At 40.3% G+C, this 72,089-nt stretch overlaps 1 pseudogene; it reads left to right on the forward strand.

Annotated features, from left to right (window-relative positions):
- Positions 1–33,184: 33,184 nt before the first annotated feature.
- LOC144463454 (uncharacterized) lies at positions 33,185–44,103 on the forward strand (annotated as a pseudogene).
- Positions 44,104–72,089: the final 27,986 nt, after the last annotated feature.

Below are 72,089 nucleotides of genomic sequence, written 5' to 3' on the forward strand. Positions count from 1 at the left end.
TGTATGTATTTCCTGGGATGAAAGGAAAGCGAGCACAGAGCTGGAAAAAGGTGAGCTTGCATGCTGAGGAGCCGTAATGCCGGACGAACACAATTGCCAGGGAGAAGACCTTCAACATTTTAATGACTTCAAAATTGTCAACGTGTTTACACCAAAACACAAGTGAGTCACATCTAGGGTGGGTGAACTCTGTCTGCTGACGGCAAGCGGAGTCATGACGTCATAAACGAGCATCCAGTAATGTAAAGTTGGTGAGGTGAGCGACAGCTGAGACGGTCTTCAGACGGCAACAGTATCCATGACAACATACTGTCACCTGGACCTTTGTTCCGAAGTAAATGCAAGGATGTACTCTGTAGTTGTATAGGCGGGAACTGCCCATTGGTTCGACAGCCCATTGGTCCAACATCCCATTGTTCCAACCATATTAAACTCATTGTTCCGAAGTCCGTTCCGAAATCATCATGACGCCCTATGGTTAAGGTCTGGTTAGGTTTAGGCACAAAAACCACTTGGTTAGGGTCAGGAAAAGATCATGGTGTGGGATAAAATGAAAAAGAAAGTGACAAACACATAAGCCGTGAGCCGGCTCCGCCTCAAGCCGGTCGCGGCGCACCATACGCCCGCCGCGAGCTATTCAGCACCGCGGACAGTTGGACTAATGGGATGTTGAACCAATGGGCTGTCAAACCAATGACATGGACCCGTATAGGCTACCCACTGAAAATATAAAGGAACAATGTAGATTGACTGTTTGTTTGTTATTAGGTCATTTTGAAATAAAATCACATCTGATTTATTAGTTGCTGCAGAAGTCTTCCTCCATTTTCTCTCCGATTTTTCAGTTTTATTGTCATACTGTACCCTGTTATAATAGAATAGGTACCCAGTAGTTAAAAATACCTACTGTATAAGTTCTCTGTAAATTCCCCCCAAACATACATATTATTGATAGGCAGGTCGCACATACGTAAGGGATAATGTATAATGAGCCAGTGAATACTGGGAAAATAACTCCCTTCAGGGGAATTAAACCTATTTCCCTGTCGGGAGTTATTTTCCCAGTATTCACCGGCTCATTATACATTATCCCGCTTATTACACGGCTAATTATCAGTTAAATAAATAATGTTGTCTGCCTCTGCGAAGTGCATTAAAACCGACCGGATTTGACAACTTTTGGTGAAAGTTTTGTACTCACCCAGGCTTAGTGGACTGAACCGAGGCATAAAACTCGCGTAAAATGTCATTAAGCATGACTGCCGAGTGTGTATTCAAATCCGTCTTCTTTTGTTTTTGGCAGAGAAAGTCCGTAGGTATTCTTTTTCTTCAGCGGCATCCGTTAAAATCAGCCACTTCTGTTTGTTTTTTCCCTCGGAAGTTGTATGACAGCTGCAGTGTTGCAGGGCAGCATCCCTAGCAACGCTGGGCTACATAGCAACTGTGTGTAATGACCGTTGCTACTAGCAGCGGTCATTACACAGTAATATCAGACCGCAGAATGCCGCTACTGACCAATCAGAATACAGCATTTAATAGAGCCGTGTAATAACCTGTTATAATAGATTAGGTACCCAGTAGTTAAAAATACCTATTGTATAAGTTCTCTGTAAATTCCCCCCAAACGTACATATTATTGATCAGTAAGTCGCACATACCCCGTTATAATAGAATAGGTACCCAGTAGTTAAAAATACCTATAATATAAATTCTCTGTAAATTCACAAATTGTTAGCCCCTTGTTCCATAACATCTTGTTGCCCTGTACCTACATGTATGTATTGGTACGTACTACACTGGTGCACCGTTAGTACAACAGATTACACCGTAACTACCTGATAGTTACGGTGTAAATTGCGTGTTGTAATCTAAAGCATTACCGAATTTGGTGGTCGTAGGTCCAAATTCAAGGTCAGTGTTACCTCACAAAATATTTTTTTGGGAATAACTCAAGAATTATTATGCTAATTGTGACAAAATTCTATACAGATGTCTCACAGGATAAAATGATGAAGTGACATTTTATATCTAAAGGGTCAAAGATCATCTTCACTGTGACATCATAATGTTCTGCATAAAACACTTTTCAGGCCATTATTCCCTGTCATATCTCAGGAACAGAGGGAGTGACATTTGGTCAGATACTGAATTGGTGACAGTAATCTTGAAATTGTGCTGATTGTATAGATCTTCTGTGCTGTGGGTGAAGATGTGTGTGAAGCATCCATATTTTCACAGACATGAATATAAATGTCTATGATGAACTTGACTGGTGTGCGGAGGCATACAACCGCAGAGCGGTAATTCTAGTTCATAGCTCTTATAACTAGTGCGTAACCTGCATGCTAACAAAGTGGCTGATTGTCATGTTACAGTATGTGAGGTGTATCTGCTGATGTCCTTGTTGCTCCTTTACCCCCCTGCAACTCCCACAGCTGAATTTTTGATTAATTGCGAATATTTCTCACAAAAGCTTCAATGCCCAATAACTGGGTTTCGGGACAGCCCAAATGGTAGTAGAATTACTGATGGTAGTAGTAATAGTCCCAATACTGGCATTAGTATTCATTTATCTCATATTTGTGTGGCTACAGTCCAAGTCTCCCTCTGAAATGAAAGCACATCTTGTTTGAAATCCTCTCTAAACACAGCAGCAGAGTTTTGATGTTTCTCTGAGCTCAAAGACTTTCACTCAAGTGATCTCTATGTCATGTTTGTGTGGTGATTGATTTTTTCGGGGATGTGAAGTTGAGTGCTTACTACCACAGTGAGCACCCAACAGTGCAATGGCTGCTTTTGTACTGATCTGTCCTGCTGTCACAGATCAAATCAAAATAAGGAATAAACCCATGGGACATAGCAGAGGCTTAGTGGGCTAAGCAACATCTCACGTCTCCTTTGTCTTTTTTTCCTCTTCTTTATTCTATTTTCCTTACAGTTTTTTGCTTTCATTGTTGTTCCTCTTATTTCCCCACCCTCTCGACCTTTCCTAACCTTTCCTCTATTCTCTTAACCCATTTTTCTCTTCTCCCATTGCTGTCCTCTCAAAGGGATAACACCAAGAAGCATCGTTTTCAGAGCTCCTGGTAAATGTATGTCCCTTTTAAGACTGAACTTAAAATCATTTTTATGCAATTGAAAATAAATAAACATACTTGAAATTAAATGGTTTTGAATTATGGCCTTTGATCATGCAATTTCCTTTGCTGTTTCTTCTGTCGTTTTCAAGGGTGTCAAACTGAGGACAGATGGAATAAAAACCTAGTTTTATTATGAGACCAGCAAAGAAGTGTACACAGCCTGGATCCACATTCTGGATGAGCTGGCACATTCCGTCTAATCAACTTCAGCCTCCTGACCAAATCACATACTGTAATGTTGGTAAGAAATGATGCTTTAGATCTGCTGCAATGAGAACTATGTCATGCATGAGTGTTTCTAATGCCTGTTTAACATCCAAAGTGCTGTGTATCTCCAATGAGGCTTTGAAGGGACTGTGAAGGGATGCCTAGGCATGCCAGGTAGCTGTGTAAGTGTCTGTGTGTGGCTGGATGCTGGTCTGATAAGATGCACGTTAACATAATGTGCTGCTGAGCAACTTTTTGTGTGTGTGGCAAGTCTTGTTTTTGTCGCAGAGTGAGTGAAACCAGCCGTTCTCATGATAAATACTCCGGCAAGGATTTTTGTTTTGTCATGATGTAAATCACCAGTTTGACTGTTTAGGCTTATTAAAATCTATTTCACCAATTCTGGCATTTCCGTAAATTTCCAACACATTGTCACATCGACATTGTGATGGCCGCACTTGCAGCCACACAGCTGCATTAAGGTCTGTCCCCCGGTGGCACTCACACTTTGGTTTCTTTTACATTTGTAGTTCATTTTTCCCTCATTTAGCTAATCTTAATTACATTTCACATCACAAACAAATAAATGACAACACATTGGATTTTGTTTCAGACATCATACTCATTTTATTTTACAGTTTTGACAGTACATTAGTTTCTATTTGTAGCGCACATTTGGTTAACTTTTGTACAGTCACTAGTTTCTTTAAATTGTTCTAATTTTCATTTTTTGAGTTACCAGTGTGCAGGTGCTGCTCCTGAAGGACATCTGGCCACGCTCGAGCAAAGGATGTGCCCTAGGAACTGAAACTGTTAAATACAGGAAGTGGCCAATTGGGCCGTACCAATTCCTGCCACCTCGTAGGGAGAAACTGTTATTTTTCCGTTTAGTTATATTGTTTGTTTCTCTTGATTAAAAATTTAGTTTTGGTATTTTTGGTTTGGTTAATTTAGTTGAGTTAACCTTTTTTGGGGGAATTATTCTGTTTTGTTATTTATTGCTTAGTTGGTAGTGTTTGTCTGTCTGTCATCCCTCTTGTGTCCTAATGGTCTGATCAGCCAGTATATATGTTCCCCATTGTGTCCACTTTGTAAGGGCTGTTGTTGGTGTTAAGGTTACTTCAGTTCAGTTTTGTTTATGGGCCCAGAACTTTAGTTATATATTTATCATTTGTACCCTTTTTTGCAGTATTTGGGTAAAATAAAAGCTTTTTTTTGAAAACCACCTGAGTTTCCTCTTGTCTGCCAGCTCGGTCCCTTACAGACATCTTCACACATCATGGACAGCCTGTTACATGCATTCTCTGTTTTCAAAATACACTTCCATTTACACAGGAAATGTTCAGTTTGCAAACAGTATCTTTCAATGTAAACGCACCATGTCAGTACAATACTGCAAAATGACTTTTTTTTCCTTCAACAACAAAAGCACATAGTTGGTTTTAGGAAAAAAGGGTTTGGCTCTATAATCTTACGGGAAGCGAACACCTGCCCCCCAGGTGAATGACAGTGGTTGTTGGAGCCATCCACAAACCCTCCCACCCACCAGGGGCGGACTGGCCATCTGGAGGTTCTGGAGAATCACAGAACGGCTGGTACTCCAGGACGGCCGGCGGACGCCACACAGTCATCACCTTTTTTTTTTTTTTTTGTTTCCTTTTTCTCCCTGATAATCTACTGTTCCATGTCCAGTCCGCTAGGTGGCAGCCTTTAACCTATGGGCCCGAACGACGCATAGTGCGTCCAAATTCACACCTGTTCTTCTCTATTGATTTTCTCCGCAACTGTGCATCATAGCGAGAAGCCATGCATATCACGCCCAAAATGCCCCCCAATATATAACTGAAACTGAAAAACAACAACAAACTTTGTTTACTGCAAACAAAGTGGCAAATATTATCTTGGAGGACATCACTGCACTTGGTTGACTATTTTTATATGATCTTAGATGTAAATATTGCATGTTTCTTTCAGATAAAACACATTTTTGCCCACATTGTCCTGAAAAAAACAAGATATAGCATGTGTATGTAGCCTTTATAATGACTGTGCTATGAGCTTAAAAGTAAAGGCAGTAAAAATACCCCAAAAACGCCTAGGGCCCATAGGGTTAAATTGGATGCCAGCCGGCCCATAGATGTTGGGCCTGTTTCAGGCAGTCACTTGCATTGTATTGTTCAGCAGAGAGACATCTGGACTGTGTCGTTTATTTCTCAGTGAGTATTATACACTATGCTCTTAACACAACATCTAGTCAACATCGGTGCTATTGCTATAATTTGGAAGGTATAGTATCATGTGTTAAGATTTAAGTATTTTGACACCCGTGTCTGGGCTGATGAGTTTCCGCGCACCGGTTGTTGTGGGCTGGGCCAAGTCAAAGTCCAGGGCTGTTTTTTAGTCCCAGTCCGCCCCTGCCGCCCACTTCCCTTGGACTTCCACCCCCTTATCTTACGTTGTTGTCCCACAGCATTTACCCCTGACGCTGTTGGGCTCCATGAAACAATAACAGAAACCGGCCACATATCATGCCGATGTGAAAGGATGGCTTTATTTTTCAGTGTCTGACGCTGGGAGTCAATGACCAAGCACCTGTTTTTGACAACTTCAGAGTGAGACTGTGTTGCCTTTTGTTGCACAAGGAAATAAACATAAATACAAGGTGTTTTACCAGTGTTTATTTTGAAAAAGACTGTATGCATCTAACGAGCAGAAACTGTACTTTTTTGGTCAAAATTGAAGTGTATTTTGAACAGATACAATGCATGTAACAGGCGTCAATTGACACAACAACAGACGGAGAAGGTTGGTGCCTCACATGCAGACGTGAAAGTCAACTGACCTAGCAGCAAGGAGTTGGGATGAGAACATGTTGGTAAATCTCTGGCTGTAAAGTGTTACCAAAGTTTGCGCTAATATTTGTAATAGGTAGTGGCATAAATGAATAGGAATCAGTAACTGTATGAAATGTCAAGTGCCTTCAAAATCCTCACAGCTCAGACCCAGTAGTATCAAAATACCCAATTATCCTACAGGAATACAAACAGAACCTGTGCTGAAAAAATTCACATAGATTAGATGTTATTCAGACTGATGTATTGGCTGCTTTTTAACCACTGGACCTATGTGTTCATTAGAGCTCAGAAGGATCCTGTACCAGATAATGAACCCTCAATGAGGACTTACTATTGAGAAATTTACATGCCAAGCCAAGTTGTTTCATAGAGACCCCCTTAGAGGAGCAATTGTAGATTCAGAGAAATTCAAATCCAAACTGAACTGTGCAGCCAAGATACATTTTGTTGGGATGAAAACAATTATCTGTGAAAAGATTAGAGAGGACAGTGAGCGGTGAAATGGTGCTTTTATTCAGTGACAGTAGTAATAACAAAAAAATCTTGTGGTTGTTTATTTAGCATAATAAAGGCTGCGTAGAGTGAGCCAAACAATGTGGGCTGGACAGACAAAAGTAATGCATTAAAACTCAGTAGAGCCAGGAGTGAGACACATCAGAGATGTGCTGTATATTGCTTGGTTATGATCAGTGCTGGTTACAGACATTTTGCACACGGGAGCTCATGATCATGCTGTTTTTTTTTCCTTGCATGGAGTACTGGTGCCAAAGAAAAACAAGAAAAAAACTGTGTGCACACAAAGTGAGTTATTTTTTTACTCAATCTGGACCTCGCCCTCACACTGACTTCCCCACAGCGCATGTACACGCCTGGCCATTTCTGATAATCACAAACAAACCCCTCCATCCTCTACAAACTAGCTTCCCCTTGTGGTCAGGTACTGCCTCTTCAACGATCCCTCCAGTATCTGTTAGCGCTTATTCTCCCATACCTATGAATACTCCAGTCAGAATCACTAACCCGTCTTCATGCCCCTGTTATGATCAGTGGTGCCGTTGTGTCCGAGTGATGTGTCCAAATGCATGCACCCCCAAAGCATCCTCTGTCGATAAAGACATGGTGTCCTCCTCAATCAAAATGTGCTTGGTAAATGCACGCTGTATGGCGAACAAGTCTAAATGACTTACTTTTACAGAAAAAACATTTCTTTCTAATTTGTGACTGAGACCTGGCAACGGGCACTGGAATTTATCTATTTGTATGAACTGTGCCCTCTGGTTTGTTCGTTTATTGGCCTCTCCATCTGTCTGGACGTGGTGCAGGAATAATCTGTTCTCTTGTCAACTGGTGAACACATAACCTTTTACTACTTTTGAATTGAAGTTTAGTTGGTGACTTTAACCTGCACATCAATGATGCCACAAACAGAGACTGAATTTCTTAATATTACTGAATCTTTTAATTTCAAACAACATGTTTTTGGTGCCACTCACTTGGGTTGTCATACCTTGGACCTTGTCTTCTCTCTGGGCCTAGATATTGATCATATCAGTTGCGAGGACCTACTGATTAGTGATCAAGTGTGTTTTCTTTGACCTCTCTGTAATTGATGACCCTCAATGTCCTAAAACAACAATGTGTTCAGCGTTATCACTCAGAGTACGGCTGGTCAGTTCTCAGTGCTTTTTTGCCATGATATTAATACAAACTTTGACAATGTAGAGGTTTTAATCACAGTCTTTTAATGAGTGTTGCTCCTCATTGCTGGATTAAGTGGCACCATTAAAGGCTAGGACTAGGATTATCTGCAACACTTCTCCATGGATGACAGACACTGTCTGCTACCTGAGATCAGTGTCACAGTTCTAAAAGACTATGGAAAGCCACTGGGCTTTAGGTGCATCACTTACATCTCAAGTTAGTCAGTTCTGGTATAAACTGCATTCGGGCAGGAATAAAAGGTAAAATTCCTGGTAGAAGGGTGCAGCTCTTGCCACACATCAACTATGCCCAGCTCCTCAATACATGACACAACTTTTCTTATATGAGGGTTATTTTGATTAGGCAAAATGGAGGAGTCTAGTTTGGGATTGAGTCCGATATTAAAATCTCCCCCACAGACAACCATTCCCTGAGAATCAACCATTAGGTCAAAAAACCTTCTTATAGAATATCCAATCACTCCCCGGTGGAACATATACGTTCAGGATTGTTAATTCAAAACCCTCTATTTTTCCAGTTATCCTAATAAAGCTACCTTCCTCATCACATATCTCTGAAATGTGTTTATAGTTGAGTGTACTAGAAATAAGAGTAGCCACGCCCCTGTTGTGCTTAGATTTAGCAGAGGAGGAGAATACATATTTAAAACCCATTCTTTTCAGCTTGGCATGTTCTGTCTGACTCATGTGAGTCTCCTGGAGTAAGGCAATCTGTGCTTTTTCTTTCTTCAGCTTTGATAATATTTTACTCCTCTTAACTGGATTCAAAACCCCATTTACATTGAACGAGATCATTTTCACTGGACTACTTTGCATGTAATTGTGAACAAGATTACCTGGGTGAACAATAAACCCCAGACAGCAACAGGCAGGCCACCCCCAATGAACAAACAAGAACAGTAAGAACAAACAAATGAACCAGAATATATAATAGGTAACTGAAACATTAGTGTATTAACCACACTTCCAGCAGTGAGTCAATTACACTGCTTCCCTTAGTCTTGAAGGAAAACCTCTATAGCTACCTGAGCAAGAGGGCCTTCAGTCCCTGATGGTAACTCTGCAGAAAAAAGGTCCCCTTTTTTCCCTTTTTTGTGACTCGACGAGAAACTTAATTCACAAAGGCGTCTGTAACTCAAAAAAAAAAAAAAAGGAATCAGGCTATTTCTCTTCTTGCCTGAACATCTGCAGCCTCTCCTTGTAACCTGTTGCTCCTCCAGGTTGGGCCGGACGCTCCCCCCTTGCAGGTTGCCATGATGACCATCTGCAAAGCTTCTCTCTCAGTGTTGTCGGCGGTTTGACGACTTTTACTGGAAAGCCCTGGCTCGCGAGATCCGCCGTCGCCTCCTCCACCGTGTTGTAAGTTTTTGCCAGCCTGAGCACCTCCTCTTTGACAGTGAAGCATAGAAATTTCACCAGGATTGATCTGGGCTGAGAGCCGTCGGGTGGAGGAGACGCTAGAGCACGGTGCGCTCGCTGAATCTGTATCACTGTGGACACGGGGATGTTAAGATTTTCTTTAAATAGCTTCTCCACAAAATGAATCATAGACTGTGAACCCGAATCTGATCCCTCAGGAACCCTGTATATCCTCAGTGTCTCTCTCCTTGAGTAAGATTCCAGAGAAGTTAGCTTTGATTGAAACGTCTCCTGCATCGTTAGCATCAGAGCCAGAACATCGTTTGAGTTTTGTAGCTTGTCTTCATGCTCGGCCACCCTGGTTTTTACGTCCTCAAGCCTTGCGTTGGTTCTGGCCAATTCCCCCTTAAGCTCTGTCAACTGTTGATTATTGTCCTTCCTAAAGTCCTTCACCTCTTTACCAATGCTTCGCAACTCCTTCAGTATAAGGGATAGGTTCACTGCCCCCTCGTCAAACTCAATTTCCCCATCGCCATGGTCAAGCGGAGGGGAATTAGCTGCGCTGGCATACCCACATGAGCTAATATTAGCTTCGTCTGCTAGCTGCAACTCGCCATCTTCAACTTGCATGTTGCCTGTTTTTTTACTTAACTTCTTTTTGCTAGACACCATCCTAGCCCCTGTCTACTCTCAACCACGTTACTTCACTGATCTAAGCTGCCATCACCTCTCGACCGGAATTGGAAGTCTAGGCTGATTTTCGTAAGACCTCTCTGATAGAAGTTTCTCCATTTCTATTGGTGACTTTGTATCTGATACCTCTCCACTGTCCTGTGGTGTCCCGCAGGATTCAGTTCTGCATTTTGGAATGCTCTGCCTGCTCCCTGATGATGTGGTTTCACATCTGTCACACCTAACGCACCTGTTTAGACAGGCATCTGGGTAACTTGTATGCAGCAGATCTGTGTTTTTTCAAATTTTCTCCATTGTTGTTTTGTATTGTGAATTCTGTTTTTGTTGTGTGTGTAAATAGTTTTGCTAGTAGTGTATGGAGCTACATTAGAGTCAAAAGTTTTGTACTTGAAAAAATAAAATCTGAAAATGAAAATTCATGTGTTGATCTTGATTTTTTAAAAATACAATAATGTATTCAAAATAAAATAAGTGTATGAAACGTTTTTTCAGGTTAAATATAATTTTGATTCACTTTCATAATTCTTTTGAATAAATAATTTATTTTCACTTTTCACTTCCATATATATATTTTAACATTTGAGGTCTTATTTTTTTCAGTTGCATGTTTTATCTTTTCAGATTCAGATCTTGGGTGGCACGGTGGTGTGGTGGTTAGCACTGTCGCCTCATAGTAAGAGGGTTGCCGGTTCGATCCTGGGTGTGGGAACCCTTCTTTGCGGAGTTTGCATGTTCTCCCTGTGTCAGCTTGGGTTCTCTCCGGGCACTCCGGCTTCCTCCCACAGTCCAAAGACATGCAGATTGGGGACTAGGTTAATTGGTAACCCTAAATTGTCTGTAGGTGTGAATGGTTGTCTGTCTCTATGTGTGCGTTAGTCTGGCATCCTGTCCAGGGTGTACCCTGCCTCTCGCCCGATGTCAGCTGGGATAGGTTCCAGCCCCCCCGCGACCCTCAAGAACATAAGCGGTTAGAAGATGAATGAATGAAGATGGATTCAGATCTTGTTCTTTACAGTTTCAAATCTTATTTTTTCACTTTCAAATCTTTTTTTTCAGTTTCAGATCTTTTTTTTTCCAGTTTCAAATCTTTTTTTTCAGTTTCAGACTTTTGACCCTGATGTGGCGTGGCATCAGCTGAGAGAGGTGTGGAATCATGAGTGACAATGCCTTCAGGGAACGTAGGAACTAAAAAAATTCTGACTCAACACCATATTCATGTGATTGGCAGTGTAAAAATTGATGCCAGTGACAAACTTCCATTTAGAAATCTGTTTTAGACAGTACTGAGCACCAATTGCGGTATAAGAGCGATAAATTATGCCAGATTTTGCAGTTCAACGGTGCTGATATATCCGATTTCCACATAGCACTGTGAACGCAGCGTAGTGTCCACTTCACTTGCGATGATGGCGTCCGGTTGGTCGGGTCAATCTGCTGGAGCCCATACATTCAGCACACAGGTGAGAAATGTTAAGTTTTGGGAAGTCATAACAAACATCAAGGGGTCGTTTTTGTGACAACAATTTCTCACCTGTGTGCTGGATGGGGTCCATGTCATTGGTCCGACAGCCTATTGGTCCAACATCCCATTAGTCTGACTGTCCGCGGTGCTGAACGGCTCCCGGCAGGCGTATTTCTGCCTTGATGGTGCGCCGTGACCGGCTCTGGGTCAGCTGGGAAAGGCTTGAGGAGAAGCAGGCTCACAGCTTATGTGTTTGTCACTTTCTTTTTCATTTTAACCCACACCATGATCTTTTCCTGACCCTAACCAAGTGGTTTTTGTGCCTAAACCTAACCAGACCTTAACCACAGGGCATCATGATGATTTCGGAACGGACTTCGGAACAATGGGTTTAATATGGTCGGAACAATGGGATGTTGAACCAATGGGCAGTTCCCGCTGGATGTATGGGCTCCAGCAGATTGACCCGACCGACCGGACGCCATCATCGCAAGCGAAGTGGACATTACGCTGCGTTCACAGTCCTATGTGGAAATCGGACATATCAGCACTTAAAATGTGGCTGTTGAACTGCAAAATCTGGCATAATTTATTGCTCTTATACCGCAATTGGTGCTCAGTACTGTCTAAAACAGATTTCTAAATGGAAGTTTGTCACTGGCATCAATTTTTACACTGCCAATCACATGAATATGGTGTATATAAGTGTTGAGTCAGAATTTTTTTAGTTCCTACATTCCATGAACTGTCACTCATGATTACACACCCCTCTCAGTTGATGCCACGCCCCCCACGCCACATCAGATTTGAAAGTGAAAAAATAAGATTTGAAACTGTAAAAAATAAGATCTGAATCTGAAAAGATAAAACATGCAACTAAAAAAAATAAGACCTCAAATGTTAAAATATATATGGAAGTGAAAACTGAAAATAAATTATTCATTAAAAAGAATTACTAAAGTGAATCAAAATTATATTTAACCTGAAAAAAATGTTTCATACACTTATTTTATTTTGAATACATTGTTGTATTTTTCAAAATTCAAGATGAACACATGAATTTTCAGTTTCAAATTTTATTTTTTCAAGTACAAAACTTTTGACTCTAATGTAGCACCACAGAAGTGCACTTTTCATTATGTGGCTCACATACTCACTTTGTCTTTATGATTTCTTTCTTGTTGTATATTGCCCTTGTGACCCATGTCAAAAAAAAAAATTCTATAAATAAATTTACTTATTTACTTACTTACACTTATCAAGACAGAGAGCAATAGGGTAGTTGCTTGAGCACTACCTGGGGTCTATCTGTGCATGTGCCTGGTTGTGATGTTGAAAGAGAAAGAGTGAAGCTCTGAAAGTGGAGGTTGTTTAGGGTGAGAGTGTAAAAGGCCCGCAATTGCACAGAGAAAGGCATTGCAGCTGATCCCAGGTGTTATTATTTATGTCTTTCACCTCAGCTATAAATGGCACAATTTGAACAATTTTTGCTCAAAATGTTTTCCAAAAAAGTAATGACACCACCTGTAGACAGATACAAGAGGTCAGGAGGCAAGTGTCAGCCAGAGCTTGTAGAGTTTGACAAAGTAAATCTCGTCAGAGGAAATAAACACTTTCTCTCAGCGTGCTGACAAGCCCTCTTTGTCTTGGAGAATGTGAAAGTCTCAGGAAAACTTTATTATTTATCTTCTCTTCCACTGCTTGTGCCCAAAATTGAGAGGAGGAAAGATTGAGCAACACAGGAAAGGATGAGGTTTAGGGCCAAACTGCTGCAATAAAAGTGATGTATGACACGTCACTCAGTGATTGGCTCAATACATCACCCTCAAAACACATACATACACACACACACTCACTCTGTAGTGCCATGAAGTACGCGGTAGAGTCCTGTCTGCCTGTAGGCTAATAGATGCAATATAAAATAAGAACTGAATATAGGATGGAGCAATCCTTTATTGGACTATATTAGCTCCACCAGAATATCCACACACTCACTCACACACACACACACACACACACACACTTGCTCTCATACACACAAAGTACACAGACTGTTTTTCTGTTATGGAACTGTTCAACAGCTGGAAGCACAGGAGCATTAAGGTTGAGAATAAGCAGGTGGTAACTAAATGGGCTAATGGAGATGGCAATGACTCTGACTGATGTGTCTATTGGTGCTTGTTGATGCCTTCAGTGACGCTTAGGAACCTCTCAAAGTGTGAGATCTGAAATCTGAATGGTATACGGCCTCACTGCTGTGGAATAATACATGAATTCTTCCTTTGATTCTGCTCTTTGTTCACAATGACATCTCTCATCGGATCAGAAATTCAGAAATAAAGATGCTGTCAGTTGGTGCTTAGAGGGGTAGATTTTGTTTCAAAGAGGTACAAAGTATTATTAATAATTGTTTGTTCTTTGGTTATTTGCTTACTTTCTATCTGTTAGTTTACTCCCAGTGTTACCCTAAAAAAGAAGTCCTTCTTTTATTGATTATTTTGGCCATAGGTGGTCATATGCAACATTTTAGTATTAGTAATAAATAGTTTATTTTGGTCATTTTCCAACTTATACCAAATATACACAAGAAAATAAATGAATAGCAATAATAGTGATAACAATAATAACAATAATAAGTCATTACTTTTTGAAGCAGTAAGTGTTAATTTTGACAGCTATTTTAGTCTATGAAAATTCATGACATCTTAGTCACCTTTTAGTCATTATGTTTTCTGTATGCGTTTTTTGTATCTTCAAACTAATCCAGTGAGGCAAATTCATGTATCAGAAATTAGTATTGAGGTGACAGGATGTATAAAAATTCAATTTAGACAGTTTTTTTCTACAATTACAAATAATTTCTATAAACTTACAAACTGTCATTTCTCCAGCAGTTTTTGACCGGTTTAAGTACACACTTAGTGATCATCATTTGAAAAGCTCAACATCTCTCTATATATGCTCACAAAAACCTAATGTGAGACAACTAGGATTTGTACCCAGGTTCATTGTAAACTAATACTTAATGATCCCACTTCTAAGAAGCAGAAAAAGTACATCTGCAACATGTTAGTCTGGAGGTTTAAACTCGTGTCCTCTCACAGAGTTGGTGATTGAAACTAAATTGTCGTCTCTGTCAGAGAAAACTGATTTGAGCTCAGACTGTTTATTTACAGCACAGCTACACTCACAGATAACTGAGCCTCCTCCCTGCCTGTCAAACAGCATCAACCCATATAACTTGAGTCCGAACTGAATGGAGTCCTGCAGGGATCAGCTGTGAAGTCCAGCAGCTGGTGGCTGCTTGCTCTGCTGCCGTTCAGCAACTAACAAGCAGAGCTAACTGTTAACAGCCACCGCTGCAAATAATATACTCTGCAAATCCATTCAACACCTCCACCATCCACAGTCAGACACACGGCTGGTAATTTACTGCTGAATTACAGCTCACAACTCGCCCCAACAGCTGATGCTGCTCCAGTGTGAATGTTTTTGCTGGCTAGTGAAACATCCTGGTGCAGACTATTTACTGGAGTTTGCCAGCTTGTCGCTTTTGCAGCATTTCAGTAAAAAGCACAGCTGTTCTCAGCTTTTTAATGTATGATAGTCCATCACTAACATTTTTGTCACGTCTTGTCATGTCAATGAAAATGAAACATGGATTTTGTCTACGTTTTTATTATCTCATCATTATGCTCATCATTATGTTGTAAATTACAATAGAAGGCTTCATGGGAGAACACCATAAATGTTGGGAACAATACTGAGCATCACACGGAGGCATCAAAAATGTAGGGAATCTAATGAAGCTCAGCGTAACTTCAATCGGGAAGACCTTTCTCGTGCTCACCCTTTCACATTTCTCTCCATCCCACTCTCACTACTCCCTCTAATCAGCTGACTATGGGTGTTCATTCCTCTAGTTATCCAATCACATTCTGCCACGATCTCTCAGCCAATCAGGATGCCACTGCAAAATTTTTAAATCTGCTCTCTCTTCCAGCCATCATTTTAGGCAGAATTTTCGCACCCTCCTCTACCCCGGTCACCTCCAGCCATCATATCCAGGGTCCAGGACAAGCTCTCAAAGACTCATTCCTCTACTCATCCAGGTCATTCGCACTTCTCCATCTTCCTCTCATCTCATCTTCACCACCTCTACCACCACCAGCATCTAGACCCCGGGGGGGGGTTCCCTATTCGACTATGGATTCATCACCCTCCTTAAATCAAACCATCTCTACGGGGTCTAATTGCCAAAGATTTTCTACATTCCTATTCATTCGTTGACATATTAATAAATATTCTTTTACCGTAAAAAAGAGTCTCTCCTGATTGAACTGGGGATACTATTTGTTGTGATCTAGGCACCAGTGCTATATTTACATGGCGGCACCATTTGTTGAGACTTGAGCCTGAACACGGGTCTGACCTCGTAATAGATCTCCAATTAAAGTATCAAATTGGCTATCTGAAATAATTAATAATTATTGATTATGTTAAATAATGTGCCTTAATTTACATTAAATCACCTCATGGGGCACCATTCCCAAAAAGGAAAAAGTGAAAGCCAGTTAATGATATCAGTCTTATAAAGTTCACTAAACTATCAATTTGGAATTTTGATTAATAACTAAATTAATAACAATATCATTCACTGTTGTGCAATACTAAACAGACAGCAGGTATGTGTTGGGATTCACAGGACCACAGATGATTTATCATTTGGTAAAATCATCAGTGGGCATTTAAAGGCTTTTTCCTCTGCATGCTCTTGGTCTTCAAACAAAGAGAGCTAGGTGACACCCATCTCCACAGGAGGTCTCACCTCACACCTCAGTGAGACACAAGTCTCACAACTTGATTGGACAGGACTTTTACAGTGACATGTGACTCTGTGATGTCACAGGCATGTAGAAGTTCTGCTGTTCTGCCAAGCCTTTTCTCTCTCTTACTCCAGCTGACACCTCTTTCCGGTTGGGCCTGGAACAGCACAGAGACCCAGACCCTTGCTCCATAGCCCCAAACCACTAAAGGGAGGGCAATGGATCATAGACTGTCTTGCAAACACAAGGTTTGCAACTAGCTTTCCAGCAACAAGGAACTAAGTGAGTTAGCACCCAGCATCTAACTCTGCGAATCCCTGAGCGACCAGCTTCCTTGGAGTTTCACCTTTGGAACAAAGAACACAACAAAGACTACAGCTGGAATCACCTTCTCAGCCTTCTTCTGCCGGCTAACAAAGCAGCACACCCATCTATTCAAGGATCGGTAATGTAACAACTGGGCATAGCTTATCACAGCTTTACAGGCTAAGCAAGACTGTTTAACTTGTATGTGATTTAATGCTGTCATTGAGTTATTGTTGTGATAGTTTGCAATTACATCACTCATTAGTTGGCTTTGCCAAAGCTAAGTGTTTAGTTTGCTAATACTGTTTCACAAACAGATTCTTGCGCCCAACTAAACAATCTCTGCACTAATCCAGACCCTTTGCAACACAAATCACATTCATATAGACTCATTAACAAACAGGCTTTCAACAGAGCTACACCCAAACAGGCATCTCAGAGTTCCCGCTTCTTTTCCTTTGTCTTTGTCCTGAGCACACGGTCAGACAAACACCTCCCCCAACCTGAAGCTAGCTTTGATTCGGCCATCTTGTAGTTCCCTGTTGTCAGCCATTTTGTTTTGTAGGCCAAACGGCTCTTTGATCACCACACCCACCTTTGTCTTTCTAAATATACTGTATTAAATATATATATTAAAACAAAACACACAGATACTAACTAACTATATACAAGCTTGGTGTGTGTGTGTGTGTGTGTGTGTATGTGCTCTTGCCAATATATCTAACAGTGGACTTCCACATCGTTACACACTCACAAACAGTGGACTTGACGGCCAACAGGGGACAATTTTTAAGTCCCCTTTTGGTCATGCTTTAAATCATGATAAAATCATGTCTAAACCCCTCTGGTAATTTTTTTTAAACTTTTGCCAAGAGGGGACCTGAAGGTGTGTGAGTGTTTAAGTGCATACTCAGCAGTGCCTCTGCTGTCTGGAGCTGGGATTTTAATGCCTCAGTCACACACGTCGCTTTTTAACACTCCCCATAGTGTGAATGGCTTGCAGCCACAGAAAGTCTATTAGTATGTAAATGGACTATTAAACGGGCAACTTGGTGAAGTAACTAGTCCCCTGAAACATGATTTTTTACATTATGTTTTTGTAACAAAATATAAAGGCTAAGCTTTGGTGGAAGTTTTATGCGCAACACTATTAAAATAAAGGGCTACCCAAAAGGCAGCACAATATTTATGAATCTAAAAAGGATGAAAAATAGAAAAAACAAAACAAAACAAAAAAACAACAAAAAACAATTATGTATGAAATGGCCAGCAGTAATCCTTTCCTTTCACTTTTAATTAATAACTAAAAACTAATTTGACATCACACTTTGACTAGACCTGTGAAGTTTAGTCCAAAAATACTCACCTGACCTCGTTTTCACAGGCACTCAATGTCAATGATTTTTCAATACAATTGTATACCACTTTACATTATTTTCAATAATCACTAACTATTCAGTGGTAGAAAACTAAAAACTAAAAAAGAATGTAATGTAATTTTGTGCTCACTCTACACAGATAGGATTATATTTTATGAAACAACACAAGTCCACTATTTGCTGGCAAAGAATGACACAAGTTCCCTCTTGGATAGCATAGAGCGATAATCACACTCCAGCATGGATGAATTAAAGAAATTAGTCAAATTAGCAATACTTATGAGAAAGATATAAAAATCTCTACATAATAGCCTCTTGAACCATGATATGTTTTAATTTTGTAACAAATCATGAAGGCCCAACTTTGGTGAATTTGTTTACTAACTGCTTTCATGCTTTGGATGATATTAAAATAAAGGGGCATCCAGAGGACAGCAGAATAATTAACAATTTTACTTTAAAAAACAAAGGAAAAAAACAACCACAATAGTGATAGAAATAAAATAGCCAGGCTTCAGACTTTTTATCAGACTTTTAGTGGACATCAGAGTGGACATTTAAAACTTGTCAGTCAAAAAGGAAAGCCCTCCTCTTCCTAGTTTTCCCAAGCACTGGATGTCAATCAACTCAATTTTTGAAAGTGACTTTGTGCTGACCTACAACCACAGGATAACAGAATAAATACTAAAAAATCAAAAGAAAGGAAAGTTTTTTTTAAAAGCAGTATTTATAAGAATACACTTCGTTTTGTACATTATGACTTTATGAAACAACAGGTCCACAACAAGTCCACTATTTGCTGGCACAGAATGACACAAGTTCCCTCTTGGATAGTATAGAGCGATAATCATACTCCAGCATGGATGAATTAAAAAGTCAAGTCAAATTAACAATACTTATGAGAAAGAAATAAAATTCTTAACATAATACCCTCTTGAACCATGATATGTTTTATTTTTGTAACAAATCATGAAGGCCCAACTTTGGTGAATATCCTTTACTAGCTGATTTCAAGCTTTAGACTATATTAAACTGAAGGGCCATCCAGAGAGCAGCAGAATAATAATCAGAATAAAGAAAACAACTAGTATAACTTTTATCAGACTTTAAGTGGACATCAGAGTGGTCATATAAAACTATTCAGTCAAAAAGGAAAACGTGATATTTACACTAACTTTTCTTAATTCAAGGACTGTGTCAATTAAATTGTGTTGTGCTTGAGTTAATTAAATGGGCACTGAAATATTCAGTGTCTTGATGGAGTTAACCTTAATCCTCTCTCAGAATCAAAACAACAGGATGCAGACCTTTAAAGAAGACGTCATGTATGGAATCTTGTTTTGAAGTTTGACTCTATAACAAAAAAGATAGATTTTATATATTGACTCAAGTCCCTTTTTACTTGTACAAAATGACACAGGTCCCTGCTTGAATATGATGCAGCGACATACACACTCCTTCATGGATGTGAATAAAGTGTCTGGCTCCTGTGAACAATATTGAAGTTAAAATGAATGATTTAAGATGTAAGATTTGCAGGAAATGTCACCCAAGCCTGCATGACCATGCAAGTTCAAGTAGACCACAGACATTACCCCAAATATCAACCTGGAAAACTTAGGTCTCTCATGTTGATAAAAGTCAACTCTTATGCTCGAAATGACACTGACTTACAAAAATTACTGCTTAAAAGTTTTCATCTTACAATGTATCTAATACTAAGGATGGAAAAATATTATTGCAGCATGTCAGTAGAAGAAAAACAAAGTTAATTTTCTTAATTCAAGGACTGTGTCAATTAAATTGTGTTGCGCTTGAAATAATGAAATGGGCACTGAAATATTCAGTGTCTTGATGGAGTTAACCTTAATCCTCTCTCAGAATCAAAACAACAGGATGTAGACCTTTAAAGAAGACTTCATTTATGGAATCTTGTTTTGAAGTTTGACTCTATAACAAAAAAGATAGATTTTACATATTGACTCAAGTCCCATTTTGCTTGTACAAAATGGCACAGGTCCCCGCTTGAATATGATGCAGCGACATACACACTCCTTCATGGATGCGAATAAAGTGTCTGGCTCCTGTGAACAATATTGAAGTTACAATGAATGATTTAAGATGTAAGATTTGCAGGAAATGTCACCCAAGCCTGCATGACCAAACAAAAAAGATAGATTTTATGTTTTTAGGTGTTTTGAGGAAATGAAGAGGAGACACACTGGAGGGAGGGATGTATCGATACACTAATACTGCATAGATTATTTTTTTTCCGATTCACGTTCATTTCTTTTTACAGATAAAGGCTGTCTGAAGTGATGCACTCACATCTTACACATTAAAGTCTGATGCATGAGTGAATCTTTACACTCTATTGACATTGACTGACAACAGTTACTTCTGATATCTTAGCGTATCTACTACCAAGGACAAGGACATATTGTTGCAGTCTGTCATTATAAGAAACACAAACTTAATTTTCTAAATTCAGGCACTGTGTCATTTAACTTGTCTTGTGTTTGTGTTATGGTAATGATGAGCATTGAAAGGTTCAGTGTCTGTCATGATGGAGTTAACCATTGTATAGATGGACTGAAGTCCCCTTTTTGTTTGAACAAAACGACACAGGTCCACTGTTGATTACTATCGAGTGATATTCACACTCCCTCATAGATGTAGATCTGAAATATAACAGAGATGATTTTTTTTTTAAATATATTTTTGGGGTATTTTTGCCTTTAATGCACAGGACAGGTAAGTATGAAAAGGGGAGAGAGAGAGGGGATGACATGCAGCAAAGGGGCACGAGCTGGATTCGAACCCGGGCCGCTGCGGCAACAGCCTTGTACATGGGGTGCCTGCTCTACCACTAAGCCACCGATGCCCCAACAGAGATGAATTTTATGAACATACTCCAAATTATCAGATATTTAAGTATATGTGTTTAATACCTAGCTGTCTATAGGTTTGATAGGCTACATTATGCTGTCAGAAAAAATGATATGTTTTGTCATGGGAATATGGAAAATGTTTGGTCTTGTTTGCTATAAGCAAAATTTGCTAAAGTGTTAGTGACAAACATTTATGATTACACATTTCATCCAGTAACATTCACACACTGCTTTTTAGGAAGTTACACATTTTAATTTCAGTTGATGATGTGAACATAAAACTGCCTCTGATCAGTGAATGGACTGGGGGGGTGTAATTCTGTGACATTGAATCTCTTACAATCAGTATCAGACCTGGATGTCTGCGGTGTGTGGGATGGTCTCCTGTTGTGAACGATGGTCATTAGAGTCTTTTCACCTTGGGCTTCAGGTTTGCTAGCCTCTCATAGACAAGATGTTGTTTCTGATTCAGAGTGACTGAGACATAGGCGATCAGGTGAATAAGGTGTCTTAGTTTAAGATATTGTCTAGGTGCTGTGGAAATTTAAGTCTCCAAACTTTGAAGACTTGGTTGACTTTAAAATGGTACAAATCATGTATGGAGCAGGAAAGAAAAAAATAAAACAATCAAACAAACAAAAACCAATCACAGTTATTACATGGAAGCTTCAGGCCAAATCTAAAGTGTCTGTCCAAAAAATTTTATACACAGAAAGTCTCTAGTGCATATCCATATTAAATTCATCATTATATATTTGATCCTCACCACTGAGATGAGTAAATATATATACTTAAAATTTAAAACACCATTGTCGTGAGGAACGGAAAACAGCAACAGCAGTTGCTCTGGCCAAAAAAGATAGATTGTATAGATTAACTGAAGTCCCCTCTTTGCTTTAATAAAACGACACAGTCCTCCGTTGAATACTGAGGGATGATATTTACACTCTTTCATGGATGACTTGAGAATTGAGATTACATTTTTTTTTTTTTAAAGATATTTTATGGGCATTTTTTGCCTTTAATTGACAGGACAGTGAAGTGTGAAAGGGGGAGAGCGAGGGAGAGACATGCAGCAAAGGGCCACAGACTGGAGTCGAGCCTGGGCTGCTGCAGTAACAGCCTTGTACATGGGGCGCCTGCTCTACCACTGAGCCACCGACGCCCCAAGAATAAATAATATTTTAGCTAACAAACCTGAAGCCCAAGGTGAAAAGACTCTAACGACCATCGTTCACAACAGGAGACCATCCCCCACACCACAGACAATCCAGGTCTGATACTGATTGTCAGAGATTCAGTGTCACAGAATAGCACCCACCAGTCAATTCACTCATCAGAGGCAGTTTTATGTTCACATTATCAACTGAAATTAAAACATGTGTAACTTGAATGATCTGCAAAATGAAAACAGTAATAATATATATTGACGTACCATATAAATAACTAAATGCATTTATGGGAGCATGTAAGCTTCAAAAACTAGCTTGAGTACTGATTTTGCAAACTTCTACCTTTATGGATATTTTACAACTACAAGGAGTTTTCAATTGCTTATGAAACAGTCTCAGTGTGTTTCTACAGAATCCTGCCTGACAAAGAAAATTCAGGAAAGACTAGATTGTGGATTTGTGCCATTAAACATACCATGTTGTTTCTGGAGGGCAAACAGTGGCAGCTGTCTCTAAAATTAACTATAATTCTTGGATTACTGTTAGATAACTAACATTAATTAATTAGTACTCCCCTTTGCTTTAACACTGAAGAATTTCTTGTCCTTTGATTCCCAAACAGCAGCAATTGCATAATAATATAATGCTTCAGCGGTGAAACACAAAAACACACTTTAACACAGCTCTTTTGAAAATTTGTTTTTTTTTAGTTGTCATTATTTATGCATGAATGGCAGCCACAAAGAGAACATTTTATAAAACACTGCCTAAAACAGGCCGTTGAAAATAAAAATATAAAAGTACAATCATTAATACTTTCAACACTGAGGTACATTATATATTGTAAAACACATTCTGAAAATGTGATTTAAAACATCAGTAATCACAACCACAAAAAAGTGCAACTGTAACATAAAAAAAAAATATAATAATAATAAAAGAAAAAAGGACTATTTTGGACTCACTGCCAGTCTGTAGGTATTTGCCAGGCTACTTAACCTACCGCCGCACATTGATTCCAGTGTGCATTCATGAAAGACTGGATTGCATTTATTCAAAATAATAAAGAAAGAAAAATAAACACAAAACAATTACACAACCTCTAATTACAGCCATCTTGGATTTTTGGAGCCAGAAGTGACCCGCTCATATTCTAATCTGGGGTTGCGATATGTAATGTATGTCACCAGGGTTGTTGCAGTGGTAACCATGCCCTAAAACATACCCTGTTTTTATCGTGTATTTTACTCTAAATGGGACCATAATTTACAAAATGAACATCATGCTGTATTGAAGACTTGAAACTAGCAATTGAGATCATAAACCCACTAGGAAAATATTTACTGAGGTAATAAATCAAGTGAGAAGTAGGGTCATTTTATCATAGACTTCTATACAAACAGACTTCTTTTTGTAGCCAGTGGAGTCGCCCCCTGCTGGCCATTAGAAAGAATGCAGGTTTCAGGCATTTCCGCATTGGCTTCACTTTTCAGACACGGAGCTACCCACTTGTTTTCTGGCCTTCATTCTAGCCTACTATGTACCTCTTAGCTACATCATGTAGTAGCCTACCAAGAGGACCATATTTGTGTTTCCTGCCCAGCCATTCAGTCCACTCAACAAGACAAAGATGGTCAGACAATATGCACTCGGTTTGATTGCCTCTTTGTCTCCAAACTTGCTCCTTAATGCTACGCCAGGCTCTTTCTATGTGTGTGGGCACCTGTTTTGGGATCTACATACCACCTTGTATGATTTACAGTCATGTGATTGTAGCCGAGCGCAGGTAGGGCACGATAAGCACGCCATTTATCGCTAATGATGGATGATCCTATCCTGACATGGTGTGCAATGAGTGGGAGAAGGTCTTGTCGACCTCTTCTTTCTACAAGGCGCAGCACTATCTTTGCTCTCTTGCTCCTCTGCTGCTGCACACCAAGCATGCCAAACACCCATTTCCATCTTCTCCAAGTGCCACCGATTCTTCCTCTCCCATATTGTTGTGATGATGCAAACCAATAAAGCAAAAAAAGGAAACAGCTCATATAGTGTAATGAACAACTTCCAGGCAAACATGCTTTTGAACTAAATTCAATTTAAGACATAGGATCCTTTCAAAGTATTTTCACTTTTTAGAATACTGTCTAATGGTACTGTCACTGTGATAATCTGCCAATTAATTGTTGCATGTTTGTATGTTACAAACCAATGGGTGATGTCATGGTAGTTACGTCCACTTTTTACAGTCTATGCTAGAAAGGAGTACTTGTGTTTTGTGTAATTGTTTTGTGTTATTTTTCTTTCTTTATTATTTTAAATAAATGCAATCCAGTCTTTCATGAATGCACACTGGAATCAATGTGGGGCAGTGTGCTACGTATATAGGTTAAGTAACCTGGCAAATACCTACAGACTGGCAGTGAGTCCTAAATAGTCCTTTTTTTGTTTTATTATTGTTTTTTTGTTTGTTTGTTTGTTTTTAAATTAAAACCCACCTCAGTTTTTGTGTTACAGTTGCACTTTTGTTGTGGATGTGATTACTGATGTTTTAAATCACATTTTCAGAATGTGTTTTACATTATATAATGTACCTCAATGTTGAAAGTATTAGTGATTGGCCTGTTTTAGGCAATGTTTTATAAAATGTTCTCTTTGTGGCTGCAACAAAAAAATCTTAGTAAAGGTTTAACAATGACATAATATATAAGTTAGTTAAACTCAATAAATGCATTTGTAATGCTATTATAAACAATTGTAAGAAACTCATAAGGCTTTTATTAATGTTGTTAAGCAGTCTATAAACTGTTAACAAGTTTCTTATAAGTGCTTATAAATGTCTTATAATCTAACAATTAACATGTTTATAATGCTATTATTAACACTTATATAGTCTTATTAAACATTTAATAATGTTAATAAGCATCTTATAAGGAGTTATGAGCGCCTTATTACATATTAACTAACGCTTATTACAAGGACCTTAAAATAAAGCGCCTCCATTTTTTTTTTACTCTAGATAGATAGACAGATAGATCTTTATTGTCATTCATACCATAAAGGGATATGAAGGAACGAAATACAGTACTCAGGTCTCAGTACTATGATTAAAAAATAAATAAATACTAGTAATACTCTATCAAGTGTTTTACAGTTTTTATTTCCTCTTTGAAACTATTCCACAAATGAACTCCTTTGACTCGTACACATCTTTGTTTTGCATTTGTTCTAGTCTTTGTTTTTGTAAACATACAAGTTCTTCTTAAGTCCCATTTCCACAAACACTTTAGGTATGGTACCTCTGGAACCAAAAGTAACCCTTCAGACATGGTACCTAGACATTAGGTCTGTTTGGCCTTTCCTTCACAAACAGTACTCTTAAATGTGGGCGAGGTTGTTGTCACTTACTACTCTGTCCAGCATTCACTGTATTTCATCATCACAGGTGACACAGAGGGAACTCCCTTTATCGTACACAGAATGAGGTTGCACTCTGACATTTTCACAAGATAGAACAGGCTGCAGTGAAAGTGAATGGGGGCAGTAAGGAACAGCTGCACAACTTTTTACAGTGGAAATGGAAAAAATGCATACTGAACTGAATTGAACTGTACTGGACTGCTTGGTGGAAACAAAGCTTTAGTTCAAACTGAGTCTCTCTAATTTTGAACTTGTCTGGAAATGTCCTATTTTTAACTTTATATATTGATTGTGCATTTTTTAAGTCAACCAAATGTCTAAATTTGTTAGCATGTAAGTTTATTAATAATTTGTTGGTTGGTTAATGATAATCAGCTCTGTTTATGAATTTTATAGCTCTCTTCTGTAGCATAAAAGTGGGATTGTGATTGTTTTGTATGTAGTTCCCAAAACCACTGCACTGTAAATACTAACATCAAGCTTAATTACAAATACTGAGTTGACCTAACTCAGTTTTTATGAACTTGTTATTAACACTAATATTAAATAAGTTACTTGTATTTTGGGGTAAAAAAAAAAAAACTGCCAAACACAGTGTACTTGAGTTGGGTTCACTTGAGCAAACTAAGTACTTCAAAGTTATGCTTTTTTCTGTGATGAAATGTAACTAAATACATTACTCTTATACTTAAGTATCCCACAAATTAGAGATATTTTACATGAGTAGCCTATTATCTGTTTGACACTTTCTACTTGTAGCTACTTCAGCACATTTCATGGGAATTTTTTTTTTAAGTAGGCCTATATGTAGGCAATAGATCAGCTTGCAGAAAATTGCCTTCTTTAACATTTTTTATCCACTTTTAACTGGCATACTCTTGGTAAACTGTTTTTACCCTTTACACATTCTCTCTACGTGACCACTGTTGTAATTGGGCCTACCGATCCCAAGTTTTCATAACTAGCTCATGTCCTGCCTTAGCTAGCCAGCTAACATTGGCCTGTTTTTAGCACTAGTTAGCTTGTTTTTAGCAGTGCTGCTAACGTTACTCATCTGTTGAAGAACCTAATGTTACTGGAAAGTTATCAGGCTTCTACTAACCCGGAAGCTTATTCTCTGCAGCAGGCCCTATTACTGGGTAAGTAAGTTTCGCGACCTGTTGCTCTGCTCCGAGCCTTCTGTTGGTTTTCTTCGCTAATACAAAGCCATTTCACTGCTGTGGGCTCCGTGTTGGAGCCCCTGCGTGTAAGTCCCTGTGCCTGTGTCCTCTCTACTAACTACTCCTAGCTGCTTGCCATAATCTGAATTTAGCACATTTAACCCCCATTCTGGCCTTCCTTTTACTCTGTTTTCCAGCCACTTCATTCACCACATTCACCATGGCTCCACTCACCTCTCCATCCGGCTGCGTCAACTGCACTGTCCTCGCCAAGAAGGTCACAGAGCTTGAACAACGTATTTCCACACTTTGCAAGATCCGTGAAGCCGAACTGCAAATGGACACCATCATTTTCTGTTGCACACCACCAAAGTCTGAATCAGCCACCAGTTCTGCCTCTGTTGCTGCCCCTGCCTAAAGCACCTCTGCCCTGGTGCCTGATGTCACCGCTCCCGATCAGGCAGCTGTTACCCCTGCAACCTCATCTCACAGAAATACGTGAAATGACCACGACCTCTTAACACCGCATTCCGTGGTGGCAGCACGTAATGGGTTGAAATTACATGCCGGTACCACGGAAACAATGCCAATGTAAAGTCAGTTAGGATCCTTTTTCGTGGTGGACACACGGATTCCCTGATTCAACAACGTCACGTCAACCTCGTTTTCCTCAGTGATATCTTTAACATTCCTGTATACACACAAAAACACGGAAGTGTCCTGGATAGTTCAATAATATGACAGGATAATGTCAAGGCCATAAAATAAAATAAATGTGTTTTGCCAGGTTTTGATAGCGTAGGGCTTTAAGAGCATTGTGCTCTGGGCACGTTCCACTACTGTTTTGTAGCTACTGTCTGCCATCTGTGGGCTTCATTCCATTTCAGATTGCCATCCGTCTGCCGTAACCCAATCCAAACGCCACTAAAAAATAAATAAATAAATAAATAAATAAACAAACAAATAAATAAATAAGAAGCGCACACGCTCTCAGTGCATGTTTGAGGGCTTATAACTCAGCAACTAAAGGGGGTACAGACATGGGACCAGCTGTTATAGAGAGCTCTTGACCTCAACTATCGTGAGTGTAGTCAACAACTGGGAGTGCTGTCAGATATAGGTAAAATATGGATACAATTAATTTTCACCCATTTAGAAATTAGATATTTAAAATCTGATTACACAAGTGTGTTTACCATCGCCTTAAAGTCCACAGTGTATTCTCAATTCAGTATTTACAACTTCCAAATCTAGGAAAAACACTTATATTTTTAAAAAATTACATTTACCTGGGACCGCGCCATGCAGTTTGATACATATCAGCAACATAGTTGTAGTTCTTCTGATTTGCAAAGTAGGGTTCTAAATAGGGTTGTAAAAAGATATATCTACCGAATATATCGAATATCTAGTAAAGCCGAACTAGTTATTAAACTCTACCTAGATGAACTATGTTAAGAAAAAGTAAAGATGTCGGCTAATTTGCTAGAAACAGCGTTTTTAGGACGGTAGGTTTCTTTGCGGCTTGTAAAATAGGGTCATAAAAAGATAGATCTACTGAATATAGGCTATCTAATATCTAGTAAAGCTGAACCGGTAATGACACTAAAAAAAGCAAGGATGTTGGCTAATTTCAGATATTTTAGATAGTACTCTAAAAACGGCGTTTTTGGGACGGTAGGATTTTTGCGGCTTGTTGTAAAATAGAGTAGCAAAAAGATACATCTACTGAATATATCAAATGTCTAGTAAAGCCGAACTAGCTGAACTATGTTAAGAAAAAGTAAGGATGATGATGGTTAATTTCAGATAATTTAGCTAGCACTGTAGAAACGGCGTTTTTGGGACTGAATATTTGAATAGGCCTATATCAAATATCTAGTACAGCCGAACTATCATGTTATTACTATTATTATTATTATCGTTGGTGGGAAATTATAACAGAGGAATATATTTGACGTTTTCATATCAAGAACACTTTCGTGTTTTTGTGTGTATACAGGACGTTATTGAATTAGGGAATCCGTGTGTAGCTTACACCATGACAGTGGATCCTAATTGACTTTACATTGGCATTGTTTCCGTGGTACCGGCACGTAATTTCAACCCATTACGTGCTGCCACCACGGAATGCGGTGATAAGAGGTCGTGGTCATTTCATGTATTTCTGTGAGATCAGGTTGTACCCCTGCTATCCCTCCACTAAGCTCCAACACCGACCCCACCTGGATCAGGCAGGGGGCTAAGCCCAGGTCCCTGGCCACCTCCACTCCTTGAGAGCCTGCATCATGGTCCCAGGTCACTCCCCGCAGCAGGAGAGTCAAGCAGCCCCCTCACACACTCCACTACACCAACCAGCTTGACAATAGATTTGATATCCTCACCCTGCAAGGTTTTCCTCCCCAAGCAGCTGAACCCCAACCTTCACCGCCGCCTTCCCCACAGTCCAACAACGCTCCGTCACTTCAGTCCCCCCCTCAGTGCCCTGCTTTCCCCCGGCAGTGGCAGTTCTAGGCCAGTTTCAATGGGGGCTCCAGGCTAGGGCCAGTCCTTTTGATACAGGGGCACATACAAGTAAGGTCAAATATCTAAGTCGGAACAATAAGATATACATATATATATGTACATATATATATATATATATATATATATGTATATATATATATATATATATATATACACAGTACAGGCCAAAAGTTTGGACACACCTTCTCATTCAATGCGTTTTCTTTATTTTCATGACTACTTACATTGTAGATTCTCACTGAAGGCATCAAAACTATGAATGAACACATGTAGAGTTATGTACTTAACAAAAAAAGGTGAAATAACTGAAAACATGTTTTATATTCTAGTTTCTTCAAAATAGCCACCCTTTGCTCTGATTACTGCTTTGCACACTCTTGGCATTCTCTCCATGAGCTTCAAGAGGTAGTCACCTGAAATGGTTTCCACTTCACAGGTGTGCCTTATCAGGGTTAATTAGTGGAATTTCTTGCTTTATCAATGGGGTTGGGACCATCAGTTGTGTTGTGCAGAAGTCAGGTTAATACACAGCCGACAGCCCTATTGGACAACTGTTAAAATTCATATTATGGCAAAAACCAATCAGCTAACTAAAGAAAAATGAGTGGCCATCATTACTTTAAGAAATGAAGGTCAGTCAGTCCGGAAAATTGCAAAAACTTTAAATGTGTCCCCAGGTGGAGTTGCAAAAACCATCAAGCGCTACAACGAAACTGGCACACATGAGGACCGACCCAGGAAAGGAAGACCAAGAGTCACCTCTGCTTCTGAGGATAAGTTCATCCGAGTCACCAGCCTCAGAAATCGCAAGTTAACAGCAGCTCAGATCAGAGACCAGATGAATGCAACACAGAGTTCTAGCAGCAGACCCATCTCTAGAACAACTGTTAAGAGGAGACTGCGCGAATCAGGCCTTCATGGTCAAATAGCTGCTAGGAAACCACTGCTAAGGAGAGGCAACAAGCAGAAGAGATTTGTTTGGGCCAAGAAACACAAGGAATGGACATTAGACCAGTGGAAATCTGTGCTTTGGTCTGATGAGTCCAAATTTGAGATCTTTGGTTCCAACCGCCGTGTCTTTGTGAGACGCAGAAAAGGTGAACGGATGGATTCCACGTGCCTGGTTCCCACTGTGAAGGAGGAGGAGGAGGTGTGATGGTGTGGGGGTGTTTTGCTGTTGACACTGTTGGGGATTTATTCAAAATTGAAGGCACACTGAACCAGCATGGCTACCACAGCATCCTGCAGTGACATGCCATCCCATCCGATTTGCGTTTAGTTGGACGATCATTTATTTTTCAACAGGACAATGACCCCAAACACACCTCCAGGCTGTGTAAGGGCTATTTGACCAAGAAGGAGAGTGATGGAGAGTGATGGAGTGCTGCGGCAGATGACCTGGCCTCCACAGTCACCGGACCTGAACCCAATCCAGATGGTTTGGGGTGAGCTGGACCGCAGAGTGAAGGCAAAGGGGCCAACAAGTGCTAAACACCTCTGGGAACTCCTTCAAGACTGTTGGAAAACCATTTCAGGTGACTACCTCTTGAAGCTCATGGAGAGAATGCCAAGAGTGTGCAAAGCAGTAATCAGAGCAAAGGGTGGCTATTTTGAAGAAACTAGAATATAAAACATGTTTTCAGTTATTTCACCTTTTTTTGTTAAGTACATAACTCCACATGTGTTCATTCATAGTTTTGATGCCTTCAGTGAGAATCTACAATGTAAATAGTCATGAAAATAAAGAAAACGCATTGAATGAGAAGGTGTGTCCAAACTTTTGGCCTGTACTGTATGTTAATCACTGAGTTACACTAACTGTCTTTTCACTAAATTGTATCTCCCTACAGACACAGAGCATTGAGAAAAAAAGGGATGCAGTTGTCTGCTGCCTCATTGACTACCTCGGTGAAAGACAAGATCTTTTCCATGACTGCCAGGTATGTCATATTGATAACAGATGATTGGTTAACTCAAGGGATCCTCATGTCTTCCTCTACTCTCCTCCCTTTTCTTCTCTTCTCCTTTCTTCTCTTCTCCTCTCCTCCCCTCTCGTCTCCTTTCTTCTCTTCTCCTCTCCTTTCTTCTCTTCTCTTCTCCTCTGCTCTCCTCTCCTCTCCTCTCCTCTGCTAGGACTCTTAAAATTTCCACCACAGCTGGAACAGCATCTTAAATAATATACTTAAATTAAAAATGTGTATGCTTTTTGTTTCTTTCTTTTTAACATGTAGGAATGTGAGGACTACACAGACAAAACAATGAAGGTGATCGTGATGCACAATATCATGGCTGAGGAGGATCCATCAGATGTGTCTATCGTGATTGAGGGAAACCAAGTGATGGAAGGATGTGGAAGCCGAACAAAGGCATGTGTACTGCTGATGGGACTGATATATGCCCTCAACCTCGAATATCCAGAGCAGCTGAAGAACACGTTTGAAGCTTTTCAAAAGCTTTTTTTGGAACTTGATGGAGCAAAACTACTGAAGAAGGTCCACAGCCTCAAAAATAAGCTCATGCAATAGACACACATTTCCTCTCTTGTTCCAAGAGGATGTTTTGTCCGGACATAGCTAGATGGAGTTGTGATGGAGTGTAGTTTTTTATTTTTCTACTCTTCCCTCCTCTGCTCCACACACAGACACAGACACATACACAGACACACCCACAGACACAGACACACACAAATATATAAATATGTACAAATGGATACATAAGTATGTCACAGCCTCTCTCAGCCCACTCCATTGCTCTCTGATTTTCCCAGATTGACAGAAAAGGAACACCGATAGAAAGTGGCCAGTCTGGTCAATACCACTGAGTGTAGCCTAAAGAAATTTGATCTCTCCCTCTATACCCTCCTCTTCCCATCCCCATTTGTTTGTTTCTTTTTTTCTCATCCTATCTCTGAGAGTGAGAGCAAGCACAGAAACTAAAGAATGTTGGTGTTCATCTGTTCTATCCTTATCCAGATGTTCGATACTGTACATGCACAGGAACGACCTTGTAGAGTTTGCGTGTGTGCATTAGTCAATTATCCAGAAACAACATGTGAAGCTGTTAGCTTAGTGAGTTATAAAACAGGTTAATTCCTTGAAATGTTGTGTGAAGCTGTTGTATTTCACTTTATTCTGTGTTTTTTGATCATTTGGTGGATCTTTGCTGCATGTAAACAAGGTGGTTCTGTTATTTGTTGTATAAATGCACCTGGACTGCAGATTTGGTCAGTCACTGTTGTGTAAAGCTGAAGAGACACAAGTAAGAGTTTGGATACAAGAAAATCTTCATGTGATTGGACATCCCTTGGAGCTCTGCTCTGATCTCCTCACTACTCCTTTTTCTTATCGAGCAATCTGGATGTCCTAAAATAGGAAGATATGTTTTATTGTCCAGAAACAACATTTGAAGCTGTTAGTTTAGTGAGTTATAAAACAGGTTCATTACTTGAAATGTTGTGTGAAGCTGTTGTATTGCACTTTACTCTGTGTTTTTTTGTGATTTTATGGATTAAAAACATTGAGATGATAACCATCTGAAAGTCTTTTTTGGGGGGTAAATCTTACCTTATCTGAATAAGTAATGTTACTGATATTAATTAACTTTTATTAGTAATTATCAGGTATGACCTACTAGCAATTAAGAGATAATTTTACCCAATTTTATTGAGTAAGTAGCTGTTGAATATATACATAAATGTGAGGTAAATTTAACCCAATTTATTGAAGTATTTCATAGCTTTTTATTTCACTTATTTTATACTCAATATATGGAATTAAATCTACCCAAAAAAAGTCGATGCAAATTCTTACCTCAGATTTATTGGATAAATTCTATAGGTTACTTATTACAGTGTAGAGCATACAAGCAAAGTTCATTTACTCCTATGCTCCTTAGATTCAGTTGCCCACCCCCTCCTGAGAAACACAAAACCGTTCAATGGCAAATATGGGTGTGACTTCTGCCTTCACACTGGTGGTGGTCCATATGTCTGGGAAACCCCAGAACCACCTTTACGGACAGAGATGGATCATTTTGGGCATGCTATGTTGGCAACACCTGCTAATCCAGTAATGGGTGTGAAAGGCCCATCCCCTTTGATGGAACTTGAGAGCTTCAAGATGATCACTGGATTCATTCCTGAGTACCAACACAGTGTCTGCCTGGGTGTCACTAAACAGATTACATCTCTGTGGCTAGACAGTAAGCACCATAATGAAGACTGGTACTTGGGCGGCAAGGTCAGTGATATAGACCAGGAATTGCTGGCCATTAACCCACCTGTGGAGGTCACAAGGGCACCAAGATCAGTGAAGGACAGAAAATTCTGGAAAGCATCTGAGTGGAGGTCATTTTTGTTGTTTTATGCATTGCCTGTTTTGAATGGCATTCTGAAAAAGAAGTATTGGAATCATCTTTTTTTATTAGTTTTTGTGATACACACTCTTCTTCAGGATGCCATCAAAGTGAGATGTGGATGTGGCAGAACAAGCTCTGCGAAAATTTGTGCTCAACTTTGAGAAACTGTATGGTGCTGCTAATGCTTCTTTTAATGTGCATTTATTAATGCACTTGGCAGCAGGCGTGCGTAACTGGGGACCACTGTGGGCAACATCCACATTTCCATTTGAATCATTTAATGGGACTCTGCTTAGGTTTTTCAGTGGAACAACACATGTGCCAATACAAATAGTGAATAGATTCTTTCGGTGGAGTGGTCTCCCAAAAAAAGCAGGGACTACAATGGCAAATGCTAATGACAGCATAAAGACATTATTTGACAAACTAGCTCTAGCTAGCTAGCTCTAGCTTAAGAAAGAAATCAAAGGAGTTTCAACATAAAGTCAGAGGTTTTGGCTGCCCAAAGAAAGTTAGCACATCTGTGTTGCAGAGGATGGCTATTGAAAGTTTAATAGGAGTGACACTTCATTCAGGTTTATTTTATGACCATTTCATTTGTAGCAGTGTGGTTTATCATTCATATAATAACACAACTCTTAAAAAGAGAAATAATTCAGTTGTACAGTTAAATGATGGAACATTCTGCGACGTTATGACCCTGGTGGCTTTTACATCTGATGATGGGGCCTCATCCACATCCACCAACTTCTGTATTTTAGTAAAAGAGCTTGCCAAGAGTGGAAGAAAGGTGTGTAGAGATGCTCAGTTAAATATATCTTCCACATTTATAAATGAGGTGTCTCACACCCATAATGTATTTGCCGTGCATCCCCAATCACTCGAGCGTAAATGTGTAATGGTTAAGTCCAAGGACAAAATGTATGTCATTCCACTTCCCAACAATGTTGAAAGAGACTAAAATTCTTAGGGAGCTACTACTTTACAGACATCAATGCCAAAACGACCTCTACATATCAGTTCTATACGCATGAATACTGTCAGCGACTTTTTGATTTGTACACTCTCCAATTGGTCTTGTTTGCAGTAGCCCTGCTTTTTCTCCATTAAACAATATCAATGAAATGTTCTTTTTTGAACACTTGTGACAATGTTAACACAGTGTGAGTGAACTTCATTTTTTTGATTATAATTTAGCCAGTATTAACTTGTCTGTTGCAATATGGATGATGCTATCTGTTAAATCATAATGTAGCACTGCACCAACTTTAAACCACTTGCTTTTCAGCAGAACACACATTTTTTGTGCACCTCTACTTTTGAAGTGTGCATTTAATGTTTTGTTGAACGTCATTTGGTGTGTAGGATGTATCATATTTTTTTTTTGCCAAACTGATTAAACATTACAGAACAGCTGCAATAATTGCTATCTGTGTACTTTACACACAGCATAAAATTTCATAAATGGGTTTAAGTGCATTTTCATAGTAATACTATTGAACACTTTCTAAAAGAATGTCCTGAAGTACTAGCGTGAATAACTTCACTTCATAATTAGACTCAAATGTAACTTAAAATACACTCAAGCTTAATATTACAGTGTTGATATTAAAATGTGTACTTTTAAAATATGCTTTCAGTGTATGTTACAATGACAATTTTGAGCATACAATTTAAAATATATCAAAAATATGTGTAAAAACATATTTCAAATAAGTACACTTTAAGTGAAAGTTATGTGTACTTTCTAAAGTATATTTTAGTATAATTCTATAAAGTGTGATATAGTATAATTATTTTAAAGTGTGTTAAAAGTGTTAGCGTGAAAGCGTGATGCTAGTATACTTTTTATATATTTACAAAAAGTACAATTTGTGTAAGTACACTTTCAACATACTATTGGAAATATAAATATACTTGAAATACAATAAAGTACTTTTTTTTTCGCTTGGGCAGTTGCAGTTGGTCCAAGTGGTCAATGGGAGGTATGTGTCAGAGATGCATAAATACTACTAGTATCAGATATTGGGCTGATATCAGTGCAAGACGGTATTACATATAGTAATTTCATACTATACTGACACTTAACTGTTTTTTTTGGCTCATGGAAACAAATTGTATTACTGTAAACACTAGCTTCAAAATTAGCATTGTTCTTGTTCTAGCAGTGACATTATTTTCTTTTAAAGGCTGAACAGGTGACTGCCGGTGTATCTCGTCCAAGTGGTCAGCTGGTTGTAAGTACAGTATCTATTGGTTTCAAATATTGACCAAACAAAACAAAGTGTGTCATGAGCCACACCTCCCTCTACCTCTGCTCTCCACCCGTTACCGTTAGCACTAGTCGGCTGCCACACTAACGTTCCTACTAAAAGAGTAGGAACGTTAGCGTTAGCTCCCGGAGTTAGCACTAGAGCTACTACAGCTACTGGAGTAACTTACAGCGCTTCTACCAGCTCTTCTAGTCACTGAGCCTTGCCTCCATCTCAGCAAATATATTACATTTATTACAGGTACCATCATCATTGAAGTAGACAGGGGAATAGCTAAACACAGCCTGCCAGGCTGCCCACCGAGCTACATTTTACAATGCTAATTGCAAATGTTAGCTGGGCTGCCGGGCTACTCACCTACACCGACACAACCATAACGCCTGACCCATTGCTGGGGGGTCCATGTCATTGGTTCAACAACCCATTGGTTCGACATCCCATTAGTCCAACTGTCCGCGGTGCTGAACGGCTCACGGTGGGCGTATGGTGCACCGCAACCGGCTTGAGGCGGAGCAGGCTCACGGCTTATGTGTTTGCCACTTTCTTTTTCATTTTAACCCACACCATGATCTTTTCCTGACCCTAACCAAGTGGTTTTTGTGCCTAAACCTAACCAGACCTTAACCATAGGGCGTCATGATGATTTCGGAACGGACTTCGGAACAATGAGTTTAATATGGTTGGAACAATGGGATGTCGAACCAATGGGCTGTCGAACCAATGGGCAGTTCCCTTGCTGGGACCGAGCTGCTAATAACTCAAACTCCAGACATTTACCCATGCTACGATTGTAACATTAAATTTAATTGAATCGACATAGTGACATGTGCTGGGGATTCACATGAACGTACATGAACGCGCAGCTGGACCGGCTTGTAAACAAGGGGCTGGAGATCAACACAGAGATAGGGTGTGTGAGGTCATGCTATACTCCAGATGAAATTACACCCCTAGTTCTTCACATAACAATTTTTTAATTCCTTCAATCTAGAAATGATAAATTAAGAGATGGAAATTAACTTTCAGTTGGATTTTATTTGCACAAAAATGCTCTGTCCAGTAACCTGGGGCTTTTTTTTGTGAGAGTGAGAGAAAGTACTGTAACCTTGTGCAGTTTTGGAGAAAATGTAAGTTATTTAATCGTCAATGTTTTATAATGAACATATGATAAAAAAATTTCCATTCAGTAAGTAGCCAAATAGTTTGTATGCTGTCAATTACACTTTAATGCTGCCATCAGTCTATTGTTGGGCCGAGCCACAGGCCCCCCATCAGAAGATACTTGCCACTGGGCCTAACAACTTTTCTAGGGGAAACCCTGATGAATGCATTGTAACACAAATATGATGTATTCTGTTACAAGCCTTGTATAGTTCTCCATTTTTTTCTGCCCTCAAAATCCTCCATTTTGCTTTCAGTTACCCCTCAAATGCTGACAAACTGATGTTGGCTAAAAGCATGACAACAGTCTTCCCATCACTAAAGATCAAGATGCAAGAAGAGAATGAAGGATTTGTAAGTGCGAACAGATGTATTTCAGAAGATTACAATTTTGCATTGGAATATTTGAGGTAACAGATAGGATTTGTTTTTTTTAGCTTGGCGCCACCTAGCGTCAGCAGTGTTGCTCGCACTGTTGCAACAACCAAATTGACCGTGGGGATCAGAGATAATCAATAAAATGTAGGTATGTAATGTATCCCTGTCCGAGGGCTGCCGTAGAATGGCAACGAGGATGTCAGCCGACCAACACTCGCTACCCGGTCCCTGGTTGCGGCGATCACGATGCTGGCCAGCTAGCTAACATTTAGCCGTGTTACTTGCTGATCCATTAGAAAGAAAGCTAGCTGGACATCGGTTTTGAAGCCTCTTTGGTCACGGAGCTCCCTCCATCTCTTGAACGCCTGACTGAGGTTTACTCTTGTTTTTCCTCTTCTTTTATCACTCTCCTTTTTGCTCTTCTTTGCCTCCTCAGACAGAGGAGCTCGTTTTCTTTTGGGAGGCCGTTTCTCACTTGTCTCCAAACTTTGTCTGTCTGCCATTGTGCTCGTGACTCAACTATCTCATGCCCAACTCCTCCTAAGGACTCGCTCCAGTCCCTGATCGGCTGACCGACCAGTTTTGCAATACATGACACATTTCCTGCCGTAAAGCAGATGTTTTCTGTGAAAATTCGTCCCCAGCAGCAGAAGCTTATTGCAAAGATTGCACAGCCACTAAGTAACCTATGTAAATGCTGATTTTACTGTGTATACTACCCTGTGCAACCCACATTATTTTCATAATGATTGATTTAGGAGGAAATGCTATCTGTTGCTTCTTTAAGCTTATTGACTGACTTGTTATAAAGCCACTGTTGGAGAGTAGTTAAGATTAGATATCTTGGTTTTAGAGGGTAACTCCACTGTTTTTGATGTTTTCTCCGTGTTATTCTTCCCTTGATATTTGATAGATTGAATTGTTTATCTTTTAAGTTACATTCGAAAATGAAATGTCATTTCTGCATTCAGTATTGGAAGGTATATTGTCTGAAATGGGCTCATATTTAAGGAAAGAACAGCATGGGACTCGCATAAAAATGGTGGAATTATCCTTTATTAAATAATGTCCTTTGTTTAAATGTGGTCTAGGAGCACTTTTATGATCCGGTGTCCCACTGTGGATTCATTGAGCTGAAACTGAGGAACCTATGGAGAGCCCTTCATGATGATCAGCGACGCTATCGCAAGCGCAGGAGGTCCAGTGATCCTTCTGCAGTTGGTATAACACTGGAAGTGATTGCAGAAGGGGAAGAAGAGTCCATCAAGGAGTGGATAACGGCTACCAAAAGGCTGAGACCATCTCCTGAGAACCTCGCATCTATCAAAATGGGCATGGAGAAAACCTTCACCAACTGAAGGTTCTGGATCACAAGCAAGTCACCAACAGTAGCAGAGATTTTTCAGCAGTACCCTCACTTTGTAGACCTGCCATGTTTGGTAAGTATTCAGCATATTGTATTGTAGATGCACATCTGGAGTCTAGAAAATGGGCATAAATACACTTTGTACCCATATACATGTACAGAAAATGTACCCATATACTGAGAAAATTCCTTGCGTCCCTCACTGTCATCTATAACATCTTTTCCTGTTCATTGTCTATGGAGCAGTTTGAGAGTTCCCAGGGAAGGAAGACCTCTTCCTTCGGAAATGGGAAGGACATATCATTCCAAAACTCCTGAAAGTAGCTACACTTGAAAATGACCTCAATGTCCTGTTAGCTGGTGAGTAGAGCGATGGTCAGTTATCTTCCATGTATACCAGATACAATGATGTCAATCTATTGCTTTTATTTGGTGGGCACTGGGCCTGTGCCATTTATTTTTGTTAGACATAGTTTCTGAGGGGAATCCTAGGGCCTCGTGACCATATAATATCAAATTGTGTAATTTTAATTCATATTCCCACTAGGGCTGAAAGATTAAAAAATAATTATTTTGTCTGAATTCCCCCAGCACACCTTGTAGACACTGCTTTTTCTGTTGTGGTAGTTTGGTGGACAGCTTATGTCAGAGGTGGAATCAGTAATTGTATGTATGCCAATTTGTTTTTGTGTTCTGCTCAGAGTCACTTTGCTTCAGAGCCCTTCAGTAGCTCACACATTACCTACCTCCGACTGCATCAGGGAGGACCAAAGGATGGACCAAATACAGCGTTAAATCGGCCCTATCTTACATCTTGAACATGAAACCGGTAGGAAAGCTGCCTTTGTCTATGAATGCCCCACATTTTTTCTTTCTTTTTTTTTTTTTTTTTTAAATCTGTGAATCCAATCTCAATTATTAACAAATGTTGATAAGGCTTTTGCTTTGACATTAGGGCTGGGTTATATGGAGATACTTAAATGTAACAATATTTAGGAATTTTTCATCATAGTATCTGCTTTGATATGGAAAACCACATTTTGGCAATCCAGTTGATCGTCATATTGGAGTGCATGGTAAGGAGATACAGTACTCAGTGTTTCCCCCACAGGTTGAGAAACTACTTGGGTGATGCAATGTGTGACATGCAGTGTTTGATGGCTGGGTTCTTTGATAAATAAATAACTCACTAAATAACTATTTACATAATCATTTTCAAAATATATTACAGAAAACAGAGACTTCAACTCTACTTTTTGATGAACATGTCAAAATAAACTATTTACATAATAAAACACTTAGCACATTTTCAAAACATAAGATCAAGCAAAGCAAAGGATTTTAGCTAATTAGCTGCTCAGCTACAGCACATTAAACAGCTGTAAGCATACCTGCAAAAGTCACTTTGGACCCATTTGATGCTGGTTTGGTCATTGCTCTTCAACATCCCAGTTGGCAACAGGGATGTTGTCCTGACTTAGCTACGGCAGTTGGTGTACATTGTATCTGAAATAATTAAACACATTGCTTTTTGTCATGAATTTAGAAATTGTGTATTTGACAAATTGAATATTTATGTTTTCTCAGACTGGAACGAGCGTCCCCAGCCTTCTCGAGGGATCTTTTGAAGCAGCAGTGGGAGTCCATCAGCCCAAGCTTGCGTGTTTAGGAGACCCCAGTACAACAGCTCAGTACATCATTGTGGCAAGGAATGACAAAGTCGCCATCCCACTTCAAGATGAGGGTTTGACATGTGCCATAGACAAGTTGTTCAAAATGTTATGGGTTTGCAATGTGGCATATCCTGTCCAACTCAAATCAGTCTATTGTTTCTTTGAGCATGTTTATGACATGCCCATCTCAGGTGGGAAAAGATCAGAAGTTGTGGAACTTATTGCCAAGCTTTAGGCAGTGGCGTTAGTTGTGCTAGCATGTACACTTGTCCAAAGTGCAAGAAATCCATTTCAAAACAAGTAAGGACACTTATCAGACATCTTAGGCAAGTCCATGCAATTTCAGATGGACAGGATTATACGATTGTATGTAGTCAAAACCACTGTCAGAGAACTTGCCATAAGTTCAATTCTTATGTCAGACATCTCAATAGGGCACACACTCCGGTTGCAAACCCAGTTCATTTTGAACAAGTAAATTTCAGTAATGTGTCGGAGGATGTTTCTATGCCGTCTTGCTCTCATCCTATGGACACTTCCGAAACTAATTTGGATGCTGATTTGGACACCCCATTGGTGCAGCATTGTTTGTTGCCAAAATGTACTCTTTATCAAATTCCACCTTAACTGATGTACAAAAAAGCATTGCGTGCACCAAAGAGCTACTGGACAAGATGCTGGATTCTTTGAAGGATAAAACTGCATCTGTAATTAATAGCTACTCTATATCAAACGATGATGAAGCTGTCCAATCTTTAATGCAACATTTTGAAAATACACGAAATGTGTTTTCAGAGGTGGATACTCCCTACAAAATGTACAAATATTTTTCTGAAAAACACTACCTTGTCCAGCCTACAGAAATTTTCTTAGGATACAGAGGTGACACAGCAAGAAAACAGGGGAAATTGACTCAAGTACTGGCTGCAGACACTTGCCAGTATATCTCCATTATTGATACCATAAAGTTTTTCTTTGGAAGTGAAAAGATGCAGACTCTCTAAACAATCAAACAAAAGTGTTGATGATAAAATGCGTGATTATTGTGATGGCACACACTTTGCAAATCATACATTATTCAGCAGGTATCCCAATGCCCTACAAATCCAACTTTATTTTGATGACTTGGAAACAACTAATCCTTGAGGCTCAAAAACTAAAGTTCATAAAATGGGAGCAGTTTACTTTTGCTTGGGAAACTTGCCTGTGGAATTCAACTCATCCCTTGCAAACATCCACCTTTGTCTACTCTTCAGTTCTATAGACAGGGAGGTATATGGCTTTGGCAAAATATTAGAGCCTTTGTTGGATGACATTTGAACTCTTGAAATGGAAGGGATAGAGGTTGAAACTGAGGGTCAGATTTCTCTCCTTCATGGTACTGTCTGCCTCTTGACCTCTGATAATCTCGCTTGCCATTCACTTGGAGGGTTTTTAGAAAGCTTTTCAGCCAACAAAACTTGCCATTTCTGTCTAAGTGACAAACAAGCTGCCCAGTGTGTGTTTGATGATGATCACCAGGAGTTTTGTAATAAACTATAAAGAACATAACAATCCAACTTTAACAGGTATTAAAGACGATTCCTGTTTAAACACAATCAATTAATTTCATGTGACTGAAAATGTTTGTGTAGACATTATGCACGACATTTTAGAGGGTGTGGCTTTAGTTGAAGTAAAACTGATGTTAAAACATTTCATCTATAATGAAAAGCTTTTCACATTAGAGCAGTTTAAAGGCAGATTGGTAAGCTTTGATTACGGTTTTGCAAATGAAAAAAACAAACCTAGTGTCATTCTTAACTTAAGAACATCAGATAATCCCATAAAACAAACAGCCAGTCAGATGTGGTGCCTTTTGCTATTTTTACCCTTCCTAATTGGAGATTTTATAAGTGAACTTGATCAACATTGGAAATTGTTCCTTCTCCTCAGAGAAATATGTAGCATAGTATTTGCTCCAACTGTCAGCATTGGACTTTCTGTCTTTTTAAAACAGTTGGTTATAGATCACCATAATTTGTTCAAGATTCTTTATCCAGAAAGGCCGCTCACCCCAAAACATCATTTCATGACTCACTATTGGTGCATGATGATAAAGTTTGGCCCACTTTTGAAGTTATGGTGTATGAGATTTGAGAGTAAGCATGGTCCCCTGAAAAGACACGCTCATGTTGTCTGTAATTTCATTAATATTTCTAAGACTTTGGCTTATAAGAATCAAGTTCAAAGTATGTATAATTGGAAATTATACAAATGCCTTTCCAGTCATGGTTGGATCTTTGGAAAAAAGTGATCTGGTCATTCAAAATTTGAAAGCACTCGGGTGTGATATCGGCACTTGCAGCACAATTCATGTGGCTCACTCTGTCTGTTGGCTTGGTCAGACATATAAAACTGGTTGTGTACTTGCTTTAAACAGTGACTTAGGAGGGGAGCGTCTGTACACATGGTTCCCAATTGTGAAAAGGAAGAGGTGCTAATTTTTATTAGAATTTTAATTGTAAAATATTTTGATGATCATCTGTTTTCATATGTGGTGGAGCGGACCAATGAGTATGAAATGATGAATGTAAAAGATGTAGCAGACATCAGACCACTGGACTTGCTGTCATCTTTCAGTGGAACTGAACTACATGTAAATCCAAGATACAAATTGATTGTTTAAATTTGCATTACTGTAAAGTGCTTTACCTTTGACGTACCTGAGCCAGTCACTTACTCGTAACAATTAGTAGAGGCTAATGAATGGTGCCGCCTGTGTTGCGATCGTGCAGTTAATGACGGTGTGGCCTGATGTCCCCTGCAGCGATCATTAGCAGGTTAGCACATTGTTCTGGAATTATTACAGTTGAACTTCTGTGAACGTTTGCCCTGAATTGTTTTGTTCAGCCCAGATTTTAAGAGGTTAAAAATGAATCCAGTTTGGGGATTTTTTTGGCTTGTTTGGTTATCTTGGGAGGGAAATTTCAAGTGACCTTGCCATTTGACTACAGTTTGTGCAATTTTTTTGTGAATATTGTATAATTGTATCTGCATGTTTTTATATACATGTATTGTGATCTCATTCACTGGCATTGAGAATGATACAGAGTGTTGCAATTATTTCAAAAATCTGCAATGATTGAATTATTTTAATAAATGTTACCTGAATTCAATGTAATTGTTTATTTTATGAGCATTTTAGTGGATTGTAAGCATACAAATTCCATTTTAGGATGATTTTAGAAAAAAAAGTATAAACATCTCTCTTGTTTTTAACACAGCTTTGTGTTGAAATATTTAACACATATTAACACACAATATGTGTTAAATGTGCTAACACACTGATTGTGTTGAAAGCAACACAAATTGTGTTGTCCTTAACTAGACACACTGTTGTGTTAAAAATTAACACATGATGTGTTATTTTTAACACATCTGTTTTGAGAGTGCACCCCTCTTGTCACTGCTGTAATCTACCGCCCCCCACAAAACCACATCCATCTTTTCTCTCCGACTTTTCAGATTTTGTCACACATCTCTCAGCCATCTCACTGTCAGTTTTACTACTTGGCAACTTCAACTTCTATATTGACAACACAAACTGTGAACAAGCCTCTGATTTTCTGGATCTCCTCAACTACCTCAGCCCCACTCAGCATGTCAATTTCCCCACCCACTCCCGCAGCCACACCCTGGATTTAGTCTGCTCCATTAGTCTCACCATCCAACAACTCTACAGCATCAACCTCTATATCTCCGACCACCTGGCTATCATCATGGACATCATGGTCCCTTGATCAATCAAGCCCCCATCAAAACCAAAACTGTTTCATTTAGACACTCAGCCCCCTGGTTCAAGCGCCAGCTTGAAAGACTCCACAAAAAAGAACTCCAGTCAGACTAAGCCAATAATTAAATTTTCTCAATCTGCATGTAAATGTACTGACTGTGTGGCACAGCTTTTTTCAACATTCACACATGTGCAGATTACTCCACCTCTACTTGGCGCCTTACCTACTCTGAAATATGCCTAGGCATGTTCAATTGCATGTGGACTTCGTCCCAATAGCAGTGGTCGTTCCTGTCTGCATTACCGCAATTTTTGCGCTTGCTACGCTGATTTGGTGAGTAAATAATTTTATGTTGTGTTGTAGAAATTCAACGCCAGGCTTATGTGCTTGCTTGTTAGGTTAACTTAATAACTTAGCTTATCCACTATATGGCTTATCCATTATATAACATGTGGTCATACTGTTGCAAAGTGGCTAACAAGGATAAAAATGTACAACCTCGGACTTTGAAAACTTTATGGAAATTCCTCACCTTTCGGCAAAACTCACCATTCTAAGTTCAAAACAAGAAAAAGGGTCAACAACTACACTGGTGTGGATCAGATGAAAAACAGGGTGGGGGGTAGGGAATGAAGGGTTTTGATCTTTTCTGTCACAAGACACCAGATGTGACTGCATTGCGCTCTGTTGTCCTCAAAGGCATTCCCATTGTTGATGGTGACGACTCCAGTGAATTCTAAAAGACATGCTATGTAAGTACTTTAACACAAAAAGTTTGGTTGTGTTTCTCGAAAACATGATATCCAGTACTCATACAGACATAGAAAATAACTGCACAATTTACATTCTCTTACGTTTCGGACAATATAAGGTTGGCCAGGTTTCCAGTTTTGAAGGCCAGGTCCAGTGTGCAAGCTTACATCGGTTTGATTTTGTGCCAACTGACTGAACTGATATTTGTCAGGTGTAACGCCAGGTGGAGAGACCGAGCAGCATGTAGAAATGTCGCTGAGAAGATATGATTTGAATCAATCAGGTATCGGGGTTACGTCCTTCACTGAGTGATTCATTGACCGAGTGATTCATCACGCGGTAGGCAGTCCCTCCCTGCACCCTGGCTGCCACGTGACTTGCGAGTGATTCATCATTCGCACGGACCGAATCGGCAGTTCCGCTCCCTGCCTGCACGCTTGCTGCTGAGCTCAACTGAACTGAGAAATGAATGAATCAGTTCCAGAAGTGATTCAGTTCAGTGCGTTCACTCAACAGATTAGTTCTTTTGAATGTTGGCAGGACACCCGGCATTGCCAGTTGGCTTAGCTCCACTATTGGTGCAGTGCTGATGTCTTGTTATGGTGTACTAAAAACTGAGAGATGTCCACACCATTTCACTATGGGTCACTCCATGCTAACTCACAAAATCCAGAACTTTTGAACTTTCTACGCACAGCTTCCACAAAAACATTTTGTAACAGTGTCCACTTACTTTTGAACCCCTAAAATTTGGACACTGTGTTCAAAAAGCTGCACAGTTACAGCAAGACATGTCTCTTTAATTTAATTTCAAAATGAATGTGCTGAAGCTCAGAACCTGAAGAGCAAACATTTGTAACTGTTCAGCTAATTGCGATTTAAACTGCAACTTGTTTTTCTCAAGACCATATGTGTTTCTTTGCAAGATACAATGAGAGATGAGGCCCTTGCATCTGCCACAGTTGGTGTGCTGACGTTCTTAGAGAAGATGATCCTTGGCAGGATCCAAACTCAACACATCTGCAGTCCATCTCCGCTGTCATCGTTCTTGAAGAAGGTATTGTCATGGACAATATTAAAGACTTTCCTCAGGCAGTTTGCCTGCTATTTGTGCTTACATAATCTTTGCATTTGGATTACCCAAAATGCTTAGCAAGTACACTCAGGTTCATTCAAACCGTAATGCTTGGGTTGGGAACCAAAGCTCATTCTAAAAAACAGTCTACTGAGTTAGATCAAAAAAAGTCATCAGCTATCCAAAAATACTTGGTAAACTTTGCAATTATTATTTCACTCTTGATATGAGACAGAAGTTAAGATAAGTAATTAAAAACACCCTGGCCCTCATTTATCAAACGAACGTACAGCAGAAAAATGTGCGCATGACCATTTCCACGCAAGGCTCGGCATTTATCAATTTGGACGTGAGCGGACGCTACAATCAAATCTCAGGTCTCAGCTGAACTAAAACTTGTACGCAAGTTTGAGTCAGTGTGGATTTGTGTTGCAGCACAGCAAGATCTGGCTGAGTCTGAAAATAATTATAAAACAAACCTCAAACTTGTCATCTAAGCATAAGCAGCCACATATTCAGTACATATTAAAAAAGGATTCCCAAAACGAATACAATTGCAAAAATTACCACTCTATTAACTTACAGGTAATATGTGATGCCAGGCTATCACTACTAAACGTGGTAGCCAAGTGGCCAGGGGGGACGCACGACTCATTTATATTCCATAAAAGTAGCGTGGGCGCACAGCTACGGGAGGGCGCACTGCAGAGCCGGAGTCATCTCCTCAGTAAGTAAACTGCGTTAAATAAATCTAAACAAAGTAGTCTATTAAATGACAACATTTTGGTATGGTTCTTGTTCTATGTGACAAGGGGGGTTGTCCCCTCAATACCTTATAACCCCGCTGGCAAACCCTGCCACAGAGCAGGAGCGCAGGTTTAACAGTGCGCACACGGGTCACAGTGGAGCGCTGCTTCAGGTTGCTCAAGCGCACGTGCAGGGCTGCCCCTGACCAAATTGGGGCCCTAAGCGAAATTTTATTTGGAGGCCCCCATCCCAAATGTATCATAGGTACAAAATGACCAGACAACAACTTGCCATTTAACTTGACAACCTTTATTGGCAATAACAAATGTACTGTAGATACAGTAGTTTGGCTGTATGAGTCAAATAAAATAAAAAATTCAACCTGAAATAAATAAATAAATAAATATTAAATAAAAATAACTTCAAACTGAAATAAATAAATAAACAAATCTGAGTCACAAATAGCCATCAATTACTCATCAAAAGAAAGTAACTTCCACGACCTCAATCCCCCACCCTTGATGAAACACTGAAAATAAAATAAAAGAGGGACACAGGTTTTTCCTATTTAATCTTATTTTGTTATATTTCTCCCTCTCCCCTCTCTGGAGGCGTCCGATCTCCCTCAGCCCTCCGCCTCTCCCACCTTAATTAAACACTGGAAACAGAAATAAAATACAGAGACATCCTTTTCTATTTTCATCTTATTTAGCTATATTTCTCCCTCTCCCCTCTCTGGGAGCATCCGACCTCCCAGCCCCGCACATACCCCCGAGGCTCGGGTCTCCCCCTCCGTGGAGCCTGCCCGCCCTCCCGTCCCCGCACATACTCCTGAGGCTCTTTTGGACGACATGTCGACAACTCTTCACCTGCTGCAGCTCTGCAAGTGCCTGCCACCTCAGATGTGAGGGTGTCAATTTCCAGCTCGGAAAAGTTTCTCTTCTTTGCAGTATTTCTCCTCTCCATGTTGTGACCTCAAAGGGCGAGGCCTCTGAACCACGAATATTTAAAGGCGTGACATGCTAATGATGATCGTTTTCAGCCGCCGCATTTATCAAGGCCTGATCATTTGTACGCTGGGATTTGTCAGATACGAACGTTTCATAAATCACACGTATGTCCTAACGTAAGTATGGTAGTATTGTATGTATTTGAGAAATGTCGGGTACTTTGGGAAACGGCACCCTTATTTGTTACCAGAGAAGAGTAAGATACTTTCGTGGAACAGCACTTTTGTATGTAAAATAAAAAAAGTTTTGTTTATTTAGTACTGTAGGGCTGCAACTAACATTTATTTTCATTATTAATTAATCTGCCAATTATTTTCTTGATTGATTGATTATTAATCTGTTAGCCTTTTGGTCTGTACAAACCCCAAGAGGACATCCTCAAATTTATTGTTATATCCAAAACTCAAAGATATTCAGTTTACTGTCACAAAAAGACTGACAAAACCAGAAAAGATTCACATTTGAGAAAAAGAAATCAGAGAATTTGGACATTTTTTTATTAAAAAGAACTCAAAACAATTAATCGATTATCAAAATAGTTGGCGATTAATTTAATAATCAATTAATAATCAATTATTCATTGCAGCTCTACTTATTTTGTATCCAAGAAGAATAAAATGCTATTGGGAAATATAACTTGTGTGAGAAAAGTTGGATACTTTTGTGAAACAGTGCTAGAAAAGTTCCTTTTGTGAAACTGTGCTTTTTGGAATTCTATTTACATATGTGCTGCCCCAGCTACTAGAACTTTAATTTACATTTAGATTGTTTACATGCTGCTCTTAAAATGATGGCAAGAGTGCACACTTGTGACTTCAGAATTGCATTAGGTCTGATTCAGTGTTGGGTGATGTATTTGCCCTGATGAAAATAAAAATTTTATGGCAGCTAAATCAACCAGTTAAGTGTTCTCATGCATTGATTTAAGGATATTATGATTTGTTTATACAATGTGTTTATAGATACATAGTGTTGATATTAGTTTTGTATACTCGAGTAAACAAGTTAGTCTGCACTCATAATTAACAAGTTAGATGAAGTACTGTGGAGTCAAAATAAACAAGTTAGACTAAGTACTGTGGCAATGAGTTTGCATATTTTTTTTGAGTACACCCAATTTATTAGATTTTACAGTGTGGAACCATAGAATAATGATACTTTAAGATGAGCAATTAAGATAATGTATTATTATCGGGTCCATGTCATTGGTCCGACAGCCCATTGGTCCGACATCCCATTAGTCCGACGGTTGTGGTGCTGAACAGCTCCCGGCGGGCATATTTATGCCTTGATGGTGCGCCGCAACCGGCTCTGGGTCAGTTGGGAAAGGCTTGAGGCGGAGCAGGCTCACAGCTTATGTGTTTGCCACTTTCTTTTTCATTTTAACCCACACCATGATCTTTTCCTGACCCTAACCAAGTGGTTTTTGTGCCTAAACCTAACCAGACCTTAACCACAGGGCATCATGATGATTTCGGAACGGACTTTGGAACAATGAGTTTAATATGGTTGGAACAATGGGATGTCGAACCAATGGACAGTTCCCTTATTATCAGATTATTAAGATATTCAGCATCCGATTTAATAAGACAGCAGGTCATTCCACTGTCAGCTCCTGGATTGTGCATATGAGTGCCCTTATACACAAGTAAAAGCTCATAAGTGAAGTTCAGTGGTGGGATTTCACGAAACCCAGAAAAGATTACAAAATATTTACCGTGGTCCGGGTTCAACTCCAGCTAAAAACTATTGTTTATGAAATTGTGATTTTTTTTTAAATCATTAACATATATCTAATTATTACTAAATTAGAAGGCATTAAAAGCTTAACTTCAAGATGGCGGCAGACGGACGCATCGGCCCCCATAGATATCACATACATTAGATACCTTGTTGACGGCTTTGGCCCGTTTCAGCGATGCATCAATGTCGCCATCCTGGGGATGGCTAGTACTGTTGTGTATGGAGATAAGTCTTCAGCAAACTTGGCGTGCTAACTCAAAAGTCTCAAAGTGTAATTGGGTGCCGGTCCAAAAAATTACAGCAAAGCAGAAAACCCTGACAGCACTCACTAATAAGTATAATACTTTTTAATATAGTGGATTGCACAGCAGCAGTCGAATGGACGTGTTTCAGCTCATAGCCATCCTCGGTGTTAAATGGCTTGTGGGCGTGTGTCCCTTTTAACAGAAACCAGCTGGTTAAGATTAAAGGGATAGTGCACCCAAAAATGAAAATTCAGCCATTACCTACTCACCTTCATGCCGAGGGAGGCTCTGGTGTAGTTTTAGAGTCCTCACATCACTTGCAGAGATCCGAGGGGGGAGTGTGTAGCAGCACAACTGCACACCTAATAGCTGACAGCGCCCCAGATTAAAACGTCCAAGAAGTCATAATTGAAACCACAAAATATCTCCATACTGCTCGTCCGTAGTGATCCAAGTGTCCTGAAGCCCCGACATAAAAAGTTGTTTGGAAAAACGTCATTTAAACTGTTTTTAGCCTCACTGTAGCCTGTAGCTCTAACTGCCTCTCTGTGCACTGAGCTGACGTTTGTGCGCTTGCGCGAGACCGTGAGACATGGGCACCGGCTTCATGTGTGTTCATGTGCTTTCGCTGGTCTTGCGCGCAAACGTGAGCACAGTCCACAGAGAGACAGATAGAGCTACAGGCTACAATGAGGCTAAAAACAGAGTTAAAATGACGAGCAGTATGGAGATATTTTGTGGTTTCAATTATGTGTTCTTGGACGTTTTAATCTGGGGCGCCGTCAGCCTGCATTAGGTGGAGTTGTGCTGCTACCCACTCCCCCCTCGGATCTCCGCAGGTGATGTGAGGACTCAAACGTCACCAGAGCCTCCCTCGGCATGAGGGTGAGTAGATAATGGCTGAATTTTCATTTTTGGGTGCACTATCCCTTTAACATTAAAAACAATACAAAAATGCAACCTCAGTGATACATTGAATAGTCTATATATAATAAAAAAATAGAAACACACACACACACACACACACACACACACACACACAGAAACATCAACAAAACGTCCAACATAAAATGTCCAGTTTCCTTTTACAGGTGGGTTCTTTCTTGTGCTCAGTGGTTTCCTCAACGATTGGTTTGTCCAGCTCCTTCCAGCCCCTTGCTCTCTGTCCTCCTGCTCTCTTTGTTCTGCTTCTCCTCAGGTCTTTTAGTCCTTCTTCAATCAGGTGGCTTAAGCATCTACACCTGTCCAAGTGGTGAGGCTTCCTGGGAGATGTAGTGTGTGCCATGGTGGCCATTTTGTGATGTGGCAGCTGCATTGTGGGAGATGTAGTGGGTGCCACAGTGGCCATTTTGTGATGTGGCAGCTGCTCCTATATGGGAATGTAGCGTCCTTCCACTACATGTCCCCTTGTGATGCCACACATCCCTCTCCCCAGGTCTGCTGTCCTCGGCAGGGTGAATGAGGACCAGAAGGCATCACGACGGGACAGGGCATCTGCGTTTCCGTGGCGCCGTCCTGGCCTGTGAATGACGTTATAAGACTGGAGGCTTAGGAACCACCTAGTCACCCTGCTATTTGTCTCCTTGTTTTTTCAAAAAGATGAGAGGAACAGCACTCCAAGTTTATCAAATTATATTTTGCCACACAGACGTTTCGGGTCTGGCCCTTTTTCAGTGTGCTCTGGCAAACAATACAACAGCACGCACAGATGCACTTAATTATAAATCAACCCGACTGACGCAGCTTGTAAATCACAGCAGTGGGAGTCAATTGGTGACTAAGTCACGTGACTATGCAAAAGAAAAGAATTAACAACAAAGAAATTAACCACAAAAATAAACCTAATGAGGATTATACACGATTCATAAAAAACATGCAAATGAGATTTCCTCATTTAAACCCATAGGAATAAGTGTGTCTAAGAAATGGATCCAATATGTCTCTCTCTGAAGCAGGATCTTATCCCTGTTACCACCTCTGCGTGGCATGTTAACCGTCTCAATGCCCATGTAATGTAGTTCACTTACAGTGTGTTTATGACTATTAAAGTGTCTTGCAATGGAGGATTTTTCGTCATTATTATGAATGGAACACCTGGGTTTGCAGATTGTGGTTTTTAACTCACGTTTTGTTTTACCAACATAATATAAATCGCACGGACATTTTAACAGATAAACAACATGTTTTGTTTTGCATGTGATTCTGCCTCTGACTTTAATGTCAACTCCGGACTTTGGATGAGAAAATGTGTTACCTTTGATCATAGAGTAACAGTGTACACAATTATGACATGGAAAATTTCCAGAAGGAATTTTAGACATGAAATGAGTAGGTCTCTTAGACAAATCTGACCTAATGAGGTAATCTCGTAGATTGACCGATCTTTTATAAAAATATCTTGGTGGAGTAGAGAATGCAGCATCAATCTGTGGGTCGCTATCCAATATGTGCCAATATCTACTCACAACCTGTTTTAGTGATTTAGATATGGGACTATAGGTGGACACCAAAGCCAGATCTTGTGAAGATTTGTTTCTGCCACTGGATATAAGTAAATCAGAAAGTTGCAATTGCCGCACCTTATTCAAATTATTTAACACATCTTCCTTATATCCCCTCAATTTAAAACCATCACAAAGATGTTAAGCATGTTGTTCAAATGAATCATCAGTCACAAATACGTCTGATCCTCAATAGCTGGCTATATGGCAAACTTCTATTTTATCTTTTATAAAAGATCGATTTTATAAAATCTTTTTGAATTTTACACTTTATTTGGAATTCAGCACCCAGTTTTTTGTTTCTGTGAGTTGAGTGCATTGTCTCCTATTTCTGATCTCCTTGTTTTTGCCATCCATTGTAACGGAGAATGATCCGTCACTAGAGTGAAACTCCTTCCAAGCAGGTAATATTTCAGTGTTTGCAGGGCCCATTTTATGACTAAGCATTCTTTCTCTCTTGGCAGCAGTTTTTGACTCAAATAAAGGACTGGATGTTCCTCACCTTCATTGATCTGGGACAGTACAGCGCCCAGACCCACCTCAGAGGCGTCCGCCTGAACCACAAACTCCTTACTGAAGTCGGTAGCGGTGAGGACTGGTTTGGAACACAAGGCCCTCTTCAGGTTGTCAAATGCTTCTTCTGCTGCTGGAGTCCATTTCACCATCCGGGAGTGTTTCTTGGTCGTAAATTCAGTGAGAGGGGCAGCTATCATAGAAAAATCAGGGGTGAACCATTGGTAATAATTTGAAAGGCCCAAAAAGGATCTCCCCTGCTTCTTTGTCGACAGTTTTGACTAGTTCTGGATGGCATAGAGTTTCGCCTCCTGGGGTTTGATGAGGCCTTGTCCGATGGTGTACCCCAAGTAGTTTGTTTCACTGTAAGTGACTTTCCCAGTCTGGGCTCTGAATGACAACATCATCTAGATAGGCAGAAGCATAGTCTTTATGAGGTTTAATTACCTGATCAAGCGCTGGAAGGTGGTGGGGGCTCCAGATAAACCAAAGGGCATCACTCTGTACTGCCACAGGCCCCCAGGAGTGGCAATGGCAGTCTTCTCCTTCGATTCTGCAGACAAGGGAACCTGCCAGTACCCCTTTGTGAGATCAAGGGTGGTTATGAACCATGCATTGCCAAGGCTTTCAATTAGCTCATCAACACGAAGCATGGGATATGCATCAAATTCAGACACTTCATTTACCTTTCTGAAATCATTACAGAAATGTACTGTGTTATCCAGCTTGTCTGTCAGGATGATGGGGCTCGCCCCGGCACTTTTGGACTCTTCGATCACATTCAACTCTAACATCTTCCTCACCTCCTCCTCAATCAGCTTCTTGTGGGCCTCTGGGACCCGATATGGCTTTTGGTTCACCGTTTTGCCTGGCTGGGTGTGTATCTCATGTTCCACCAGGTGGGTGTAACCCAGGAGGGATGACAAGACATCCTGGTTACCATGCACTATCTCCTTTGCTTGCTGCAGTTGATGAGGGGAGAGGTCTGAACCAAACTGCACTTTGTCCCGGGCCGGTTCTTCGTGCTCTCTAGGGGGAAGACAATTGAACAAGGCTTCTCGATCATGCCATTTCTTTAGGAGGTTAACATGGTAAATTTGCTCACCTTTCCTCTTCCCCTGTTGCCGTATTTTGTAGTTGACTTCTCCAACCTTTTCAGTTACTTCAAAGGGTCCCTGCCAGGTAGCCAAGAACTTGCACTCCACAGTGGGGACCAACACTAGGACTCTATCTCCTGGACTGAACTCTCTAGGTTGGGCTGTTCTGTTATAAGCTGCACTCTGATCTCGTTGCGCTTTCTCCATGTGCTCCTTCACGATGGGAACCACTGCAGCCATCCTGTCTCGCATCGCCCCCACATGTTCAATCATGGTACGATGGGGACAGGGTTGCTCCTCCCAAGTTTCCTTGGCTATGTCCAGAAGACCCCTGGGTCTGTGGGAATACAACAAGTCAAAGGGAGAGAAACCAGTGGACAGCTGAGGAACTTCTCTTACTGCAAACAGGAGGTAGAGGAGAAGTTGGTCCCAATTCTGTCCATCTTTGTTGATGGCCTTCCTCAGCATGGCTTTGAGAGTCTTGTTAAATCTCTCCACTAACCCATCCGTCTGGGGGTGGTACACTGATGTCCTCACCTGCTTCACCTGCAAAAGAGCACACAACTCCCTGATGATCCTGGACATAAAAGGGGTCCCTTGGTCTGTAAGAATCTCTTTTGGAACCCCTACCCGGCTGCTGAAGAGGAACAGTTCTTTTGCTATCTGTTTAGCATTGGCCTTTCTTAAAGGTATGGCTTCTGGATAACCGGTGGCGTAGTCTACTATGACTAAGGCTAGGGGAACTGCGGCAGTAGTTCTCTATTTCCTTGTGAACTCCTGGCCAAAGGAACCTCTGCAATACTCTCTCCTTTGTTTTCTCTACACCCAAGTGGGCTCCCAGCAAGTGAGTGTGTGCTAACTGCAGAACTGTGGAGCACTGAGGCTGGGAAACAAGGAGTTGCTCAGTGACTCTATCATTACCTATCATACAAGAGGCCATTCTTCACTGCAAAGTGAGGATATGAAGGGGTTAACCCAGTTCCCACCACAGTTCCCTCGAGGACCTGGACATTTCATAATGCATTACTAAGGATGGGATCCTGTAACTGAGCTGTTCTGTACTGACCTTTGAGTGGGTGGAGTTCTCCAGGGGCCTGCATATATATGCATGGCGTGAGCAGTCTTTCCTGAGAGCTCCTCTCTACCCCTAGCAATTTTATCATCAAATACCTGAGCAGAGTCCCACACACTTAAGTTTGTGGCACCCACTGAAGTATAATGAGAAAAGAGTGTACATATTTCCAGATTTGGTGGAGGACATACTGAAGCAGTGAAATCGTTTTGACAACATCAAAGCTAAGTGCAAAACCAGGGGCATCAGGTATGGATTTCGACATCCTGCCACATTCGTTGTGACGGCAAAGGAGGGAGGAGAAACTGAGACATTTGAGACACCTGAGGCTGCGGAAAGGTACCTGTCTGCTACTGTTGACAACTGGCCTGCTGGACAATAGATTGGCCTCTTGTAACTTTAAGGAGGGAAGTGGGTCGGATTCATATTGAACTTAAACGCACAAAGTTCTGGGACACTTAAAACTATATGCTGAAATATGTGGGAAGAAATCACTATTGGACGAAGGGGGGAGAGTGGGACAGATCCTGTGCGGATTAAACAGCGGTTGTGAGTAGACCGACGGGAACGTAAATGTTGTCGTTTTCACCCTTCAAAGGGTGTTGGGAGGGAGAGAGAGAAAGGAGGGGGGAGGTGGGTGGAGGGGAAGGAGGAGAAATTGTGAAGTTCTTGTTCATGTTTAGGTTCTTTATTGAGGGGGTTCAGGGAATATGTTTCTTTGTTACAGATGTTCTTATGAGGCTTAACTTTACCAGAGAGGCTTTGGATATCACAGACTATACTGCAGTTGATAAAACCAGTGTGGGCAGCCCACATTTATCAATCAAATTTCACAACAAAGACGAGGGGAGTGGCCATTATCATCAGGAAACGCATTCCATTTATTCATAAACAAACTATATCAGACATAAATGGCAAATACATGATCGTTATTGGGGAAATAAATTTGGTGGATTGTACCTTGATTAATTTATATGGTCCAGATTATGACGATCCTTTGTTTTTTAAAAAAGTAATGGACATACTTCCTGACCTTACGCTGTCTAAAGTTATTATAGGTGGGGAATATAATTGTGTCCTGAATCCAACAAAAGATACATATCCAAGTCGCACCTTTAGAAGTAAATCCGCAGCAATCTTAAATAATTACCTGAAGAATTTTAATTTGGTTGATGCATGGAGAAGCCTACATTCACTAGATAAAGAATACTCATTTTACTCAGCAGTACACAAATCATACTCTAGAAAAGATTTATTTGTCATTGATTCCAGATTATTGCAGATGGTAAAGGCGGTTGAATACCATAACAGACTGATATCTGACCATTCTCCTTTATCATTGGATCTTAATTTAAGAGTAGACAAGGACACATACAGTTGGCGTTTTGGTAATTCATTACTGAATGATGACGCATTTTGCACGTATATTAAAGAAAAAATGGAACTCTTTTTTGCAGAAAATGATATAGGTAATGTGACAGACTCAGTTTATGGGAATCATTCAAAGCTGTCATTAGAGGGGATATAATGTCCTTTCAAATTAAGAAAAATAAAGAAGAATAAAGAAGATTAACTGAAATTAAATGCTTAATTACAGATTTGGAGATAGAGTATAAGTCAAAACTAAATTCAGAAACACTGAAGAAAATTATTTCACTTAAAAGTGAATATTACTCAATTCTTTCTAAAAAGACAATCAGAGTAATAAATCAGGTCAAGCAAAAGCATTTTGAATTGACAGACAAACCCCACAGACTTACAGGTGACATATTTCCTATATTACATAGGATCCGATCTAAAAATAATACTATTTTAAGGGAGGCCAAGGCGTTAAATAATCGTTTTGTCGAATTTTACAATGACGTTTACAAATCGAAAGAAGAGATAGATACTGCTGCTTTAAATGCGTTTTTAACAAACGCTGGGCTTCCTAAGCTAAGTGAGGAGGCTGGGGATTTGCTGGAAGGGGATATCAAATTGGAAGAGATAAACAATGTGATCAATCAGTTGCCTTATAAAAAATGTGCAGGACCAGATGGTTTTAGTGCTGAATTTTACAAGGCATTTTGGTTGACACTTAGTCCAATAATGCTTCGCATGATCAAACATTCCAGACTCCAAGTGGAACTTCCACCAATGTTGTACAAGGCAAATATAGCTTTAATACCAAAACCGGGGAGGGATAAGCTGGAGGTTGTCTCTTATTCCCATTGAGACTAAAATAATTCGCAAGATCTTGGCAAATAGACTTAAAAAACATATAGGTTCAGTCATACACAAGGATCAAACTGGATTCATGCCAAACAGACACATACAATCCAATTTAAGACGACTTTTCAATCTCATATATAGGAAACAGGACACAGAGACATGTCTGATCTCGCTTGATGCACAAATTGAGTGGCCATATATGTTCGCAACCCTTAAGAAATTTGGATTTGGAGATAACTTTTTGAAATAGGTGAAAATTTTACATGTAAAACCGGAGGCTTCAATAATAATGAATCAAACAGTATCACAATCTTTTAAGTTACATCGTGGGACGAGACAGGAGTGTCCCCTGTCCCCCTATTTGTTTGCACTAGCCATGGAGCTGCTTGCCATCAGCATCCGGCAAAATACTGAAATAGCTCCCATCGTTATAGAGGGTCGACAACAACACATTTCGCTATACGCAGACGATGTACTTTTGTTTGTAGCCAAACCAGAGGCCTCAGTTCCCCCTCTATTAGATCTTCTGGAAACCTTCGGTGCTTTCTCCGGGTTCACAATAAACTGGAGTAAAAGTGAACTTATGCCACTTACTACCAACATTTCCTAGATACAGTCCAATTTAAAGTAGCCTACAACTGCATTAAGCACCTGGGAACATTATTACGAGGAAACCTGAGGATTTGCTGCAAATTAATTGGCGTGAGAAGGTGACTGAACTCAAGGGGAATCTTGCATTTTGGAAGACACTGCCTCTGTCTATGGTAGGCAAAATTTATGCCATCAAGATGGTAACACTTCCACGTTTCCTATATCTATTTCAATCAATTCCGTCCTTTATACCACTGAAATTTTTTGAGAACCTAGACTCAATAATTATTCCTTTTTTATGGAATTATAAATCAGTTAGAATAAACAAGAGACATCTAACCCAGTCAAAATTTGAAGGGGGTTTTGGCCTTCCCAACTTTAAAAGATATTACTGGGCTGCCCATCTTCATAACATAGCCTGATGGAGAGAAGCATTGCCAGAAAATGATATCAAAACCCCAGAATCGATCTGTATTGAACAGGCTTCCTGTAAAGGGACATCCCTGTTTGCGTTGCTTAATCGCCCATCCAAAATTGAAACGAGTCGGTATAGTGGAAATATTGTTGTTCTTAATACTTTAAAGATATGGAAACAGATCAGGTCATGTCTTAAAATCCCTGATACCTATTTGAACAGTCCAATATGTAATAATCATGCATTCATACCTGGTATACAAGATAGAGTTTTCACACGGTGGAATCAGAAGGGTCTAGTGACCTTGCAAGATCTGTATGTTGCCGGCAGTTTTGGGTCATTCACTCAAATTAAACAGAAGTATAACCTTCAATCCACTGACTTCTTCAGATATCTACAGGTCAGGGATTTTGCTAGGGGACATCTCCATAACTTTGAAAGGATCAATACCCATTCAGTTATTGAAAGCATAAGCAAACACAACCCAGTAGACCGGGGGGCACTCTCCTTCTATTACAATATATTGACAAAGACAGATGAAATAAGCACAGACAAAATTAAAGAAGAATGGGAAAGGGAGATGTCTGGCCACATAGCTGGGGAAACCTGGGAGAAATGTCCTGGCAATATTAGTGGATGTTCCATAAATGTCAGGCATCTATTAATCCAATTCAAGGTCATTCATAGACTTCATTATACAAAATCAAGACTACACAAGATGTATCCAGCATTATCTCCTGTCTGTGGTAAATGTAAGATATATGAAGGTACGCTGCTCCACTCTCTGTGGTCATGTCCAAAAATTCAACCTTTTTGGAGGAAAATGTTTGACTTTCTGTCCAGAGCATACTCCCTGAAGCCAGATCCAGTAATAAGTGTGTTGGGGGCCACATTTAATAAGGCTGATAAATTCCAGTCACAAGCATTTTCATTTATTATGGTATTAGCAAAGAAGGCCATTCTTAAGATGTGGAAAGAGGACTCTGCAAGTATGGTTTTTGTTTAACTAAGCCAAAAAATATGTGTATTCATGTCAGTTATGAATATGGTTGGTCACATAACTTCACTTGAACTGCAAACTACAGGGTCAATTGTATGGTTGTGTACCCTGCTGTAAATGTATGAGGGGCCGTAGAAGACATAATTCATTCTCAGCCTCTCACACACATACATTCTCCTTACACATACATATATTTTCACTCTCATATTTATACATTTTCACTCACACATTCATATATTTTTACTCACACATTTATACATTTTCACTCACACATTCATATATTTTCACTCTCATATTCATATATTTTATGCACACATTCATACACTTTGCTCTCATGCACATGCAATCATGTATGCATTTAATACTATAAGTAATATATATATGTAAGAGGAAAATGTATGTATGTTGAAAGAGAATATATGTATGTAAGAGAAGAATGTATGCATGTGTGAGTGAGAGTATAGTGGAAACGGAAGGCAGACCATTTATCATCTACATACTCCGGTACAGTAGGTGGCGGTATACACCTAATGAGCAGTGGTTGCAACGCGTCATAAAACCAAACGAAGAAGAAGAATTTATCGCGCTGTGATTGGCTGAGAAGGATGTTATTTATGTGGGTCTGCTGTGGTGAAACAACTTGTTCTGAAGATGGACTACCAAACGCACACGATGAGAACGTATGGGGCATACTTTCTCATCGTGTTGTTTCATGCAGGATATATAAACGTGGACAACACGGTGAAAGATATTGTTTAATTACTAAGGTCGGAATTTAATTAAAAAAAGGAATATAGGCTACTGTACTACGGAAGACGAGAATGGCCACTTACTTCTTTTTTTTTTGTGCACTGTTATCTCGTGATAACGACTTTTTATTTCGTTATCTCGATATAACAAAGATTGTTTTCTCGTGATAATGAATTAATTATCTTGTTATCTCGATATAACAAAGATTGTTTTCCCATGATAATTGTCAAGTCTGATGATTGCACACTGGTTAATGTAATCGTCTTGATTTCAGCCTACAAGAGCTGCCGTGGTCCTGCTAGATGCCTCCTACTGCTGCTGTTATCATTAGTCACACTTCTACTGTTATTATATACATATGATTACTGTCACATACCGTATATTTCCAAATAGTCGCCCGGTGGCAAATAGCCGCCAGGCACCTAATAGCCGCCAGGGGTTTGACCCCATTTTGCGTATTAAACGCCGGGGTGATTATTTCCTCATTCAGGGGGAGAGAGAAGCTCGCGAGGGCTGCTCTCTCCCTGCCTGCAGGGCTGTCCCTCCTTGAGGGACTGTTTGCGCTTTTACACACGGGTCAGTGGTGAAGTGGCGCACATGACTCATGCTATGACGGTGCTACTGTGGACCTGCTTTTCAGCGAACTCTTCTGGTAATTTTATTAAAAGGCATGTCATATAGGTCCACAGTAGTTTATTATCATTATTATTATTATTGGGTCTTATAAGGGTGGGCTACAATGAGTAGCCTACCAGGCCATCAAATCACAGCATCCGCGGTGAGAGGACATGGAATTGTGTGCGCTTTTACGCACGCGGGTGTAGGCGATCACGGATATTTGATGTGGGAAAGATGTAGCCAGATGTATTACCTGTTTTAGATACGTGGCTGTCTGTCTGTCCGTCCGTCCGTCCGTAGCACGAGTCATGTGCGCCACTTCACCACCGAATAAAAAAATAATGGAAATCCACGTGCTTTTTCCATTTTCTTCTTCAAATGGGCAATTGGAGTAGAAATTAGACCACAACCAGTAATTAACTTGTGTTTGGCCTTTATTGTTAAATCAATATTATGTTCACCTACTGCATAGATAGACAGATAAATAATAAATAATAATAATATTAATAATAAAAGGGACGCTGCTGTGCCTCGTGCGTAAATGCGCACAGCGTCTCTCTTTATGGGGAAACGCTCTTATTGTTTCTGCTGCGGGGTGGGGGGTGGGGTGGGGTGCTCGCTGCAGGTATTTAATAACCTCAGGCAGATATCTTTTAACGTTACAGTCTTTTGTATTTTTTGTTATGATCCTTCCACTGTAGCTCTGCAGGGAAACACTGTACAGGGGAATAAAAAGTGGGAAGCAGTAACTTCATTGATAATTTAAATCTCCAGATACGCGCATTTACGCATGAGGCACAGCAACGTTACTTCATTGATTATCTATTTTTTTAGATTCAATTTTATTTATATAGTGCTAGATCACAACAAAAGTCATCTCAGGGCACTTTACACATAGAGCAGGTCTAGATAATTCTCTTGAATCTATCTATCTATCTATCTATCTATCTATCTATCTATCTATCTGTCTATCTATCTATCGATCTGTCGATCTAGACCATAAGCATAGCCGATGCCAATGTTTTGAGATGCAGTAGGGGCAGATAATATAGATATAACAATAAAGGCGAAAAACAAGTAGGTTTCTGGTTTTGGTTTAATTTCTATATCAATTAGCCATTTCAAGACGAAAATGGGAAAAGCATGTGGATTTCCGTTTTTTCTCATTCACACGAAAATCGGAAAATTAAAATGATGCATTGTATATTTGTATATTTGTTTATCCTGTTATAAAACAAGTTAAAGCTGTGGACGGAGGGTACACCAATAGTAGCGAAACGTTCATAGTTCGCATCTAAGTTTAACATAATGTTGAAAGTTGAAAAAATATATATGAACAAGTTATGGCATGAGATGTATAATGCTTCATAAACAACGGTAACTTAGATGGTGATCTCCTTCTTTTCTCGGTCATGTTGATCTTTTTCTTTCCTAATCATTTGAGTTTGTGAATGGTGCGTAAATATTGCCGCTGCAATGACTTGTGGGATGGAATTATCTCCTTTCCTGTCGCTTAGGAAGGTCCGATGTATCCTATGCTAAAGGAGATCTGAAAGGAAGCATTGAACCTCCGTTCCTTAGTGTTTAGAGAATTCGAACAGCTCTTATCATGGCGGCCACTAAAATACTTCCGGGTCATTTCACTCAGCTAGGAACCTTCCTAAGCAAAAAAGACTTTCTGACCGCAGCCTATGTGTATGTGTTGAAAAGTAAAGTGTATATATATGAGAGTGAAAATATATGTATGTGAAAGGAGAATGTATGTGTGTGAGAGTGAAAATATATGTATGTGAAAGGAGAATGTATGTGTGAGAGTGAAAATATATGTATGTGAAAGGAGAATGTATGTGTGTGAGTGAAAATATATGTATATGAAAGAAGAGTGAAAATATACAGTACAGGCCAAAAGTTTGGACACACCTTCTCATTCAATGCGTTTTCTTTATTTTCATGACTATTTACATTGTAGATTCTCACTGAAGGCATCAAAACTATGAATGAACACATGTGGAGTTATGTACTTAACAAAAAAAGGTGAAATAACTGAAAACATGTTTTATATTCTAGTTTCTTCAAAATAGCCACCCTTTGCTCTGATTACTGCTTTGCACACTCTTGGCATTCTCTCCATGAGCTTCAAGAGGTAGTCACCTGAAATGGTTTTCCAACAGTCTTGAAGGAGTTCCCAGAGGTGTTTAGCACTTGTTGGCCCCTTTGCCTTCACTCTGCGGTCCAGCTCACCCCAAACCATCTCGATTGGGTTCAGGTCCGGTGACTGTGGAGGCCAGGTCATCTGCCGCAGCACTCCATCACTCTCCTTCTTGGTCAAATAGCCCTTACACAGCCTGGAGGTGTGTTTGGGGTCATTGTCCTGTTGAAAAATAAATGACCGTCCAACTAAACGCAAACCGGATGGGATGGCATGTCGCTGCAGGATGCTGTGGTAGCCATGCTGGTTCAGTGTGCCTTCAATTTTGAATAAATCCCCAACAGTGTCACCAGCAAAACACCCCCACACCATCACACCTCCTCCTCCATGCTTCACAGTGGGAACCAGGCATGTGGAATCCATCCGTTCACCTTTTCTGCGTCTCACAAAGACACGGCGGTTGGAACCAAAGATCTCAAATTTGGACTCATCAGACCAAAGCACAGATTTCCACTGGTCTAATGTCCATTCCTTGTGTTTCTTGGCCCAAACAAATCTCTTCTGCTTGTTGCCTCTCCTTAGCAGTGGTTTCCTAGCAGCTATTTGACCATGAAGGCCTGATTGGCGCAGTCTCCTCTTAACAGTTGTTCTAGAGATGGGTCTGCTGCTAGAACTCTGTGTGGCATTCATCTGGTCTCTGATCTGAGCTGCTGTTAACTTGCCATTTCTGAGGCTGGTGACTCGGATGAACTTATCCTCAGAAGCAGAGGTGACTCTTGGTCTTCCTTTCCTGGGTCGGTCCTCATGTGTGCCAGTTTCGTTGTAGCGCTTGATGGTTTTTGAGACTCCACTTGGGGACACATTTAAAGTTTTTGCAATTTTCCGGACTGACTGACCTTCATTTCTTAAAGTAATGATGGCCACTTGTTTTTCTTTAGTTAGCTGATTGGTTCTTGCCATAATATGAATTTTAACAGTTGTCCAATAGGGCTGTCGGCTGTGTATTAACCTGACTTCTGCACAACACAACTGATGGTCCCAACCCCATTGATAAAGCAAGAAATTCCACTAATTAACCCTGATAAGGCACACCTGTGAAGTGGAAACCATTTCAGGTGACTACCTCTTGAAGCTCATGGAGAGAATGCCAAGAGTGTGCAAAGCAGTAATCAGAGCAAAGGGTGGCTATTTTGAAGAAACTAGAATATAAAACATGTTTTCAGTTATTTCACCTTTTTTTGTTAAGTACATAACTCCACATGTGTTCATTCATAGTTTTGATGCCTTCAGTGAGAATCTACAATGTAAATAGTCATGAAAATAAAGAAAACGCATTGAATGAGAAGGTGTGTCCAAACTTTTGGCCTGTACTGTATGTATGTGTAAGGAGAATGTATGTGTGTGAGAGAGAAAATATATGTATGTGTGTGAGAGTGAAAATATATGTATGTGAAAGGAGAATGTATGTGTGTGTGTGTGTGTGTGTGAGAGAGAAAATATATGTATGTGAGAGGGCCAGAATGAATTATGTCTTGTACGGCCCCTCATATATTTGTATTGTTTTTAATGTTAACCTGAACCAGCTGGTTTCTGTTAAAAGGGACACATGCCCACAAACCATTTAACACTGAGGACAGCTATGAGCTGAAACGCGTCCGTTTGACTGCTGCTGTGCAATCCACTATATTAAAAAGTATTATACTTATTAGTGAGTGCTCTCAGGTTTTTCTGCTTTGCTGTAATTTTTTGGCCCGGCACCCAATTACACTTTGAGACTTTTGAGTTAGCACGCCAAGTTTGTTGAAGACTTATCTCCATACACAACAGTACTAGCCAGCCGGCCATGACCTCCCCAAGATGGCAGCGACGTTGATGTACCGTTGCCACAGGAATGAGTCTCCAAGTCTGGTGCCTAAAATTGTGTGTTCCAGTGAATGTTCGTGTGCTTCGTGCTTACATCTGTGTGCGCATAGTTCATCGTCTACGTTGCTCAGAAGATACAGTCGCCACTGCTTTCTGGAAAGAAATACGTCAAAACACCACAACTTGGACCACAAAGTCACAGAGGAACTTCGGGGCCTGGGACTTCTCCGCCGGACTACTACACGTCCGGACCCGCCTGCTACATCACACCCAGAGAGGAGGCACCAGATGCGGAGTGAAAGACAGCAGAAGCGAGGCAAGCACAGAGACATCCGGGCTAGGCTAGCAGCTAGCCCACACAGACCAGTGATACCATCCCTCATCATGGCGAATGTCCGCTCACTAGACAACAAAACAGATCACATACAGCTCCTGAGATCTGCGCAGTGTGATGTAAGGGACTGCTGTGTTTTCATTTTTTCTGAGACATGGCTTAATGACAACATTCTGGACTCCGCTATCCAGCTAGCTGAGCTAACATGCTACCACGCCAAATGGATCTTCATGGAGGGAAGCAAGACTCGCGGCGGGGGAGTTTTTGTTTACATCAGCGATGCCTGGTGCCGGAATGCTGCTGTTGTTTACAAACACTATTCTCCACGGGCGGAGTTCATTATCTTTAAATGCCGGCCTTTCTATCTACTGAGGGAGTTTACAGCAATTCTGCTGGTGGCTGTTTACTCCCCCCCCCCACTGCTAACACCAGCGTTAGGAGCGATGCAATTAATGAACTCTACCAGGCCATCAGTGAACAACAGACAGCGCACCCAGACAGATTCCTCATCACTGCTGGGGATTTCAACCACGCAAATTTAAAGGTTTTACTGCCCAAACTTCATCAACATGTGGACTTTCCAATGAGAGGAGACAACACTTTGGACTTAGTTTACACAACATGCAAGGGAGCATCCAAGGCCTGCCCCACCTGGGTCTCTCCGATCACATCACCATCATGCTGAGACCTGCATACAGATCCAGAGTGAGAGCCATTAGACCAACACAAAAGGAGGTACGTGTGTGGCCAGAGGGGGCGTCCTTTGCTCTGAAAGACTGCTTTAACACTACAGACTAGGACATTTTCAAACAAGCAGCGTCTCACAATGACCACATAGACATAGAGGAATACACTGACGCTGTTACAGCATACATCACTAAATGCACAGATGATGTCACTCACACCAAAACTATCATTGTTCATGCTAACCCGAAGCCATGGATGACAAGAGGGGTTCACATGCTTCTGAGGGCTCGGGACGCAGCCTTTAGGCTGGTGACACCGCAGGCCTTTCAACAGCAAGAGCTGACCTGTCCCGTGGAATCAGGGAAGTAAAACTTCAATACAGCAAGAAAATATCTGGACACTTAAGCAACACTAGAGACGCACAGGGTCTCTGGCAGGGCATCCAAACCCTCACAGACTACAACCTCCCACCCCAGACTTGCGATAGTGACATCTCTTAGCTAAACTGCCTCAATGAATTCTTTGGCCACTTTGAAACACAAAACAACACACCGGCATTTGGGACTCAAAAGCTCTCTCTGTAACTGGGTGCTGGACTTTCTAACAGGGAGGACACAAAATGTAACACCTCCAAGACCATCACGCTGAACACAGGGGCTCCACAGGGGTGTGTGCTAAGCCCACTGCTCTTCACACTGCTGACCCATGACTGTGTGTCAACCCACAACGTCAAGTTTGCAGATGACACGACTGTGGTGGGCCTAATTTCCAACAACGATGAAGCCAACTTCAGGAGTGAGGTGAGCTGACTGGTCCAGTGGTGTAAGGACTACAAGATTGTTGTGGACTTCAGGAGAAGACCTCCACATCATCCCCCACTGACTTTCAACGGTGCTGCTGTGGAAAGGGTGAGCAACACCAAGTTCCTGGTGTCTGGTGGACCAACAACACCACATCACTGGCCAAGAAGGCTCAAATATGCCTCTACTTCCTCCGCAAACTGAGGAGAGCAAGAGTCATGTCCTCCGTCATGTGCTCTTTCTACAGAGGAACCATTGAGAGTGTCATCACTGGCTGCATCACTGTGTGGCACAGAGGCTGCACTGCCTCCTGCCGGAAGACTCTGCAACGCATAGTGAATACAGCCAGAATTGGTACCCCTCTGCCCTCCCTCACAGACATCTTCGACGCCCGCCTCACCTGCAGAGCTATCAGCATTGCTGGTGACACCTCCCACCCCTCACACACCCATTTCAGCCCCCTGCCCTCTGGGAGAAGGTACCGGAGCCTATAGGCCCACTCCACAAGACACACAAACAGCTTTATCCACCAGGCGGTCAGGAGGATCCAACCCACTGCACATAAAGACTACCTCTGCTGTTTGCACATAGACTCACTACATCCGCACCCTGGTGTTATATTATTATAATTATATTATATCATTTTATATTACAAAGTGCTGCTGACTGTCTGTTTTTACACTGTGCACTTTACCTCACTTTGTTTTAACCATTTGCACCACTCCGTATCTGCTGCTGTTAGTCATTTGCGCTACATGTACATCATGCACATCCTATAGGCTGCTCTAACATGCGCCCTGATCACCTTGATTGTACATAGGTTTAGAGTATCTTCTAGAGTGTCTTGTCTTTTATTTATACTGCTTAGTTTTATCTTTTTTTTTACTTGTACATATTGTTTTTATTGTATTATTATTATTCCAATTTAGCTTTCTTTTAGCTCTTAAATTGTAAGACATGATGCTAGGTGAGAGGGAAACAGCATTTCGATCTCTGTATGTCCTGCACCTGCAATTGACAGTAAAGACCTTTTGAACTTTTGAACTTTGAACTGGAAAGAAAAAAGTGATGTAATAAAATGCGAGCATGCCAAGCAGCTCAGGCTTGAGTAGGTAAGGTACATTTACCTTAAATAAATTTACCTTAAATCCCCCCCCCTTATAAAACTTTAATGGGGGGAAAAAATTGTAGAAACTTCAGGAAGAGCAATTGAAGAGGGATCCTTCTACCAGCACACTGAAACAACACAGACTCCTTCATCTTCCAAGCTACAGATAACACCAGGTACCTCAACCATTCCAGAGAATTGGTACAAATCATGTGCTACCAAAACACTTCTAAAATATTTTAACCCACCTCCAGCTTTTGACAAACTTTGATGGCTGTCATAATGGACAACACTATTTTCTGACAACTGTTGCATTTGCTGGACTTCCTTCATTTGTAACTGCAGCATTATGCTGATGTGGTGGCATTACAGCACTAAGCATAGTGAATCAGGAAAGACACTGCCAAAACTGCCACAGAGGAAGAAAAAAGCCATTTGTTCTGGACCACAGCAAACCGGGGCCAGCCCCGTGCGCTACGTTATTTCCGCTCATAACGTCTTTGTCATCACAATATGAAATTCACTAAAGAAAACAAAACCCCTTTTCCCTGCCGAGGCGGCTGCCAAGCTGCAGTTCACTGTCGAAAACTGTTTCAGAAACAACAAACAACAAAACTGGCGGTGTTTTAGCAAGTCATTGCTGTGTTTCCATTGTCTTTTTAGGCTGCAAAGGTATGGAATCAGATTTGTTTCATATGTATTGTAACCGTGTGGAAACGTTTTGTAACTGTGTGAAAAACTTTTGTATGAATGCATTCAAATCCGTGAATGTGTAAGAAATATCCACACAAATATGTTTAACTTTTGAATCCGTACAGAGATCCGTAGCTAACAAATGAAAAAGATTTGCACAATTACAAAAATATTTTGTAGTTATGCATCAAAGTTTTACAGTTAAAATTTTCTTTACATTTACAATTTTTTTTTGCATTTTTTACGCATCAAATTTTCACAAGTACAAAAAAGTTCTGCACGTACATGTCGGTACAAGTAGTTTTGACTGTCATTTGACTCATGGAATAGCCATTCGGGACGCTGAGATTTACAAATCATTTCACTCTCCAATCAGGAATATAGCTTTACTATCCAATCACGGAGCCAGTAATGATAGATAGATAGATAGATAGATAGATAGATAGATAGATAGATAGATAGATAGATGAACCGCAAATTGATGTCGCTAAAAGTTTTACATTTTAGCAATCAGTAATAATGTTTGTAACATTAGCTAATGAAGACATTAAGGGTATGAGAATAAGTTGACGTGGTTGAATGGTAAAAAAACACTAGTATTCTCTGGTAATGTCTTCACTGTGTTAGCAGGCTAATTTAGCAGAGTAACAAGAGGTAAAGTTACATTGGTTTTGCTAAAAGAAATAAAAGTATGTGATATAACGACACATTCATATTTACATTTGGCTGCCAGCTTAGTGTTCGTATAAATGTTTTGTGTGTGTGTTTGTCTTCATAACAGTTATATTTCTTTTTAACTACAGTCAGACTGCATGTGTCACTGTGTGTTGCAATGGATCCCCAGGAAAGATGCCGTCTGCCAAAGCACAGGTGGGTTGCTGTCTGGTCATGTCATGCTAACCAAGCTAGCTTGGTAGCTGTCGTATTAATAGCCCCCTTTATCATGAGCCATTTTCCCACATACATAGCACAGTATTGCCCCAAAGAAGTGCCTTCCAGGGACACTGCGCGGTCAAGCTATCCGTGGTCAAATTAGCCGCCCCTACATTTAGAGTGCACTCGTATTGTAAACGTTATGGTAACTGTTTTGAAACGGATCAGAACGGGCAGGTTGCCTGAATAAGTAACTTTTTTCTTCCGTTTTTCAGTCTTTCCAATGACAAGTGTTGCTGTATTCAAGTATTACCTTAGAGGCAGAGGCTATGAAATCTAAACAAGATGTGAACAAAATACATTTAATACAATGAATAAAACTGCATCAGACTTTGCAAAGTTAGCGCAAGGATACACATACAACTACGTCCGTTTTTCAAAATAAGATGTCACACAAATATACCTTCTTCCTTACCCTTGATGTGACATGAAAACCTTGTCTTCCATAAGAAGTTCATGATATTTATATTACTGGATTAAGTACTTTTTAGACTACTTGCACAAATACTTTGATTTACTTTAACTGTATACTTATTCTGTTATCTCAGAATCAGAATAAGAATTGTGTTTTATTGCCAAGTAAGTATTCACATTTAAAGAGTAACTAAACCCTAAAACCATTTTTTTCAGCTGATAATCATTGTTTCTGGTTGTATAGTAGTGTTACTGACTGATCCTGCTCAAAATCTTGACAGTTTAGTGCAAACTGTTGAAAATCTACATTTTATCTTAAAAAAATGTGCTATGGAGTGCCCTCTACAGCTTGAAACCTGGTTACTACATTTGAATTTACATTACATTACATCGGGGACGAATGACTCTTTTTCAGGGCCAATGATGTCACTAACTGTCCACGCTAAATCCTGCCCTCCTCCCTTTACTCCTCCTCCCCTTACTATAAAACCATTCTGTCCGCAATTATCAAACTGATAGCGAGTAGGTTGGATCAGAGCAGAGAGAGTAGTAGAGCAGAGAGAATAGCTAGTAATTTGTCAAATTGTATTGTTAGCATAGTGTATTTTAGTGTAGGTTTACAGTTAGTAGTGTGTTTATAGTATTTAAGTTAGTTGGTCAAGGAGAGGCGCCGAGGCTCGGGAGTATATGTGCGGGGTGGCGAGGGAGGGATGTGGAGGGCCGCTGTGCGGTGAGAGAGAGCCGAGCCTCGGGGGTATATGTGCGGGGCCACGAGGGAGGGAGGGGTGGATGGATGGATGGATGGATGCAGTGGGCTGCTGTGTGGTGAGCCCAGGCTCAAAAAAGGAAAAAATGATCCGCACACCGATAGAGCTCCCATTAATCCATTTAATTTTCTGTCAAGTGACGTTTTGAGCAACGCAGGCTCTTCCTCAGACTTGTAATAGGATACAAACAGAAACGCCATCTTTAAATACCCACCGTAATCAGTGAGATGAATCACAGCTGTGTGCAAACCAGACATATAAAGAAATGAAAAAATACAGACAAAGATGTATTAATATAAATACAGTAGTCCAGCATAAACATGAAGAGTGACCTTAAGTACACACATATCTAGAGTACACATATATGTAAAAAACGTCACCCTACATAAATATGAAAGTACACATCATATAGTACAAGATCAGCGAATACAAAATAGCCCAAAAGGTCCATACTTGCATAACAAATAGAGGCATATTATCCAAGATATATATATATCTATACAGTACAGGCCAAAAGTTTGGACACACCTTCTCATTCAATGCGTTTTCTTTATTTTCATGACTATTTACATTGTAGATTCTCACTGAAGGCATCAAAACTATGAATGAACACATGTGGAGTTATGTACTTAACAAAAAAAGGTGAAATAACTGAAAACATGTTTTATATTCTAGTTTCTTCAAAATAGCCACCCTTTGCTCTGATTACTGCTTTGCACACTCTTGGCATTCTCTCCATGAGCTTCAAGAGGTAGTCACCTGAAATGGTTTCCACTTCACAGGTGTGCCTTATCAGGGTTAATTAGTGGAATTTCTTGCTTTATCAATGGGGTTGGGACCATCAGTTGTGTTGTGCAGAAGTCAGGTTAATACACAGCCGACAGCCCTATTGGACAACTGTTAAAATTCATATTATGGCAAGAACCAATCAGCTAACTAAAGAAAAACCAGTGGCCATCATTACTTTAAGAAATGAAGGTCAGTCAGTCCAGAAAATTGCAAAAACTTTAAATGTGTCCCAAAGTGGAGTCGCAAAAACCATCAAGAGCTACAACGAAACTGGCACACATGAGGACCGACCCAGGAAAGGAAGACCAAGAGTCACCTCTGCTTCTGAGGATAAGTTCATCCGAGTCACCAGCCTCAGAAATCGCAAGTTAACAGCAGCTCAGATCAGAGACCAGATGAATGCCACACAGAGTTCTAGCAGCAGACCCATCTCTAGAACAACTGTTAAGAGGAGACTGCGCGAATCAGGCCTTCATGGTCAAATAGCTGCTAGGAAACCACTGCTAAGGAGAGGCAACAAGCAGAAGAGATTTGTTTGGGCCAAGAAACACAAGGAATGGACATTAGACCAGTGGAAATCTGTGCTTTGGTCTGATGAGTCCAAATTTGAGATCTTTGGTTCCAACCGCCGTGTCTTTGTGAGACGCAGAAAAGGTGAACGGATGGATTCCACATGCCTGGTTCCCACTGTGAAGCATGGAGGAGGAGGTGTGATGGTGTGGGGGTGTTTTGCTGGTGACACTGTTGGGGATTTATTCAAAATTGAAGGCACACTGAACCAGCATGGCTACCACAGCATCCTGCAGCGACATGCCATCCCATCTGGTTTGCGTTTAGTTGGACTATCATTTATTTTTCAACAGGACAATGACCCCAAACACACCTCCAGGCTGTGTAAGGGCTATTTGACCAAGAAGGAGAGTGATGGAGTGCTGCGGCAGATGACCTGGCCTCCACAGTCACCGGACCTGAACCCAATCGAGATGGTTTGGGGTGAGCTGGACCGCAGAGTGAAGGCAAAGGGGCCAACAAGTGTTAAACACCTCTGGGAACTCCTTCAAGACTGTTGGAAAACCATTTCAGGTGACTACCTCTTGAAGCTCATCAAGAGAAT

Source organism: Epinephelus lanceolatus, chromosome 1 (assembly GCF_041903045.1).
Source record: "Epinephelus lanceolatus isolate andai-2023 chromosome 1, ASM4190304v1, whole genome shotgun sequence".
Classification (NCBI taxonomy): domain Eukaryota; kingdom Metazoa; phylum Chordata; class Actinopteri; order Perciformes; family Serranidae; genus Epinephelus; species Epinephelus lanceolatus.